Source organism: Nothoprocta perdicaria, unplaced genomic scaffold (genome assembly GCF_003342845.1).
Source record: "Nothoprocta perdicaria isolate Ctin4 unplaced genomic scaffold, notPer1 scaffold_32, whole genome shotgun sequence".
Taxonomy (NCBI): Eukaryota; Metazoa; Chordata; class Aves; order Tinamiformes; family Tinamidae; genus Nothoprocta; species Nothoprocta perdicaria.
Genome location: NW_020455555.1, coordinates 4,989,852 through 5,061,940, shown reverse-complemented (window position 1 = coordinate 5,061,940; position 72,089 = coordinate 4,989,852).

Here is a 72,089-nt window from a genome sequence, read left to right as displayed (position 1 = left end):
AGTACTGCTTTGGCTCTGTGTGTGTGTGTGTGCGCGTGTGTGAGCGCACAGTGTTCATCATTAATTGCTATTCCAAACCTGAAACCAGCATAGAAGAATTCCCTGATACGCAGGGCCAAGGTGGCCAGAGAGCGCAGACTCCCACAGCCTGAGAAACGGCCGAGGCTCCTTTGCCATTCGTAATGTCAGAGCCTGAGAGAGCCCAGGAGCGATGTGATTTTCTTAGGTCTTGAACTAATGAAGGAAATAGGAGGTTCTGCTGGGGGTGACAGTAATCTTATTCATCTTTCCTCTCTGACAGCATGCTGTACTACTTCAGAGGCGCTTTGGAAGGTACAACATACCATGTAGTTAAACAGAGACTGGCAGGAATCAAGGCACACACATGGAGCTGCATTTGTCTGCAAGACCACAGTCAAACAGAGATCATGTTAGCAAAAGTGTGCACAAAGAGATAAAGGCTGAAGCTTTCCCTGGACAAATGCGCTCCCTGGAAAGCATCCTTAAAGCAATATGTCATCTATTATCAAATGTTCCCTAAAACTACATATGCTCATACACAGAAAAACTACTCTGCAATAAGCCACTGTTATGATGTAATACATGCATATTTCTTCTGCCTCCTGTTTTTGCAGACAACAAATTCCATGACAGCTGCTATGAAAATGCCCTCCCAATTCCCCTTCTTGGGAGGAGATAGCTCATAACATAACCTTATCTTATTGGAATAACCTCATTATCAATAGCAGCTTATGATGCGACTTTTATATAAAGTAACAATTTCCAAAATAAATGTAATCTTTCACAGATGCAAAGAGTGAGGATGCCTATTCCTCTGCATCTTCAAAATCTTACCCTGGCATTCCTCTGTTGGTTCCCCTCTCTGATGTGTTTGTTAATGGAATGTGGGCTTTTTTCAGTGGAAAAAATACAGGTAATCAAAAGGATGTTAGAGAGAGAAATGAATTCAGTAAAGAGGCAGTTCACTACAACAAAATACATGTACACAACTCAAGGTTTTGGTCTATAGTAGTCAGAGAGCACTGAAGTGAACAGAAGCATAATACCAGAAACAGTGATCTAGGAAGTCACCTTTAAAGTAAAATTCATCACACTSTTTCTTTTATCCTTTTTAAATATGGAAATCTGTTTTACATTGTCGGGGCTTTCTGTTTGGTTTTGGAGTGCTTTTTAGTCCTGAAAGGGAATTGCCATAGAGCCGCAGGAAACACCAACACCAACCACAGACTAATACTTTCAATGCCTCTCAAGCCTTCCCAGAGCTGCTCTTTCATTACACACAATATGCTGTCACTCCTCAGAACTATGCAACTGTCTTCAAAGCAGTTAATAAGGTCACAAGGCTGTCGACCTTCATATGCTTACTTTCTCAAAATGCTTTCCAATATAAAACTTCCATCCCAAAATTAAGGCAGAAAGGCAAAGGGAATTCATCATTAACACTGCTAGTGGTGTGAACCCATTCCGTTTCATTTTACAGGCATATTGTGAAGGCTGAGACCATCTGTTTTTTTGCAGCCTTTCTTTACACACTTTCATATTTGTCTGTGCAGCTCTCATTTTAAGTAGTACACTGCAGGTTAAGTGCCGTGTTCCATATTCACAAGTGCCATACTCAGCACTACCTGCTATACTCCAGACTCAGAGAATGACAAGAGTTTGAGGTGGTTCATACCTGTTTGCAAAGTGTTTCACAAGTTGTGCTGAAAGTTGTTCACAAATCAGTCTAATGTATTCACATAATTAAGCCCAATGTCACTTCTAGAAGGTTTCTAAGCCAAAGAGATCGGTTTTACCGCAGGCATTCATGCGATGTTCTCAACGCCCCTCTCTCCCTAATTCAGCATCTATGTTTGTACCTGTCAGGAAACTCATTGCTTGCTTTTAACCTAAATGCATTTTTCTTCTTCACCATTTTCCAAGTCTATAAATCTGTTCATTACATTAAACAATTTATTCCCTTCCTTGCCTACTGCATTGTTTAGCAGCTCTCAGTGTTATAGCTAGTTTCAGACTTATTTTAACAGTATTAAGCAAATCCTTCTCAAGTCTCAGAATAATTGCAAACAAAACACAGAAAATTCCCTCTTCATTATGATACATCACCCCACACTTCAGTCATCTTTGGTATTTTCAGAGACAAAACTACATTTTACACCCTATGCTCCATTTTACACCCAACACTTCCACAGCTTTTCAGCTGTGGCCCTGGTACTAAGSACCTCAGTGCTCAAGGAGTTCACATTTTCTCTTCAACTTTAATTCCCTCCTGAAAGAAAAAACTAGCTTCATTCACATACTGCCTTTCTTACTGGTATCATCAGGTGTCTTCAACCATAAAGATAAATTACCTAAAAATCAGAGTATTTCTCTCCCGGAGAAAAGTTGCAGCACTTTCCAGGAGACCAGTAATATTTTGCCCTAATGGCTGTAGCCTGTGACTYTTCATTTCTTTGACAGCACAGATGGTTTTCACACTTGTCAGGGCCAATTAGGAATAGCCTTCTCTGAGTTTTGATGGGTATCAATGCAACTAACAGAATTTGGCATGCTAACCGGGTCTGTGCTGCATGTATGTCTGACCAAAAATGATTATCTTCATTTTCTCCCATATTTCTTCCAGTATTTCTTGGTTTTGGAAGAAGATAAAAAATAATATAACCTCCTGATCAGATTTCCAGCATATTTTATGCCTATTAAAATAAGCAGAAGTTACCTAGGCCACGTGAGGGCAAAATTCTGAACCATTAAATTGTAGTGGATCTGGGATAACAGTGGGGAGCTAGAGCAGTGACCGAGCAAGCAGAAAGCTGTATTTCAGTGTTCACGTGCTCATGCATGTGTTCACTTGATTGATACAAGGCTTGGTTTGCCAGTGGTAGTGTGAAATCAATTTCATATAAATTGGAACATACAAAAGTCTTATCATCACCTGAAGATATATTTCCATTAGCACACACACTGTTTTCTTAAATCAGCTCTGTATTTATGGGATGGTTGAAAAAGAATCTTATACATAATTTATTAACATTGATTTTAAGCAAGTCATTCAATTCATAACCATGAATTACCTAAGAAAACAGAGTGTTTATCTTATTTTTCTCTCTAAAGAAAATTAAGTATTCAATTATTAATGAGATTTTACTGTTGAATTCAGTAAATAGGCCCTTAAAAATAACAAAGGGGAGAGAGATAACTAGCCGCTGTACAGTTATATAATGTCATAAATAACCCTAGTGTTTACTGCATTTCTTAATTGCAGGAAATGCTGGTGCTGATTTAAAGAAAAAAAAAAAAAGACTTGCATTTAATCAAAAGAAAAAAATAACCTCTGGTCTAGCATTTTCTGAAACATTTACATTTGAAAAGACTCATTTTCACTGAATGCCTTTATTTTCTCTCTAGACTGGCTGAGCTCTGCTGACCCCTCATTATCATAACAAGCTGCAATGAAAAATCCCTTAAGGAGAGAGATCAATAACTCAGTGATATTCACTTACCARTATCGATTAGGTCATATGTTGTTTGACTTCCATTTTGATCCCATGTGTCAATGAGGAAATGGTTACACCCCTCCTGTAGAGCAGAGAATGACAGAACTCATGAAAATGAAAGGGGCTGGCATTTATAAAGCTCCTATTTAGCTTCAATGGAATATTCATAATCAAATATACTAAATAGCAAAAAAAGCATAAWCCAGCATAAGTTACACATCTTTGCTGTGACCACGCAGCCCTGTGCTAAGATGGTTCTGGCCACTATACTTGTAGTATGTAATGAACAGATCAACAGCATTAGACCTACAGGTCTGCCAAAGCATTAGTTTTCAAGCATCTGTTAGAACATATTTTTCCTCATCCTTCTTGCAAATTCACATATCCTCATTTTCATTTTCCAGGTTTGGTTACCTCTTTCCTGTTATACTGAACACCTGATAATAGCTTAGGCTTAACCAACTGTATATGTAGCTAGTCTGCTRATGTGTTCTTCTTATGATTCTGTTGCTTTATCAGTCTTTAAAATCTCGGCTTTTAGTACTGCCATGTTTTTTAGCCTATTAAAAAACTCAAAATAACTATTATTTTTTATGKGTTATCAGTTACAATCCACATCCAGCCAAAGTTTAACAGTTCGTAAAATGATGTGTTGTATGATGYGACTGATGCAATACTGTAACTTATTAAGCAAAAATTATTTCCCTTAGTCTGCTCTTCTGAAATTATTCTTACAGCTGAGAAAGTCTTATGTTCAAGCTAAAGCCTCAGTGCTGCCTACGTCTGCACTCTTGATTGTTTTTATTGCTCTGGMTACCAAAGTGATCAACAAGAAATTGTAGCCTGCCAAAAAGAGGAGAGTTTGTGGCCTTAGCATTGCTGCTAAATACCAACCCGAGGTAGGCAGGAATGCACATACAGGCTGGAGACTCTTTGAAGTCCCCAAGGTGACTTCCCACTGGGCCACGTGTCTTCACAGTGCTGCTGCCCTTCCCCTGCCCCTCTCAGGAGGTAGCTGTTATTGCTGGGGCCAGCACTGCAACCTARCTGTCATCAACATCATTTTCATACACTAACTCCTCTGAAAAGAAGGGAAAGGTGCCAACTTAACAACAGTAGATGTGGAAAAGGGAGATGACAGCTGAATTCCAAAGGCACAYCTGAGGAAAAAAACAGGGACAGTGCTAACCAGGGAGTTTCTAATTTGGTGCTCAGGAGTTTCTAATCTGGGTGGCATGGATTTTTTTAAAGGAATTGGAGTTACACTTATTTCTTGGCTAGGAGACGAAGACAGACTGAAGAAGATGCACATGCTGACTTCCAGCCCTAGAGAGCAGTGGGTGTTTCTGGTTCTGAGCCAGCAATGCAAAACATCTCAAGACATTTACCAACCTATTTAACACTAGCCAACAAAACACAGTGTGCTGGCTGGTGCCTTGACTTCTCTTCTTCATATTTTTGGACCATCTGTGTCTTCACAGAATGCTGACTTGAGAGCTTGGCTGGTACTATGGCCCAAGATTTACACAGACATCTTTCTTATGGAGAATTTCTTTTGAAATAAGCCCCACACAATTCCAGAGCCATAAGGTAAAGAAATTCCTCCTTGCCGTCTCTGCCGATTAAAAGAAAAAGACAATAGGTGCTTCAGTAAATCTCCGTCACAGAATACCTAACATACTTCTCTTTCTATTAATAACTTGCTAACTACCACATTTCTTCATTGCTTCTGAAATCTACTGCGTTGCAAGTTTTCCAAACATATTCCTAGCTGAACACAGCAAGAAGAGAACAAAGCTGGTAAATTCATTTCAGTCGCTTTGTTTCCCACCCAGTGTCATCAATCAATACTATAAACTTCCCGCAATCCTGTTGTTCTCAAAAAKATGTTTTAGTCGTAGCTTTGCAGTTATGCTTTAAAAAAATTAGCAACCTACCCATATTATTTTTCTAACTTATTGGTAATTCTATCTTGTTCACACGGAGAAAATAAATAGTAAAAAGTACATTAAGTTTGCAACTCAACTTGGGAAATAATAGCCTCTAGATTTGAGCAGCATTTTAATTTGCAGTGATTACACTCTCATAATTCTAAACAAGTAATTTGCAGGTTGATCACACCTCCTGCCGGCCTGGACAACACGTACCACAGAAATTCTGGCACACAACGTCTTAATCAGTCCTTCCCCTCCTGGCTCAAAGCAAAAAGAAACCAGTGCATGACCAACATCAGCAACTACCCCCTTCGTACCTTTGTTTAGGTAGAAATAACAGTGTTTTTTATATATATAAATATATATATATATATAAAAAAAAATAGTGTTATGGAATAGGTTGCATCATGGCATAACTAGCCCTAAATATATATCTTACAAAATGGAACAGTACAGAAGTTGTCCTAAGTATTACAGTGTCTCCTGGGAACACTTGAAAGTACAATATTACAATATTCACACTCAGTATTCACAGCCTGTTCATTATACATTTCTAGAAACTGCATTCCCCCCCCCCATTTTAATTAAAAACAAAAGCTGAAAGAATAGGAGGAACAAAAATGTTCTCAACTTCAATGACACGATTGGAAAATAATTATTTCAAAACTGCTTATCTGTTAAAAAGCTGGCAAACTACCAGAATCTTGATTGCTGTAAGCAATTTTATAACTGCTCCACACAGATAAATTTAACAAAGAGAAATTAATTTCAGCCTCGTAATAAGCCTCATCTCATTATCAAACTGACGTCTGTGCTGCAAGAGCGCTTTGTTCTAAAGCCTGCTCGTAAAGGAGTTTGTAGGCAGTCATTTGAAAGCTGCTGAGAAAAAGTCCACCTCAGAGCTCTGAATTTCATCTAATAATTCTCCTTGCTGAACATAATTCTTCCTAATTGTATTAAGTGAAATATTTTCTGTTTCACTTGTATTTTATCTGTTGTGTGTAAGAGCAGCTGCCTGGTAACTGTCTCTTTTTCTCAGTGTGCTGGGAACATGCACTGGGGCCAGCAACAAGACTATCGCTCCTTTGAAGGACCTGCAGTGACTCTACGCTAACATGTGGCCTACAACCTTTTCTTGCAATCTAGGGCAGCTCAAAGTGTTAGTTATCTTTCAGATTTCTCCATCCTAGACAGACTAACATGAAGATATAAATTAAGATGTTCTGCAAGGAGAAAAGAAAATTGCCCTCCTTCCTTTCCACCGGCATACTGCTCTGTGGGCCCTGCCCTTCCCACAGGACACTTCTGTTACATGCTCAGCCACTCCAATGAGACCTTGACAATGAAGAAAGCACGGCATGACCTAGATCCAAAATTAAGACTTGACAGCAGAGTCAGCAATAAGCTTTGGATGTTTTGAGCCAGTCTGTGACCACTGTGCTCTGCACAAAAGGCACAAAACAATAACAGAGCACGTAACGGCTCATAAATCTTGCAACATGAGCACTCGTGCTTGTGGCTCGGATGGCCCTGCCTGAGCAGAGGCGTTATGAACAGCCTCATTTTTGATTCTCACATTCTTACTGGTGTCCAAGTTATGGTCCATGAAGCAAAGTATAAAAGCAAGAGTGGATGGTACATGCTGGTGGGGATTTCAGTGTGGCTACCATGTCGCTTTGTCATACAGTATTTTACCTTTGGGAGCCCCACTGCCATTTTCATCTACCAGTGCTCCAACCTCCCAGCTAACCAAGCTGCAGAGGGACTGGCACAGAGTGTCTCTTGCTGACTCTGCTCACACATTTCCTGGCATACTTGACCACGCGAATAGGCATCTGTTTAGGAGGAACAAACAGCCAACAGCCCATTTTTCTCAATCCAGCACATTCTTGCAACCAGAAATCAATTTCATTATTTTTTTCTCAGTTACAGAATTACCCCGTTCATCACTTTTGCTTCCTTGCCATAAACTCATCTACAGATTTATAGGAAGTATATGCATTTAACAAAGCCAGTACTTTATCTAGTCTTGAACTTCTCAGCTAAACAAAGACAACAATCTCCTCCTAATAGATTTCTTTGTTTATAATTGGACATATTAGATTTTCAGTCTACTTTCTTGACCTATCTCAAAGACATTTTTCAGTGTTCTTTTCCATGTTTCCACAGCAACATTTCTACGATTCTCACCGACTTCTTTCCTCTTTATTTTTAACTGTAAAGGAAATGGTGATTTTATTTCTTCTATTTTTTTTTTTTTTTGAGAAATGCAGCTATACATATATATATATACACATATAGCAAGAGAGAAAATACATATATCTAATCTCTTTTCAATCAAAACAATGATTCTGATAAATCAGTCATCTTCAACCTTATGTGACATAATTAGATGACCCCGAAAATGCTATTTAAACCACCAGTATTGCTGTCAGCATATCCCGTTGACTGGTTTCACAACACAAGGAGATCACTGCAGCCTAAGAGAGGGAAGGAATTCTGCTTGGACCCATGAGGCAGTTCAAACACTCTGTACAGGAGCATCAGTCAGTGCTACTACAGCAAGGCGCTGCTTCARTCTAGAAAATATGAAGAAAGTCTAAATGGATCTAATAAAAGTCTCCTTGAGTAATATAACCCAGCTTAYACTTAGAAATACTGTGGCATCAGGATTGGATTTTGATACTGAACCATATAAAGACTACCCACCCACACGTAGGTGGTGGGAGTTGCCATTTCAAAGTAAAGTAAAAAATGACTAAAAATGATTTATGTCACTCTGTGCTATTACTACCACCCAACAGATTTTCCCCTTCCTTATTCTTTCTTCAGAGATGTTTTATAAAACGCACTAGAAAGGATGTTAAATACATGTACACATTTAGATTTCTCCATGTTATAACTGCCAGAAGTACATCAAAATAATGGAATCTCCCATGCCTTATAATAGAATGGAAAAGCCACATTAGATTCTGAGAAACCGTTTTCTAGAAGACATGAAAATAGACCTTTCTCCCCCTGAGATTCACACTAATATCAAAGAGGAGTTGCTTGCTTGTTTAGGCGCTGTTGCAGTTTGTAAGCCAATGCAGAGGGGAAAGGTTTTATGGGTTTGCAGCAAAAAAAAAGCAAGCAAAATTCAGAACTGTGCAATATTTTCTGAGACCAATAGATAACTAACAAAATTTCTGGTAGCTTTTTATTGCAAAATCTATTTTAGTCTTAAAACCACACCAATGTTCCTATTCATGTAAATAAGTAYTAAAGATATAGAGTTTAGGGACTCAACTACTTCTGTATTTCATTTACACTGAACTGCCTTCAATTCCAGTAACAGATTCTGAGTGAGACAGGGAAGGTTTCCCATACTGTGCATTTTAGACAACATGACTACTAAGTTGCAAAGGTCAGTTGAGTAGAAAAATGAGTAGGAAAGCTACCATCTAAGAGGATTATGTTCTGGTTGCAGACCAAACCTTTGCTAATAAATTGTGCAAGGCAATCAATGTGTGAAATCTCAGAAAATAAGTCACAGAAGAACCCTTGTTTCCCCTTTTGCCCTTTTCTATTTATTTCCTCCACAAAAATCCAATGCAACATTCAATGTTTCTTTCTCGTTTTTGCATTTGTAAACATATTCCTGAACCTTTCTAAAAAGTTTCTTTTTACAGTCTTTTTTTTTTTTTTTTTTTTTTTTTTTTTTCTGAACAGGTTGTTAATGGGACCTGCGTGGGGTTTTCCTATCAGGTCTATGACACCTCAAAGCAAAGCAATTTCTCAGTTTCCAGACCTCCTCATGTTTTATGCTGCTGCATCAAAGAGTACATTTGCTATAGCAGCTGTTCCTTCCATATTCAATGGATTTCAAGTCTTTAAAATACAGTTACCTGTAAAAACAGAAGAAACCTTAAGGTACAACAGTCAAAGGACTACTAATTAAAATATCTTAGAATATAAAAACGCTTATCTTAAAAAGACATTCTCCTTTGCTGAACAGAAGTAGAGCTGAATGAGAATGTTTCTTTGAAATGTCTGTTGCTGTAAAGCACACATTTACCTAAACACTTTCCTACCCAGATGTGAACTCTAGGAAAAGTTCCCCATTTCAGTAAGACACTGCTCCCTGCTGACCTCAGCAGCTTCTCAGTTTCAGTTGGGAATTGTGCAAATTCCCAAGTGGCTGCTTCAAGTCTCTTCCCTCCCGAGCCTCTTCCGCTGCTCAATCCACGCTGGAGTTTCCTCTTGGCAGCCTCTGCTGCTCCTGACAGCTGCGTCCTATGAATTCTCTASGGGCAGCAGAGTATCTGCCTGAAGGAAATGGGGAATATATACAGTCCTAAGCACTGGAGCAGGTAACCCCACAGGAAAGCAAGGGAAGAGAAAGCTGGCAGCGTATCCCACGCAATGTCTGCTCCACACCTACCAGAGACAAACTCATTCAGCAGGTGATAACACTGGGATATGCTGAAGCAGCTTCACATCAGCACATCCCTGCACACAGTTTGCCTGAGTGGAATGAATACAGAACTCGTTATTCACTATTAGATTACTAGTTTGTCAAGGCAGTTTCATTCTAGATTCAGTATCTCCTAGAGCTCACTTATAGATTGAAATCTTAAGTCTCCCTCTTTACTGCACAATCCATATTCTGGATCCATATCTCATCTTCAAAGTAGCAAGTGAGTTCTGAAAGCAGGATTCTTGTTTAGCATGATCTACAATTCAAAATACTAGTGCAACTTCCCAAAACTTAAAGGAAATGGTGGGTGGAAGAGAAGTTACTCTAAATACTTTCTCTCTGTAATTGTAATACCTGTTTAACATCATTCATTCTGAGTTTAAAACCTATTTGCTTGTGAAAATGGAATAACAGTATCTCCTCTGAGCTCTGMATAATTTTTGTGAAAGCTTAAGACTTGTCCATCAAAAAGAGGAATATTTTAACATTTTAGGTGGAATTGCTTGGTAAYTTATCTTTTTCCTGTTAAGCTTATATTCAGGAATTCCCTTTACTTAAACTGTATTGTGGCTTTCTTCATGTCTTGGACCATAACAGAGCCATGCAGGTGATTGCTTTCAGCTGTACCCTGCAAACTTGGGGCTGAATTGTAAAAAAATGTCAGAGAAGAGCAAAGCTGTTTGGTAGGCTGCTAAGCGCATACCAGGCAATGAAGTGCAACACCACAATTTCCTTCAAACCTGTCAGTTTATTGTGAGGAAAATAGTCTGGTGAATAGTAAATACGTGCCAATTAATAGCTGCTTATTATATCCTTGTTCAGCCTTCAGATAAGCACAAGTGACGAGAGAGGCTTTCACCTCCRCTACTCCCCTTTGGCAGGCAGGATTTGAGATCCCTCTCGACTCCGCTTTCCTTCCCGCAGCCATTCTGCAGCTCAGCATTCTGCATATGCTTTTTTTTCCCCCCTAAATGTTTTACTGTATTTAATACTTTACCTTTTTAGCAATCCAAGGTATGCACTTTCCAAAATTAAAACTACAGTCAATTCTTTGGACTTGTAAAGGAATTTTTGCAAGTAGGCATTGCTGTGGCATTCTTGTCAACACGGTTTGCTTTGTATCATTTCTTTGGGAGGGCTTGTTTTCCAGGTTTACTTACATCAGGTTAAACAGTACAACCTTAGGAAGCAGAAACTTGACCATAAACTCTGCAGTTCATTCAAGTGGCTGCTGTGGGAGCAGCTGAGCCTACGAAGTGCTGAACAACAACTTTTTTCSCAGTCTCATTTGGGTCAGTAGCCTTTTGGATGATTTTTTCTTTCAGTGCCTTTTAGAAATGCCCAGGACAATTCGCCTATAAATAATTAGCAACTTACTGAGGGGCCAGCATACACCAAGTGACGTTGCAGCCCATTTTAGACTAAAAGAGACTTTTAAAAGCTATTAGAAGGTCACATCAGAAAGAGGATCAAAAGAATTACAGCTGAAAAATACAGACACACCCCAGTGTTTAACACCTGCACATTCAGTATAAATTGATAAAACACATAGGTCAATTGGTCTGACAATAGGTCAAACACCAGCTTACTTAATTTCCTTGCTTATTTAATTACACAGCTAAATAGTGATTTTACAAGTCACTTTCTGAATATGCACATTTTCAGAATAAGCCCAATTCTCGACCAGCTGTTCTCGTTAGGTTAAGGAAAAAAAATACTTCTAGATGGAAACAACCAGCAGTTTGTAATAATTTCTGCTAGCAGTCTCATTGCAAACCAGTATTTAGTGTAAAATATTGTCTCCTAAATATGCACAGAGGAAGAATTTTTGTAGGCACTCAATCTTCATCAAGGAGGGCAGGTTTCCAAGATGACTAAGACTTCCGTACGCAGGGAACTTCTGCAAATCACAGAGAACTGCAGAATGGCTGAGGTTGGAAGAGACCTCTAGAGATCTAGTCCAACCCGCCTGCTCCAGCAGGGACACCTAGGGCACATGGCACAGGGCGGCATCCCGGCAGGTYTGGAAGACCTCCAGAGAAGGAGACTCCACAACCTCCCTGGGCAGCCCAGGGCTCTGGCACCCTCACAGTGAAGTTCCTCCTCACATGAAGATGGAACTGCCTGTGTTTTAACTTGTACCCATTGCCCCTTGTCCTGTCACTGGCCACCACTGAAAAGACTTTAGACCCACCTTCACATTCTCCCCTTGGCCATTTATACCTATTAATGAAACCTAACACAGCTCAATCATCTATCTTAGAGCTTAAGTTTTTGGTCTTCCTTTAGCATCAGATCCAGAATTAAACTTAAGGCTAAATCAGTATTAAAACCATTACTATCCTTCACTGATGCCAGATCACATCACTACGAGGCATTTTATTCGCTCTGGCTTTTAGTTTTAAATCAATCGTTCCTAAAGTCCATACACATTTTTCATGCAGTTTTTTTTTAGTTAATAATGAAAGACACAGTGACAATTACATCTAAAATAAAAAAGCTTAAACACTCTAAAGCCATCTGATTTCATTATGCAAATGAGATAACACGTTAATAACAACCCCAATTCAGTTTCAGTAATACAACTTGACTTTGTACTTTGTCATTTCAACTTCATTAATTATGTGGAAGGTAGAAGAGGAAATTTAGGTCACAGTCAGGTAGGGCGCACATACAGAAGTACAGCATCAGGCAGAGCTGCAATGCCAACATTTTAAACGTATGGATTAGTTGCCCTGATAATTTTCAGCACCAAGTGAAGGACAGGCACAGGGTTTCTCTCTGCGCCTCGATACAAGACACACTAGATGCCCAGCACGTGCTGGGCCGGCGGCTCACCCCGCGCTGGGCAGGGGCACTGCCCTGGCAGTGTGGCCCTGCGGGCCCGTCTCACTCGGCACCTTGGGGCGGCCCCCCACRCTGAGACGCAGAAGGGGTCCCCAAGGCGCATGTACACCTGGTGCTGGGACGAACGGGCCAGGGGATCCAGGGCTGCTAACCTTGGAGCTTTCCCCTTTGAAGGGGCTGCCAGCACCTTTGCTCGCCCCTTCTCCCTGCAATGCCTCAYGTGTGCACAGCACGCGGCTGGGTTCCTCCAGCACGGACAGGGGCATAGGCTCCTGCACGCACGTCTTAACATGGACAGTTCTGGTTCATAAGCAACAGAGAAACTGTCATCTTGAGCACTGACAAGATGACTTTTCAGGGTCTGCTCTTCGGCTTGTGCAAGGARAACACTGCAGCAGCAAACAGCGTGGGTGTGAGCTGCACAGCCAAGGCCTCCCGGAGCCGTAGCGGCTCGGAGCCTTGGCAGAGGCGGCCCGTGGGCTGCCCTGTGCGCCGCGTCCGCCCAGGGCTGCCTTGCCTTGCACAGGCACAGACACAGGCACAGGCCGGACACCTTGCTCACACACSTGCGAGCAGGCGGGAGAACCGGCACTGAGAATAACAGCAAGCTGTCTCCTGAGCCCTGCCAACAAGCAAGCAGGCAGAAAGCAAGATCCTCATACGCACGYGCTTCTGAGAAGTGCTCCCTTCTGGATTGAGGCAGGAGACGTTCCTTAGGGAATATCTAAGCATACAGATTTGGTTTCCCAAAGGTTTGTCAATTAATCCTTGGGATATTATTGAAAATCCACAAGAAGGGGGGGAAATGGAGTCTATATTTAACTTCATTTGTTTCCAGTCTCTAACGATCTTTTCACCTGAAATCGAAACAAGAATTTTGATGCAAGCTTTTAAAGGTTTCCCTGAAAGAAGAATGTTCTTGAATGAAAAAAGGAACATGTCTTCAATTAAAGAGTTCCTCTATTCGCATGTGTTTATCCAAGTCCAAAAATAGACACTCAGATCAGAGTTGCATTTCAACTCCGACTTCAGCAAGCTGCAAAAACTTTTCATAAGCAGGAACTGATATGCAGGAAAGTGTCAATCATTTTTCAGTATTGTAATRATTTTTGGAGGAAATGAAATCAGAATAACCTTCTTACACTATGGAAAAACACTTCCAATATAGGTATTTTTAAACCACGTAACTATAAGATTAAAATGTAAAACTATGGGGATAAGTTTGGCTCTTGATTATACATGTACAGCCTTGTAGAAAGCAAATCAGCTGCATTTTACCTTTGATCTCAATTTTTAGATAAGATTCCTGCCACATTTGAAGTAGAAAGAAACACGGTGGAACTCACGGGATGTACTTTGCAGTCAACACATATGCAGTTAAGTGTCAGAAACAAAATTAATGACTCAGATGATCAAAGCCTCTGCACACTGACCTCAACTTCTGTGTCAGCAGAAACAATTCTGACCATAAATACCKCTCCATAATGTACGTTTCCCTTGTAAGGGTCCACTGTGCCTGCACACCCCCACACACATCCATAATTCGGTTCTCCGGCAGCCTCTACTGGGAGTGCTCTGGCTGCAGGCGGTGAATCCACCTCATGGTGAATTTGTGCTCTTCACTCACTGCTTTTAGGCTCGAGTCAGAAGGGGAATATTCCCTTCTGCAGAAGCAGGCACCTGCGGGGGCCTTTCGTCCAGCCCCATCCCTCAGGAGTCACGGGTCCCACAGACGAGCACCAAGAACGCCTGAGCCAGCAGCACCCACCAGGATGAGCCTTGGGCATTTTTGTGACTCTTCTGAGAAGCTAGTGGAGACAGATGCTATGTGAGCACATGGGTGAGAGCTCAGGAAATGCCATCACGACGACAAGCCAGGCTGGAACAACAACACAGACCTGCCCAAGAGGCAGCCCAGCCAGGATACCAGCCACAGCACATCTGTATTTCAATATTCACCAACCCTATCTGTTCCTTTCAAAGTATTCCTGTTGCTACAACAATTYGGACATTGAATCCAGCGATTTCCAAGCTGCTTCCCATTTTGGCCAGCACTTGCACTTCACAGGAAACCAAAAGTCACAGTCAGGCTTAGGCCCCGTTCGATGAAGCACTGCATGCATTAATCCCTTTTTAAAGCTAGTTATTACTCAGTCTCTGKGGGAGACAGCCCTCTGCAAGCTTCTCAAGGACAAAGCACTCCCAACATAGGATTTAAAACTGTAACACTGATATTTCTTTTTTACATTATAGAAATTACATGCTGTAATTATATAGTATGCATAAATTCAATAGGCACTCGGTCTTCATAAAACATTCTTTTTTTTTGCACAGCTTACAAACTTATTTTATGAGCCAATTTTGAACAGGTTCAGCTAAGGCTGGTGTAAACATTTATGCCTGTTGAATTTGCAGGTCATCAAGTAGATAAATACAGTAGGCAATATTTTACGGAGGACAACACTGGCTTTATTGCGGAGCAGAGGTGTGATGCGAACAGGACAAGGGTTTATAAACACCGCAAAGTTCCCGTGACTGCTGTGCGGCCCAAGCAGCGCACAGGGCCGAGCCGGGGGCTCCTGCCGCGCTGAGGGCACAACCCGGACCTCGCGGCTCCTTCCCTTGCCGCTTCCAGGCACGTTCTGCTTGCACAGCAGCAGCCTGGGCTCGGCTTCTCCTGCATTATCTCACTGTTAGTCACATCTCAGGAGAAGATATCAAACCGTCACCCTGAGTTAGACAGAGCCAGCTTGACGGTTTAGTATCAGGATAAATGGCATCATCCAGGGAGCAGAAAGCTGAGCAAACAAGGACTCCGGTCGGCACCGAATACAGCCAGGGCATGCCAATGAGCACAGCTGGCACACACGCCGAGACACACAGCTGAAAGGTGGAGGTCTGATAATGGCTAACTTAGACTACATTAAAAATACATATTTCAATTGTTATTTTTGTTAGCACAATAAAACTCCTCCTGGATACTAGATTTCCAGCGCAGCAGCTTAGTGCTTCTGCTGAAACTCTGAAAGCTCCAAGTGAACTTGGCTTTACAGTGTCACAAATGTTCTTACAAATGAAAGCATTGGTATGAAAACACATCCAATAACTCTTAGGTGTCCTTAGGTGTCTTTGAAAGGATCATCTCTTTACCACTGATTGTAAAAGAGAAAAGGGTAGCACGCATGCACTTTTTCAATGAAATCCTCTCTCAYGTGTGTGAGTAATTCCTTAGTGGGATAAATGTGCAAAGGAAAAAGCACTGTAAACTGAATCACTGCCCATGAACTTGGCTGCTCTCCTGAACAGATCTGCGATCACGCGATTTACTCGCATCTCTTCAAACTCATCTTCCTTCTCCCTGGTACACTATATCCCTGAGTCCAAGCTAACACCGACATCCCCACAAATACCAAAGCAGCAGGGAGCACGTATTTGGTGTTCAGAAGATTCAAAGATAATACTTAAAGATCTTGGCATTTTGAGTCAGCAGAAAAAAAAATGTTTTAGGTCACTTTTAGAGTGCTCGAATTTCTACACAAGCCTGTTAAAGTCAATGGATACTTTGCAACTATTATTTATACTCTGCAATGGTTATTTGTGAATATTATGGAAATGTTGTTCCTTTTTATCCAGGCAACAAAGAAACCCTGGCACCTAGGAGTTTTATTTCAATAAATACTTGACAGAGCCAATGAACTGAAGAGCCAGAGCGGCAGAAGAGAACAATTTCAAATAATTTGTTTAATGGTGGAAAAAAAGTTGTACCAAATGTTGATAAATTTTATATGGCTGAAAAAAYGCAGCAAGATTCACAGTCTTTCATTTAAGAAAATATGCAGAATTCAGTCAYGGCCCTTTTAGGCTCTTCTGCTGCGACCCTTGCCAGTCTCATACTGCAAATACCACCTGCCATGCAAGATGTGTAACGGTATCTCCTACACGCAGACACACAACAACCCTATCTAGACTACACGTCACTGTGGTTTATTTGCACACTCCGTGGGCAAGCCCCCAAAGCAACATGTGCAAACRCCAGATTCCTGCTCTGGCCTGCTTGAGCGCAGTCTGCTTTCCCGCAGGCCKGGGAGGCCTGGCCGGCCTCCTGCTGCCTCGCTTGCCTTGCGGCTCTGGGCTGCAGCTCCTGGCTGCTCTGGCTGCCGTTTTGGGCTTCCCTTTGGTGCTTGGCCCTTCACAAGCTCCAGCAGCAGCCCAGGGAATCACCTTCTGGAGCTGGTAAAATTCCCACTTGCAGGAGGGAGCTTTTGGCTTTGGCAAGAAAGAATCCCTCCCGTACCAGGCGTTTGTGCAGAGCCCAGCAAGCCCGGCTTTTCTCTGGCTGCGGATCACAGTCCAGCCGACAGGTAGGTGCCTGCTTCTGTCCTTGCTGGAAGCTCACCGAGCCAGAACAGGAGGCTGACAGTTCTTTCCTGCTGCCTTCTCACACGTGGTTTTCAGTTGCACATGAACACGTGGTTTCATTCRCCTGCATACCTGCCAGGGTGGGCTGCAGGACGCGGTGGGCTACGCAGCGAGAGGGGCAGTTGCTGTTCTACACCCCGCACGCCTGCAGCACAGGGACCTTGCTGGGGGGGAAGGCAACTGCACTGCCGCAGCCGCCGTCCGGAGGCACCGATCCAGCTCTGCTGCCGGAGGGCGGGTGCTCCTGGCCCACGCGGAGGCCGGGCTGCGAGAGCGCGTGTAACACCCGCGGGTGACGACGCAGCTCCACGGGCGAGCCCGAGCACAGCGTGCGGCCCCAGCTTCCCGAGGGCTGCTCCCCCTGTGCAGAGGCAGCAGAGCTCCCCGCGAGGACAGGCCGGGATGGCCCCATCGCAGCCCCCATCACGAGGGCCRGGCTGTGCTGCAGCTGTCCTGGGCCAGCTCCCCACCCTGCCTGTCCTCAGCAAGTCACAGGCAAGTCTCATTTTTCATCTTCAGTGCTAATAGCAGCAACGAGAGTAGCACTTCTTGTTTATGAAGTGCCTTTAAATGATATAAAAGTTTTACTTTCTCAAGGAGGTCTTGCCATTTTTATTTGGCTTAAGTCAAGCAACCACAGGCTGTATTATAATTATGTAGATGCAGGGGGTTAAAAGCTACAGTTCAGGGTAAAGACACTGCAGGTGTGCAGTTTAATGAGTTCTTAATTGAGTAGTGGGTGAGCACAAAAAGGAAGTGTAGAGGGTGACTGCAGAGAGCTTTCAGGGAAGGGAGCAGTGCGAGCACTCAGCTCTATAATCACGAATGAGGAAAAACAAGCTCACCTCTAATTTTCTCTGTGCTATAGTCTCTGCTATTCATGCTCCAAATACAGGCTTAGAATTCCTGCTCAGGAAGGATCCTGTGCCACTGAGTTATCTGACAAGATTAACCTTTTTCTCAGGTGTACTTGTTCTCAGGTTAATGCTCCAAAAAATTAGCATGTATGTTAAAAAAAATAACTTGAATCTGCAAAATATGTTGGCTGTACTCCTCTTTTGCAAATCAGTCAAATTTGTCTCCTGCTGCCTGTGCTCTGCCACTGAATAGACTACACAGGATAAACCCGCAGAGGGGAAAAAAGGAAGGAGACACCTCACCAGAGGAAAAACAAAAAGTTATATTGCAATTGGGGCTCAATTCTCCTGCTCCTCCTCCCAAGGAAAACAAAGCACATCAACCAACAGAAACCTCTACCCAGGAGAAGGCAGCAGCCTTGGAGCAGCGTCACTGCCAGGACAGGCAGGAAAGCACTCCCCCGAGAGGGCAAGCGGGAGCCTAAGGAGAATATCTAGGTTATTTTATATACGCTAAGGAGTTTATAAATGCTAAGGAGAATTTATAGGGTGCACCCACCCACAACTGTACAGAGCTGAGGTCCYCCGGCTGCCACCTCTGGCCAGGCAGGGACAGGAACTCACCAMGCAGCTTCGTGGCACTTAGTACAGTGCAGGCTGCAGCCACTTGGGCCTTCATGTTTTCGTTTTGAGGAAAATTGAGAGAAAATCTTTTAACTACTTCTACTTCAAGTGTTACTTGAAATTTCTTTTTTTTCCTTCAAATTTCAAACCATCAAATTCATAAGACAGAACAACACGCCTTGATTTCTAGAGGGGGCGGAAATAAATTTTTGCAAATAAAAACTGTATCACTGCAATATCAGTTTTGTAAGAAAACTCTTATGTTTGAATTTCTACAGCAAGCTCTTGCTTGCCGTCATTCCATAGATTACATTTGCTCTTCACTGAAGCATTTTTCCAATTATTTTATATCCTGTTTCAAGTCTTGAAAGATGKTTTTTATTCCCCACTCCATAAACATGTTTTTAACTGCATGGAGCAGGCAGGGAGCAGCGCCGCTGACTTCCACAAAATCAGAGCAGGCCTGAACTCACCAGGTGAGCTGCAAAGCTATGGGTATTGGTCTCCGTGCTCTCTGCACGGACTGCAGTACCAGTCCCTGACTCGGGGAGGTGACAGAGGGAAGAGGGACAACAAGATTAATAACCACTGGGGCCCTCTGGAACCATTATCCTCTTCTATTCCAATTTCTCTTATAACTTACATTGCCGAATGTCACCCATTACTTCCTACATCAGGCTSATAATACCTAATTCAAATATCATTGCAAGAATCCAATAAATACATCTCCAAGAATCAGGAAATATGGCTGACTAATGACATAAAGCCTGATCTAGAGCCCACTTATGCTCTTTCAAAAGACTAACAGCCTTTGCTTAAGGGGCATCAGCTCCAATAAATCAGGAGGCAATTTTAGCTCCAATCAGACAGATCTCGAGGCGTCCATGTAAACACAGCCACCGAGCTCCCTCCGGCCATCCCCAAAGCTGGCGGCGGGGCTCTGAGGCAAGTAACTTCTCGGGAGACACAGCACGAGCCGGCAAGGAAGCGCGGCCACAGGCAGCAGCACCGAGCGCAYGGGGCTGCCCTGACACCAGCACCGCAGAAGGAGCCAGGAGCACCAGCCTCAGCCCGTGCCCTCCCTGAGCCCCTGTCCCGGGGCTGCCATGCAGAGAGACCGCGGGCGCTGCTGCCGCCCGGCCCAGGCACATCTTTCCAAGAGGTGCCCATCCGCGGTCACTCTCCACCAGCTCCAGAAATTGCCTCCAGCCTGCACCTACCTTGGTGGTGGTGAAGCTCTGGTGCTTTAGCCTGTCTTTATGAATGGCTGTTTTGCTTGAGAAGCACCATGCCTTCTTTTAAAATACTGTGCTAATACAAAAGCATAAAAGCCATGGAATTAAATGGAAATGTGAAGCTGTGTATTAAAAAAATAACTTCAAGAGTGAGAAACCTTCATTCAAAGAGGATCTTGCCACCTGTAGCAGGATGAGGTCCATCTGGTACAAATCAAAGGTATAGATCAATGGAAGCTCCTGAATCACCATGATGAAAAAAATATCGGCAGTTGGATAAATAGTGCTCTGAGGAAATACTTCCTTTGCTTTCTGTGCATGTTCTACTCAAAGTGCTCTTATAAATTCAGTCAGTTCCACTTGGCTTCAGACCTTGCAAACGCCTCTACTCCTCAAGCCACACATTCCTTTCATATTTATCCATATTTGCCATAATTATCAACATGTTTAAACCCAAGATATTATTAAATATTTCTATGCTGTAGTTGCTGCCAACCCCCTCCTTTAACAGTTACTTTGAAAATCCAGGACTCCTACGTCATCTTTCCAACAAGCATTTCCAACAGCAACAAGCATTTTTTCATAGCGCTGTGATAAAATTACTCTGTACAGTGGCTGCCAAGAAGAACTTCTTAGCTAAGTTATATGAACATTCATGATACTGTATTTTATAACCGCAAATATAGCAGCATCAAAAAAGTCCCCCCTCACTTCTGGGGAGAGCTGCATTATTCCAGGCATATATTAGAGTTTATGCTCTTTACAGAAAAGCTGTTCAGCAGGACAAACTAAAATCCAGGCAGGCAATACAGCACTGTGCTTTACAGAACATGGAAACCGAAGCTGGAATCACCACCATGTGCTCCCTGCAAAGGGGAGCAAGCTGTTTCCTCAGAAGGGGAGTTATCATTCTAGACAAAATCCTGCATAGATCATAAGGCTGCACAAAACCTTTTCCTCAAACAGTAAACCTAACAATTTAAAACATTCATAAACTCAAGTGGTTTCATTTCTTTATCTTGGGGACACACATCAAATTTTACATCTTTCAAACCTTCTTAGTTGCAGTTCATCTTTACCCAGATGTGTAATCACATTAAAAAGAACAAACTCCCAAATACTCAGCTCACAGATGGGTGAAATTACCGTAGTGTAAAACAAACAGCTAAAATTCATGTAAGAGAAGACAACTCACCATAACTTCTCAGGAGCGAAGATGATGCGTGAGGCTGCATCCCACCAAGGTGCTCACTGTTTTTCTTGCCCATGTGAACTTGTTCCAGTGCCAGCTCTGCAGAGTAAATTCTCATGTTCTGTGATATTGCTGCCACTACCTGTCAAAAACATTAGCAAATGTCTACAGTTCTACCCTCCAAAATTACTATCTTAAGTGAACGTTGCTTCTTCATTTCCCTCCTTCCATCCCTAGCTCTTCTTTAATATCATTTACAAGACTCTAAGTGCAGTTAAAATATCATGCAGTACTACATGGTCTCTTTAAAAAATACATATGCTTTTATTTTATTGAGATGAATGTGAAGATTGAAATGCAAAGCTCCATGTTTTTGCTTTGCTTTGTTTCTCACATCTAACTCACAGATCATAAGCTGAAGGTTTATGGAGAGCTCTGAGCAGTAAGAAAAAAAAAACAATCTGCTTTACATCGTGTGTGGAATACAGGTAAAATTCCTTCTGGTTGACCTTCCAGCTAAACAGCCACCTGCAGCCTGTGTCCAAATCCCGGACTTCACACTGAGAGTTCAAACCACAACACATTCTATTGCATTTACAAATGCCTTGCTGGTGTCTGCTAGAATGATGTTAAGCTGGGAATTTGTAGCAACTTTTTAAAACTTCCAATAAGACACATTCTCAGAAAAGAGAGAGTGAAGTTAACAGCAGCTCTGGTATTTTAAGGTAATAAAAACTCCATGGCCAGGGAAGGATCAGAGGCACAGAGATGACCTGCTGGAAAGGCGAGTAGAGGTAAGGGGGCATTTTTGGACGGCTGAGCTGATTTCCCCCTCATGGGGGACATGGGACTGCACTGCTGACTAAACACACCAAGCTGCCACCATGTGTCCCGCTATCCCAGTTACTGCTCAACCCCAGAGGGATGCATTATTCCACATAAGCTGCCACTTAGCAAAGGAGCACACAAATGCTGAACAGAAACAAGAGCTAAGGGAAATCTATACGTTAGTCTAAATGCACATTTGTCTTCAGAACCAGTTAATTCACTGGAATTAACAGAACACAGTAATTCATCTATTACATTTACAGGAGAGAATCTACAGAAATTGCATTGTGTTTGGTTATAAATCATAATTTTAAACAATTACCACAGTTAATCTTTGATGTGGTATCAGCTGGGAATTTGGAAATGAGTTATTATGTAGTTAATAAATCACAATTTTGGAGTCAAATAGGGCATGAATTCTCTTATTTAGAGTGAGCACGTGCCGTTCTTTGCAAGCCTAGGAAAACCTAGCACACCGTAAATGCACACTGGGAAGCCAAAGGGCTTGATATATATACTGTTATGTATACGAAAATGCTTCTTGCTGTGCTTCAAAACATACCTTAATGCTTGTCTTTTATGACACCATATTTAGGGCTTTCTAAACTTAGTTATACACTTATTTTTCCAGCAGTTCCCTCATAAACACACATAGGGGCACGGCTTGGAATGGCCTCACRTCTCCATTTTGTGCAAACCTTGAGCCCAAGCCCTATTAAAATGACTCAAAAAGATTAGCAATAACTTGCCACGTAATGTCCATCCATCCATCCATCAAAATAAACAGAGGAAGGAACATTCCACAAATCCAATCACTTTGTGACTATGCACCAGCACAGCTTCTGCAAGGGGACAAACGACGTTTGTATTTAAGAACTGAGTTATTCTAAATATCTCGCTTTAGAACTAAGTTATTCTAAATATAACCAATTTAAGAAATAAAAACCAGAAGCAGCAATTAAGCTCTTTTGTATTTCATGTGCTATTTTCTGGGACAGGAGTTTTTATACCATGAAAAACTTTTATATTTTATACTATGAAAAAACAAATAAAAAAAMCTCATCCTACACAATATATCAAGTTTTAAATAACAACTTTTCATTTCTGGCCTCAGATATTTTATTGTACATCACTTCTTTCTTGCATTTATCATTATCCATTTCATCAGTTCACATCAATGTAGTTTACTTCAGGACCAATCCTAATCGATAACATCACTTATCAGGTCAAAAATACAAACAGGCCCCATTACCAGCAGTCTAATGGTAACAGCAGTGAAGTTATAACCTGACTCTAATATTGGAAAGCAGACACCAGAGCAGTTTCTGCTTTGGTTTATCAGCTCAGTATAGGTAAACATACATAGACATGAATCTATAGATGTACAGAGAAAAATTCCTATCCCTATTCCTTGGTCTTTTCTGTATGATAGTTGCACAAGAAAAGAGCTCCTTAGAGTAAATGTGAATTAATATGCTTTAACATACTTAAATTGTGATAAACTTTGGAAAAAACAACCATCTTGTAGCACAGAGATTCTCCGGGGTGCTTTTGTATTCCAAGCAGATGACCTGAGGGAGTATCAACACACAACTAGCTAATGCCACAGTAACCATTAGTCATATTTTCTGCAAGTCAAACTAATTAAACTGAGTGAACTATATAGAAAAAAATCAGCTACTTTTTTTTTCCTCCTATTAACTCTACTTTATAGAAAGACTACAGAGTTGTACGAAGGCAAAAAAACGAGCTTTTCCATTTATTTCATTTGGGCATGTTAATTAATTTTAGCCTTAGACATTGCTGTCGCTTGAAGTTTCATACCACTGAAGTATATATCTACTTTTCCAATATCATATTCACATGAGAAAAATTGAAAAAATCCACAAAAATTGCTAGAATGGCAAAGGTTGCCAAGGTAACAAATTATGCACACAGGCGAAAGGATAAAATATAATTATGCAGATGGCAAAATAAAAGAAGGTAATTTACAACTGATGCAGAAAATTACAGGCACAATAAGACTATCCTATAAATCCGGTAGGTAACAGCCTTATTTATAACTTTTTTAAAAACAGTAAAGCTAAAATAGASACCTAGAATTTAAGTGCCTTGTGCCTTTCATTAATGCAATATCCTATGGGCAACAATAGTGTATCAGGAGCACATTAAATAATTAATACTGCATTATTTCCCCCCAACCTCTAGACTAAGGAGCAATTAATTGTTAGTTAAACTAACAAGCCACTTGAGATGAAGTGCCCRGCATGGGGCTGCCCAGGGCAGCTCACAAGGCCGGGCACATCACAGCGCAGGTCCCTTCGCCCCGAGGCCTGCTGCCTGACAGCGAGCCAGGCGCAGGCCTAGAGGTTCTGCTACATTAGGGTCCAGAGAGAAACACAAAGAGGAGGCGTGAGGCCTCAAACAGGACAGGCACAACCACGTGTGGCGCGCAGCGGGCATGGGGAGGGTTTTGCAGTGCTGGGGCTGTGAGGAAGAGGCCGGCAGAAGGGGGGCCGTGTTTCCCGGCTCGGTGACGCCTCARCGCAGAGGCAGGCACCAGGCAGGCAGCTTTCTGCCTGCGAAACCCGCCGTGCCCTCACCAACAGCGGAGGACTGGGGCACACACCAGTGTGCGAGCGCCATGGCCTTTGCTGTAGGTCAAGTAGAGAAACAGCAGCCTGGGAAGCCTGACATAAACGGCAGGTTTCACTCCAGAAAGGGGCTGGCAGGAGTGCGGAATAAGCAGTGGCGAGGCAGTCTCCCCGGCGGCCCCAAGTCACCGGCCTGATCCCACACGCTCCTCGGCAGCCGGAAGCCCCGGTTGTGGTGGCAGCGGCGAGGAGGCGCACACAGCGCTGCCACACACCGAGCTGCCGGTGACACGGGCRCCAGCGGCACCAACTCCCCGCTTCGCCCACGGACGAAGCACCTTGGGAGCAGCAGAGGACAAGGCCTCCACCAAGAGAAGGGAGATGCTTCCCGGGTAAACGTGCACCAAAGACCTACCGCTATGGCAGGGGCAGCCCGCGTGCCACCTGCCCGCCCCGGGCCGGGAGCCTCCGCGGCACGAACGCACRGTGAGCCAAGGCCCCAGCAGCTGCTTTGGGATCGCTCTGCTACACAGTTAACGCCAACACCGTTTACGGAGCAGCCGCTTGTGCCTTTACAGTATTTTTGCCAGCTGCACACTCACATCAAAGGAAAAAAATACAGTCCTAGTGGGTAACTTTCTACTCAGACGTTCTACCCTTTTCTCATCCTACCCTAAGGCTATCATTATACAGAATAAGGGAGGAAATTAAAGTGATTCCTGTTTGCCTCTGTTCTTTATCTATTTTTAATAATTTTTAATTTATACTTTAAATCTATCCGTTTGTAAAAAGGATAAAGCACTGATTATTAAAAATACTTCTTCCACCTGTCTATTTTCTATTTGTCATATGTTTACACAACAAAGTCTTCAAAACCCATCTATCAGTTTTGTTCTGGGTACCTACTTCCCTGCTTCAGCATTTGAAGAAGCAGTTAAGGGCCAGAACCTGCACCCATCACCAGCACGAGCCACAATTCAACCGAGCACGTGTGCAGATGCTTCTCTTTTAAGCATATAATTTAGTTGATTCCTGTTCAACAAAGCATATAAGCAAAAGCTGTTTACGGAGAGCTGTGCTCCCTTCCATGAGTAATGTTCCTTTATTTTTATGAGATGAGTAAAGGCAGAAAACCTGCGGCCCACCAGTGGTTTGCAGAGGGGAGCCACACCGTGCTGGAGGGCTTTGCTTCCCTTGACACTGGTCTGGGGACGGGGGGAGACGAGCAGCCAGTCAGCGGGGCTCCTGCACATCTCACCAGCCTGGAAGATACATGTGGCCCTGAAGCCTCCGTGGGATGGCCCAAACCTGAGAAGCCTATTCACCCCAAAGACCTATTCTTCTGCAGGGAGGGACATTCAGATGGAACCTGCAGAAACATAGGAGCTTCCAGTGTCTCCTGTTCACCGCACTTCCTAGACACTCTTGGCACAACATGAGCATCACTCTCTGGATTTTTCTTTTTTTTTTTTTTCTCTTGCAATTTAAAAAATTTTGCACTGAGACAGAATTCTATCAGCTCAGAGGGAAGAAAGCCCAAGGGAGGTGACTGCCCATGGCCTAGAGGAGGACGAAGACTCCAGGAGCCACCAAGTGTGAGGGCAGGTCTGTCTGCATCCGAGGCTATGTGGGCAGGAGGAGGAGGAAACTTCATCTTTCAGCTCCAAAGCACAATGTAGCAGAACGGAGGCTGTTTTTAACAGGCAGATTTACTAAACTGCCTCCCACAAAGATCCGTCAAGCCATTTATTTGCTAAAATTCAGCTGTTTCAATTCATCCCTATTTCCCACTGGAACTATTCCATTATGGATGAACACCCACATATTTGTTTATGCACACGTACAAAGAAAATGAGAAACAGCCTACAGGCTGGGGTTATTTCCTTAAATATAGACAAGCAGCTCAAGTCTCCATTCTGAGAAACCACAGGGTTTTGACCCCCTGCTCTCCTGCCTCCCCATCAGTCAGAGCCCTGCACACAAACCGTGGCAATGTTGAGGCTGGCCAGGGTCACTTGCTTTGAGCAGAAAGGCTTTGTGGAAAGCTTCCATTTCAATTAACTGCCTTTCATTTCAGTTGTTTATCTTGAAGAAGAAGAAAAAAAAATCATTAAGAAATCCTGACCYAATTATTTTTTACAGAAAAGAAGCCTTTGTAGCAAGCACAATATTCCTAAGAGGCGGTTAATGAGAAATGCACATCGGAGCTTAACGCAGGAGAGCCCCTGCCGCGGGGCCGCTCACCTGCCGCAGCGCCCGCGAGGGGGAGGCCCAGGCGGCTGCGCGGTGGGTTGGCGCATGGCCCCACGCCCGCCCCACAGTGCGCCCCCCTTCCAGGCCAGGCCACRGCGCGAGCTTTGGCTCTGCATGGAGCCCGTTGGGGCCCACCGGCTATGACATGAGCAAAAAGCTGTTCATAGAAAGGAGAAAAAATAATTTAAAAATGCCTGAAAAAGAACAGCTCTTTTCCATGTTTCCAGCACACTGAACTCCACTGCACCAAGAAGATGTAAATAAATTTCTACCAAATGCAAGCTGTTCACCAGAGCTGCTTTGATTATGCGGGGGCCGCGCGCCGTGCCTTCGGGGAGGAGGAGCGCTGCGCTGCTGCCCTGCCGCTCTGGAGCCCAGACCCAGGGAAAGCTCCCTTGCAAAGAGCAAGGCGGCTTCTGTGGCCTGGGGCTCCCCAGCTTCCTTGAACTTCCTTTCCCCTCACATCTTTCTATCGTCTGGCTGGCACAGCGAGAGCTCTCCCTCCCGTTTCGATTTATTGTAGCCACAGGAACAGAGGCAACTATAAATGCACAAGTCCTCATGTATACAGTGGCAGCCACAGCAGGAATCTCCTCTCTGCAATAAAACCCTCTCCAAACCCAAATACAACATGGCCACTCAATACACACCCTTGTAACAAGAGGAAGAGATAAATGACTAAAAATTCTAACATGCTTTTTTCATTTTTAGGCATTCATTGTATACCCAGTTGAAAAGGAAACTGCCTCCAAAACCATGCTGCACATTGCTTTATCAGAACAATTATTTTTCAGATGCAAAAGTACCCTGGAAGCCTAAGTGTTTTTTTGTTAGTGGCTTAGAAGTGATTTCCATCAGTGAGTGCGTTATTCCTGTTTAGGAGGGGAGGCAGTGCGCATGCGACAGTGCCGCATGCTCATGCCGGCCCTGGGCATGAGCAGCGCGCCCCTGCAACCCCGTCACCCAGGGGCATTACCTGGGCAGTACCCCGCCTCCACTGAACCTGGCTTAAGTCCAGCTCGACTGGCAGGTGTGTCTTGCCACAAGCTTGGACAGAAATTGCTTGATCCTTGTAAACACCACAAGAGAGTTGGAATTTAAGTATAAAACAAACAAAACAAACAAAACAAACAAAAAAAAAAAAAAAACCCCAAAAAAACAGGCCAGAGTGGGAGGAAGAAAAGAGAAAAAAAGACAAGAAATGAACTTCACGCTCCAGGACATGATGAAAAATTTGCCATTGAAATGTTTTTTCTAATAGCGGCAGGTCCCATTTCAGTTTAGGAAATTTAGAGAACTCCATCTCTGACATTACACTGGAACATCACAGACCCAAAACAAAAGTTTCCCAAAATAAGCTTCCCATAGAATGGGTGTTTGGATTTTTCATTGCAACGCAAATGTGCTTTGATCTGTTTTCCAATGCACTCAAATGACTCTTGCACGGAGGCCTCTCTCTTGTGGTGCAAACAGCAGTTGGAAACTGAGAACAGCAGAGATTAAAGCCTTCTATTTAGCACAGAGCTTCCAGCAGTCCGGCAAGCCTGAAACACAGTCTAGACACCATTACTCCAAAGCAGCCGGCAAAGACAGCAACACTCCATCTTCCTGTCCAAGCGGACAAGGGAGCTGCCTACAGCAGCAGGCAACGCGGCCGCCCTGCAAACGCGCCCGCGGGCCCCGCGGCACCCTGGCTCTGCGGCGGCAGAGCCACACTGCCATGCTGCACTCAAAAGGGAGGCTGCGTATTTTCCAGGCACAGCCTGACTCGACTGTGGAGCCGTAGCCCTAGCYGTACCAGATGCTTTCAGAGAGCGTGTTAATACACAGGTAAGGATCATCCTGCAATTAACTTGCTCTCTATAGTGGTTATAGCCAAAACTTGATTAATACCAAAAACTTAAGTAATTTATGGCCCTTTCATAAAACCTACTAATTTTTTTGATGCAACAGGTAAATTGCTTTAAGAGAATCAAACACAAACAAAACACTAGTTTGGTCTTCAACACGAGTATGTTATGATATAACCGTGATCATCCTGATATTCAGGAAATTACTTCATCCTATACATAAAAAACTGCACACAGATGACGAGCACCTACTCTATTTTCTATTTATTTCTGTTTAATCATCCAAGACAGTTTTTGTGGAAATAGCTGAGAATTTCCAGATAATCCAAGCATTCCTTGTTCACTTCAGTGCAAAGTCACCTGGCCACTTTGCGGCTGTGTAAGCTCAAGAGTGCTCTGCGTGACCTACAGCTGACTGCACGGGAGCAGATGAGGAGCAGCGTGTGACCCATTCTGCTGCGGTGCGCAGAAAGAGCCTCCAGCACGTGGGACATAGGAAGCTGCTGAGGAAACACAGGAATGCATGGAAGTATCTGAAGGAGTGCAATTGCACAAATGTGCCATAGCACCCACACTCATGCTTTCAATCCCAGCTGCTCCTCAAACATTATTTTACCATCCCATTAGCTGTCTCATGAACAGGGATAACCTGGGGCACACAGGACAGTCATCTCACTTCCCAGGAGTCCCAACCACGTAAAATTTGATATTTTTAAAACATAAACACTCCTGACATGCACCAGAACTGAACATRTCCAGTAAATAAGAGCAAGTTAGCAGAAAGCTTAGGAGAAATGTGGGTAAGTGACTTAACTCCCCATTGTCCAGCAGCTCTGTGGCAAAGGTAGGGAAGGAAGCCAATTTCTGGGTTCAGCAGCCAGCTGGCTGAGCGCTCAGCCAGGGCTCTCCCTGCTCCTCCTCGCTCAGTGTTCGCCTTCAACTTTCTGCAATAAACAAGGGCAAGACTTCACGTCAAAATTCAATGACACCTTACACAGGGCACGTTCTTCCTTTCTCCATTAACTTTGCATTATCCTGAATAAATTGGGAATTCTGTGACAACTGAATGTCTGGCAGCTGGGGAAACTGATAAGAGCTTAAAGACCATCTCAGGGTGTGTTGCCACCTTGCTGCTTAAAAAAAGGGAAATGTAATTTACACAAATGGCTTTAGCTGCAGCACTTCCCAGATTTCAGCTGCTTGCCTTCACAAATTTAAAGGTGATTCTTATAACCTACAAGTTTTTTCAAGTTGTATCCACCTACAGCTACACAGATAAAATAACCATTGCTAGGATGTTGTTATTAATATAAAATATAGCTCCCAGCTTCTACAGACTCCAGCTTGTATTTTAGGGAAAACACTTCTGATAAAATTATGTAATAGTGTGTGAGGCACATTTCACAAATGTGATAGCTCTATAATCATCATTTGATTATACAGAAAAACAAGTATTATTGGCATACAGAATTGAGAACCAATATCCTTTATGCTGTGTAATAAATCAGCGTGCAACAGCTTTTCATCTGTCGAATATATTTCTTTTTATAAGGTACAGCATCTGATGAATTTTCAAAACATCCAATACATTTGGATACACAAGCTGGGTACACAGCAGAAACAAACAGCGCATGGAGCCACCGCTGTCGCCTCTTCGGAGCTGCTTTGGCAAACAGTTATTAATATATACATATTAATATACAATAGCTAAAAAGCTATTAATGAGCAATTCAGTGAGTGAAGCATGAATATCACAGATCTACTGACAACGTAGTTCCTATTGGAAAGAAACTGGATACCTATTGGATTGGTACCTGAAAAAACTTCTCCACTTGCCAAAGTTTATTTCAATCCATGCTTTGGAGGAATGAGTTAACTATGTCTGGATAACTGSATTATATTAAATGCAAAAGACTCAAGTCCAGACAGGCGACTCAAGTCCAGGCAACCGTATTTCCATTTAAAATGGATTCTTATTGGCAGACCCCAGTTTTCAAATGCGATGTTATTGATTCTCATGGATCTCTTTCCAAAGCTGTACTGTAATCAGTATGCAGGAACATTACAATAAGGGTGATTTTAGGGATTGTTATCAATTCCATAGCAGTAATTTGCAAGTTACTACAGAGATCAAGCCAAAGCCATTCCTGGCCTACCTCTAGCCAAAGCCTCAATACATCCTGCTCTTCTCCTACTGTAAGGAAAGAGAGAGGGGACGTTTGAATGCCAGCCAGCACAAAATGCAACATGTTGATTTTGCGAGGGATTAAGGGGCAAGGGTGCAGCAGCTGCCAAAGCCTGTTCATGCCAGCAGCCTACAAAGCACACGGCCTCTCTAGGGCAAAGCGCACRGCTGCAGCGCTGCTCTATTATTCAGGAAGGCGGCGGAGAAGCTCAGCAGGCATCTCTCTGTGCGCCACGTTGCTGTGGGACACATCAGAGCTCAAGCAGCAGCACACACAGATGCCCTGCCAGGGCTGGAAGGGCCACGAGTAAAGCAGACAAATGACAAGCTGGTTTCTCAAAAATCTAAGGTGACATGAGGACCTTTCTTAACTATAAGGCGTTGTTCCTATTCATTTCAACCTCTGTTAAAGAAAAAAGTAATGCCCACTCTTGAGCATAAAGAGCACAGCGTTTCCGTAGCTACAGAACAGTAACAGAACAGTAATTGTATGTATGAGTGTGTGGGGAGGAATCACCCTATGTCCAAAATGGCATCATTCCATTCAGTCTGCCCTATTCAACAAAAAAACAGATATTCAACAGCCTAGATCCCATTTGCCTGCCTGTTCCAGGAGGCCAGCAGGAGCTCTTAAAGCTTTAATGGACACCTTAGATCTTGCCCCCTCCAGAGAACAGACTTACCCCTTTCCCAATGCCGCTCTCCACCTGCCATCTCAGATCTGCACAGGAGCCAAGGCCCCCACGGCCAAGCCGCCCTTTTCTCCGTGGGGACACGGTGAGGGCAAGGGGACATCTCTTACCGACTTGGCCGGGGACAGTCTTAATCCAAAACGGAGGCAGCGTGAGGATGCATGCGGGAGGTCTGGGAACAGAGGAGTCATTTCTCCTTCCCAGACAATTACCAGCAACGAATCATTTACAAAGAGGAAAATGAGACACTGGAGGGGCTGCTACAGAATTAAAAGTGATGGTCCTGATCTTTATCCCTTCCCAGTTTTACCCTTAATAAAATTACACTGGATTTTCTTGGACACAACAAACCTTTGCTGGTGATTAAATTATCTTCATGCATTTGGAGATAAGTCTCAAACATTTGGAGAATGAGCTGGAGGTGGAGAGGAGGCAAGAGAAAAGCAATCCTCGACCAAGACTGCAGTTATTTAATTTTGGTGTAACTACAGAGTTGATTGCTAGATGGAAAATGCAGTTTTAGGAACATGTTAGCTGTGTTAACGTGCATTTTTAATGGAATACCAACTCTTGTTTCACATAGCAAGGAGAAAAAGACTGATTGGATTAACACTGGGATAACATGAAGAGATTCTGCGTTGGGCAGATCGGGACACTTATGCTCCTATTTCACCTAGAGCTTGAACCCGTGAGCAAACTGCAGGGCTTCCCCTCTCCCTGCCCTCTCCCGTGCTGCAGCCTGGCTCCCGGCCAGGCTGTTCCTGCCTAGCACAAGTTACCACCACGTTCCACCCTGGCGAGCCACGAGCCTGCTTGCAGGGCATGGGCTCTGTGAGAAGCAACAGTCCGCTCCAGGTGCCCCAAGCAGCGACTCCCTGAGCATCCAGCTTAGCTAAATCTGAGCTACTTTAGCCTAAAGCAAAGCCAAAAAAGCCATTACTTGGATTTTTCAAAAATTAGGCATTTATCTATTTTAATTATCTGTTAGTACTTAGGAAGAAAGAAATGCTAAAACATCCAAGTTTTCTGCAAAACAGAAATTCCCACTTTTCCACAATTCTGCACTCTGCTACAATGGGCCCAACTGCAGACAGGACAAGGTGACCGCCCCCACCCAAGGCAGCGCTCCATCCAGCACACTAGTTTGGCAAAACTCCTTGTGTCAATGAAGCACCTCCCTACATACTCGTGAGGAAATCAATTCCAAATTGGTAAATAAATGTCATCTCCCATTTTTTCCACCCACTTTAAGCACAAGAGGGAGAGGCAAATCTTTTCCATCTGTTATCACGAAGGCTGTATCAACAAAAAGAATTCTCCCCTCAAATACCTTGTGCTTTTAATCAGTTCCTCCCAAGGTAGCAGTCCCTCCCTCACTGAGGAAGCTGAGGGTGCCCTGATAGCTCAGCTGTTTGGCAGCGAGCACCGACTCATCTTGGTTCTTTCCTCCATAACACCTTTAAGAGAGCTGCAAAGAGTTTATTTCGGATTTAATAAACGCGCAGTATGCATGTGCAACAAGTGCTAGCTCTATGGGAATTTTTATAGCAGACAGTTAAAGCTCAAGAAATACAAATTTATTACAGAAATGCTCACAAAATCATAAATGTAATGGAAAGAACAGCRCCGCTGTAATTTCTGATACAATCTTATTGATATGGATAGTGGGAAGATTTAAGATTGGACTAGTGATTTTACGTTTTATTTTCATTCACCTTTCCTGGCTTGGACTTTCAAGGGGTTCATACCACTGAACAGGCTTTTGTGAAAAATACATAAACTTCATTGCTCACACTATGTTTACAACCAATGATGAAATATCAAGAATTCCATGCTCTATTCTATTAGCATCTATAACAGATGCCAAAATTCTTGGGTAACATTTATGTCAGGGACAGCCTCACATGCATGCTGAATTTAAGTTAAAAAGCAAATTTATGAGAACTTGAAAGAGATTTCAAATGAGAAAAGATACAGGAGATTCGGGCTCACTTATGCATGCRTGAACTACAAAGTTGAGGCTAATGAACAAAAGTTATCTCCGTAACTTCTCTTGTGCAGAAAGCCTGCACAGAATAAAAATGCTGCTTCCAGAAGCAGGCAGGAGAGAGCACATGTATAGCGAGTTACCAGGCTTACTTCTGCAGGTTACCAGGTGGGGCTAACAGGACTCCTGCCAGGCTGTGCAGCCCCCCTGTTCCTGCCGTCCTCTCCGGTGACGGGGGCTGTGCGTGGCTGGGCTTCCCTGCGGCTCCCGGCTSGAAGCCTTCTCCAGTGTAGGCATCCAACCACCCAGCAGGGGCACTCCTTTCAAAAGAGCTAAATGATACTATGGCAGAACCTGATAAAATAAGTGTACTTTAACAACAGCTATACTGCATTAAGAGATTTGATATTTTTTAATATAAGAGTTTAAGCCTATATAATGTCACAAGAAATGAGAATCTTTGTTTGCCTTCGACAGAGGCAGGAACCAGACACCATGAGCAGACCTCAGGCAGAGCCAGAACTGGAGGCCAGGTTTCTCAAGAGCATCTTCTGCTGGACTGTACTCTGAGTGAAAGACTAAACATTTCATAACACCAGTTTTCTAAGCCAAAGATGCCCTTGTGGCTCCTAACCATTTGGGCTGCTACTGGGTAAACCACACTTGTCATAATTGCTCTTCTACTCATTCTTCTATTTAACTTTATAGCATACTAGCATATTTCTGACCAGAAAATATAACCTCTGAAAGGCAGCAGTTAAAGAAAAAAAAACAGTTTTCAATTATACCCAGCTACTGTCATAAACCAGCTCTGTCAAAGTGACAGTTTTATGCATTTCCAACTTTTTTTYCCCCATTCTTTTCCACTATTTACTGCAGCTAAAATGCCCATTATTGTCGTTTTGGTACAGTAACGAGGTTCATTAGCATTCAGCGCTCATTACCACCTACCTGCAGTTCCCCTTGCAGGACGAAGATGAGGTAGCCAAACCCCCGTTCTCAAGGGACAAAACGGCGCCCGCCGGCGTGTCTGGCACAGCACCACCCGGCTCTCGCGGCCAGTCTGGGGCAAGCCCTTTTTCCAAGGTTGAAAGCTTTCCTTGGAAATGCCCTGTGTTTTGCAAACACTGCCCGATGCCAAAGCATACTGAACGCCCCTGGTTCCTGGCAGCGGCAGCGCGAGCAGCCGGGCAGGCACCTGCCGGGCTCCTCACGCCAGACACCATCCGCCTCAGGGCTTCCAGGTGCTCGGGCAAGGATGGGGGCCTGGACCCAGCATCACTTCCACCAGCAACTAACAGGCCCTGGAGAAATATTGATTTGAAAACACTGGGTTGCAGCAGTTCAGAAATGCTTCTGTTCCCCTCCCTTTCTCCCCTGCAGAAAGGCAGGGGAATTTCAGAAGCTTTTGGTACTGGTCCAGCTACAAAAACAACCCCAAAACATTTAATATATTTATCCCCCAACTAAACTCTGTTTTACCATTTGATGCAATAAGTGATGAACTTCTTCTGCCTTTCCCCACTTCCCAGCAGAAAGAAATGCAGCCCCGCATCCCATCAAAAGCAGCCCATGAGTTCTAGGGGAGCTGCCAGCATTATCCCTATGCATTCCCTACCCCAAGATCAGGAATGGAGACAAAACCAAAGTCCTGCACGGGTTTCACCACAGTCTAATCAAGCCCAGCACCACAAGCACAGGAGCATGTTGTGGTACAGCGGGGAGAGTCCAAACAAATCTCAAGCCTTTCTTATCCTTACACTTTAGAGAAGAATTGGTTTCTTGTATGATTCCTCTGGCATGTCAAGTTCAGTGAGCTCCTCTTCTTTTTCTTTGAATTCACATTTTACTTAYGCTGTTTTCACACAAGACAAATGAAATTGGAGCAGCTGATCTATTATTCAGGTTTATTGCATGCTCAGTAAACAGTCTCTTGAAGAGGTTAAAGGAGTGAATTTTTGAGACCTACCTTTCTTCATCCTCCCATTCCTTATGTCTTATGGCACCACTTGAAAGCACTGATTGTGATTTATAACTACTCAGTGGTCTTCAGCTTGCAATTTCCCCTTCTAYTCAATGATGTTATTTTGCTTTATTACCCCTGGGAAACCTTTTCCCCTTTGATTGCTCCCTGTAGATGAGTGTCTGCCCGGCCTATTGCTCTGAGCATATGGCAAAGTCACTCCAGTTTCCGCTTTTTTTACTGCTGTCAGTAGAGGTCCACAAGACTGTATCATTACATTTATTTCCAATGCAATTGTTAGTTTTCAGCTGTCAGAACAGTATTTGCAAAATCCTTTGAAGACATTTCAAACTTCAGGGCTTGAACTCTGTAGTCGGGGATTTCCACTTGACTCTAGTCCATAAAGAGCTGTTGAAGACAAAAGACACCCGGGAAGTTTCCACATCCAGTCAAGTTTTGCCAAGGCAATTTTTGTCAATATTTTCTGTCTTGTTTTGGGATCTTGCAGTCATGAATGAAATCATTCAGATCTCTTTGTTGTAAGCTGCTTCTTCAAACATTTCTCATTGCTGTTGCCTTGCTTTCTTCCCCMCTTTGAGGATTCCTAATTGATAGAAAATTGCAGGCTTGTCCCTCCTTTTACTAGTTTTGCTCTGTCAAGTTGACATAACTTGCAAAGCAGAAATAACAAAGCTTATTTAGAGCCCCTGTGCCACAACATTACAGCTTAAGGGCTTCTGATAAAGACAGGAGAAGGCATTCTCTTGGCTCCTAACTCGCTAAAAATGACACCACTGAAGATTGTTTTCTTGTCTTGTTTTTTATTCTTTTGCTTAGAGAGCTTCGATATCTACTATGACTCTTTGCTCACACTGTCCTTTTGCAGCATGTCCTGCTGCTCACGGTAGCCTCGGGGGGGCTGCTGTGTCTGTCCTCCCTTTGATGCTCCACATGCTTTTCCTGGGCCGTCTCCTCCAGCAGAAGGTCTGTCCTTTGCTTCATCTAGACATGAAAATAGTGCATCCTCTGCAAGTCATTCTTCCACTTTAGACTTCAGCCAGTTCAGAAGGCCTGAGAGGAGTAATTAAGGCTGCAGTAGAGCTTTTGTAGCAAAGAGGCACATTCAGAGACGGGATCACAGCTGCTCACCACCACGGAAGCGGCACCAGATGCGACCGCTGGGTCATGCGGCCACTTCACTGAGCGGGGCCCTGCTGAGCTCTCCCTCCCTCCTCTTCACTGCTTGCCCTTGCTGTTCTCTACCTGCTCATCTGCCATGTCTAAGAATATCTGCTTCTGTAATTTTTTTTCTTCTTTATATACAGACTACTTCTCTTTTAGATCCTTATTTCAACTTGCAAGTTATGGCTGTGGCTATACTGACTCACTGTCCAGATCGTAGTAAAAAGATCTACATATACATATATATCTATACACAGACACACAGAGYACTCCTAGGGTTTCCCAAGATAAGGGCTCCTGGCCTGGCCCCTTCTCCCTTGGCAGCAGTGCTGAGCACAAAGCGGGAGCAGCAGGGAGTGCACGTGCCCTTGCTCCCTTCCCTGCTGAGACACAGAGTCCTGAGGAGCCTGCAGGAGAGCTCGGCAAGGACGTGCGTCCTCGTGCGCATCCCGGTGCCAGCAGCAGCCCAGGGCCTTCCCCGAAGGCAGCCGGTCCTCTCCCAGGTCTTTACTAGCAGCAACAAACAGCTATTACGCAGCCCCATTTTCAATTGCTTTTTCATGCAATCTGGTCTTAAGAAGCACTGTTATGCCAATGATGTTATAACTCTATGTTAAGAGTTTTGCTTTTATATAAGTAAAATTAAACTGTTATGAACATATGTTATTCTGGGTCTCAAAGTTAATATCAGAATATTTCATTCTAATGTGTCCTTCCAGAGTGGTTAAAGGATCATTACTACGAAGTTATATATGCCAGATGACTAATATCGAGCTGCCCACGGTAACCAAAAACTAACAAGACCATTAAAGAATGCAAAACCAAGATATATTTAAAATACCTGAAAAGGGATGGTTCCACTTAATTAGTAACATATGAGGCAGCAAATCCTTCTGTGCTCATAAACTTTCAGGCCAATGCCTTCTGCTTGAGCCCAGCATCACTGTTTTAGCTACGCCTCCTCCTCCCCAAGCTGCTGCTTCTTCTCCCTGCCTTCCATATATGAGATTTGGCAGCAACAGGACCAATTTTGCTCAGTAACTACTTAAGTTTATACGCATTTTCCAACTTTTATTTACTGCTCAATTACCAACTGATAYTGCCAAACCTAAACTTTGCTCAAATTTAACTGAAGATGAAATGTGAAATGCGGAGAGGGAAAAGTGGGATAGAAATGTCATAACAGCTGCTAGTCCTAAATACAAAAGTCATTTCTGGACTGGAAATAAAGAGAGTATGAAGAAACATAAAGCAATCCTTGACTCACTGGGCACACAGGGAAGAGGCTGGCAGCAGACAAGGAAACCCGTGAGCCCCATGGCTTACTCTGCAGAGCATCAAGTGCTGAGCTACTTAMAGCTGCAGGCGCAGGGCCCACCGGGAGCTCACGAGCCCCGAGACGGCAGCGGGGCTGCTGGCAACCAGGACACCGAGCAGAGGCAACGCTGCTCAGTGCTGCGGTGCCCACATCCTCTTAATGACAAAACCACCTGACATGATAACATCAGCTATTAATGGTTGCTTTTTCATCTGGTTTTCTATGTTGAAGTTAAATATTTGATTTATTGCTGCTCCTTTATTGTAAAGTTAAAGATGTGTGAAAATACACAGTAAGATAAGCAGCTGTGGGCAGTAGTTTTCCTGCACAGCTGACCATTCCGTAYGTAAACCCAGCTACCACTTCAGAGTGTTTCGTTAGCAGAACCATGCAGATGATTGCTGAAGGCTACTGTAATTTCAAATGCAGAACCATACACTTCTGCCATATTTATAAAAAGCGCTCTTGTCATAACGCATCTCTGTTTATGTTTAAATAACACGAACTGTAGAAAGCTACAGCAAAACGAAAAACAAGCCTGAATACTGGCTTCAACCACGATTTCTGCTACAGAAATACTTATTTGTACTGTGGAAAAGGAAGGTAGATGTACTCAACATTTTCTGCTCCCCTATTTTTACCTCTCTAAAATGTCTTCTTGTAGGGATTATGACTGGAAAGATGTGGGCACAACTGAAACACCAGGTATCTAGTCATGGAAAAAAGACTGAATTTAAATTAGAGAATTACTACCATGAATAAAATCATTTTTCTACTACATAGCTCTTCCCTATCAATTCTCTAACTTGCACAATATGGTCTTTAAATGTCAAATTACAAGCATGTGGGGAAAAAATGGCACTCAATAAACCTGAAATCTATCCATAAAAATGTCAGGCAGAAAGCGGCCTGCCCAAATTGTCCTGTTCCCAAACTGCAGGCAAGAAGCCCTGGGAACCCACTTACTGCAGATACCTTTTTCAGGTAGCAAGACCCAGAACAGATGCATTGAAAATGAGCATACAAAATAATGGAAAAGAAACTGCTCAGCTCTAAATTTAATTAATCTCTATGCTAGGGACTAAAAGTAAAATTCACATCCTTCAGCAGTAGCGGGGCAGGCAAGAGAAGGCAGGTGTCTCCACCACTGTAGCAACGCCAGGCCRGGATTATCTGGGCCCAATATGGAAAAGCTGGGCAGAAGCAACTGCACTGGAGCAGCCCAACAAGCAGAATCACCTCGGACTCAAAAAAAGTCCCATTCCTGTTCCCAGACAGCCTGGGCATGGTCTGATGTCAGAGAAGGAATGAAGAAGGAAGGAAGGAAGGAAGGAGGCTGCGCGAGGGCGCCTGCAAACACTATCCCTCCTTTCCTACTTCGGGTGCACTTAACAAAGGTCGTGGCAGGGCACCTAGAGCATCTTTGCTGCATTCAACAATCACGGACTTTCCCTAATAGTAAGGACAAACTTCACAGGAAGCACCTCCTCAGCCTAACACAGCATATACTGTATATTTGGAAAGGCTACACTGAATATCCATTAGGGTAACCATGAACTGCTGTTGCAAATTAACTGCCTTTTCAATAGAATTACCTCTGTGGTAGAAAAATATCACTGGCAGAAACATTACAAAGATCTGCTGGAGAATAGGAGCTAGGGCACATTGTCAGTTTTCTCAGACGTTTTCCAGGGTTTCCAGGAGTTTTGTCTATGCCAATTACGTATCCGTTTACTCAAACTTGACTCCAGCACGCTTTTAACTCTGTCAATACAAATGTTCTTTTCTTTTGAGGATATTAATGGCTTCTGACTGGTGATTTATTTTAGGACTATTATTTCTTCTATATGTGCATTTTTATGAGAAAAATTTCATTAGCCTTTTTTGGGGATTGGCTTGGACATTTTGATGGTTCATGTTTCCTTAAAAAAGTGCAAGGAGAGATGAGACCCGCATGAAAAGCCATCTGATGAAAACCAGCCACGCAGCGCGGTACAGAACAGCACATCTCACCTGGGTAAAATGAGATATAAAGCAAATGCACTTAACTTGGTTAACAATAAAGTCACGAGAAGACTGCTAATCCACGACGGGGCTTATTTCCTTGGAAAGAAAAGACCACAGAGAGCAGCAAGGCAAGTGCGGGGGCAGAGAAGAGCTGCCAGAGGGGCAGGCGCCGCCGCGGGGAGCCCCGCGGGCGCTGCGGGCAGCCCRGGCGCRCAGCCGCCCGCTCCCCCGCSGCCTCCATCGCAGAGAGCTGGCAAGCAAAGCAGCACACAGCAACGCCACTTCTGCACTTTATAAGCACTGAACTTGTCAATAACTCACGTATTGATCAGACATGGTGAACRTCTCCCTACCCTTGACGGGTTAGAACTGCCCAGAAATCCACTCAAAATGATTAATGAGGTAATAGAGTCATTTAACCAAAGCTCGAGGAACGCAGAATATTTACATGCGGCCACAAGATGAATGGAGCCGTCTTTAGGCGACTCTCTTAGCTTGGCCGTAGCACCACAACCCTGTGAATCCCCACGTTGATAAATTAACATCTGGAACACAATCCACAGCAACCGGGATTTAAAAGGGCAACAAGGGGCCAGGTTTGGAGCATAAATCAGCCTCGTTTCTCAAGCTTCGGGAGCCAATTTGGTACTAGGCTGAAATCCTACCGTTAGTGAAAGGCCCTTCAGTTAAACATAGCACATGGCACTGCCTGACAGCCAGAGAGCTGCTCACGTGCCCAGGCAAACCACCACCACTGCCATCACAAACGCTGTACAGGTATCTTGCACTCACAAAATCACAAAACTCATGCAGCAGGTGAAGCATAAATCAGATTTAGAGATGATGAATTTCTCCTTTAGCAGGGACAAAATACTCCTGGGAACATTTTCTCCTTGGCAGAAGAGAAATATAATTTTACACATGAGAGTGAACGTGAAGACAGAGGGACCCCGTCTCCAGCACTAGAGCGTGATGCAAAGGAAGAGGGCACCGGGCCGGCCTCGCTGCCCTCTTAACTTCAGCGCTTCCTGCTGCGACTCTCAAAGGGCTTCTGATTTTGATTTTATATCATTAAATGAGTAACTGGAAGGAGCTGAACACAGCAGCTCTGTAGCATTTCCTTTTTCTTTACCCTCAACRTTGCAGCTTACAGTAAATAAATAATAAAAGCACTTATTTCTCCATTTATTTTTCATAGCTTTTTTTTTTTTCAGATGCCTTCCAAATATTCCACCTTCAGGAGTTTGTCCCTTTTCCATTTATACATATCCCTATTGTGCTCTGAATGGGACCYTTCAGAGTCCTTTCAGTGCAAGCACCATTTGCTTTTCTAGCYGATGGCAAAGATGAGTGAGCAGACTCACCGCTCCTAGCTCACACCGTGCTCCTCGGCCGCATCACCGTGACCGAGTCCCTTGAGGGCCCTGCGCAAAGGCACCTCCAGCAGGTACCAGCTGGCAGGAATTACCCAACTTGAGCCCACTACTGCAGAACGGGGGGCAATGACCAATCTTCTCCTTCCATAGGCATCGACACCAGCTCCTGTTGCCACTGGAAGGATGTGGGTGCCCCCCAGCACAGAGAGACTCAGCTATACTTGGACAGGCTGCAGGGCATTCCTTATTCATCTCTGCAGGCCTGAGGGTTATTTTCCCTTAAAATAATCAGCCTTTGTTCCATTTGCTGCTTTATGCAAAGCCAAAGCCCATCCCGTACGCCCTGCTTCACACTGCTGTAGTTGTACATTTTGCTATCTCAGCACCTCCAGTAAAAACATGCTCCCTAAATCATATTTATATGTACAAGTTACAGTGCAGTGAAGGAAGAAAGTGTCTGTACTTTAAAAATTATCTTTAGAACTTTGGTGGGAAGGATATCCAGAGCGTAACATTCCTACATACCTCTGTGATTCAGTAACGTAGCCAGGCTATAAATTAATTCTTAATGGTATTTTGCTAAATTGAAAAAAGACAGTTCCATTACTACCACCCATAACCTAAATCTCTTGATAMAAAGTGACTTCACATTCAGTTATAAAGAACTAAAAGACAACAATTAAACTTTAAAATGGAAATATATTTGCAAGATATACCATTAAAATAGTAGCATTGATAATGCTAAAAGGAATCAACTTCACAAACCCTTCTGCAGATAGCTAGTAGCACCTACACACTTGATGTTTGGAATTTTACGCATGGCAAGTACCATTACATGTTATAATTTAAAATGCATGTGCACTAAGATATGAAGCACTGCAGAAACTAGATTAGCATATAAGGGATTTCCCATATACATTCCTAATGGAATTAAAGGCTAACAGATACAATAGTGTATTTGAGATTTTGCTAAATTACTACCCACCATTCAACGAGCTCTTTTCCCCTTTTGAAAATGGATACTATAATCCATCTCTAGAGGAAAAGGGGGCAGGCTGGGAAGGAACAAACTTAACAAAGGGCAGGGAAATTCCCACATCTGCCTTCTCGTCCGAGACAAACTGCACTCAGTGCCACAAGCTACACATTAACAGTAATTGCCAGTACGTTTAACATGTTTGTGGAATTTGGAACGAGACTTGAAAGACCTTGGGACTGGCCAAAGGTCTCCTATTTCAACAGATCAGTTACAAGGCAACACAGTACTCTCAAAATTTTAAGGGGTCCAAAAAYACATATACATTTTTTAAATCTGTTGTGTACAGAGAGGAGAAAGGAGTCTTGGAGAGAGAGAGAGCTGGAGCAGCAAGTATTTTGGAGTCATGGGCGTGCACAGGTTCGACTTCTCCATTGATTCAGGAGCAGCATAACCTTACAAACACACTGGAGCAGCGAACAGCAAATGCACAGAGAAGCTTAACTCGTTCTCCAATTTTTCAGGCATCCTAAAMTGCAACATTTATGTGAATGATGAACTGGAATGCCTAGCACTAAATGAAGGCACTGAGCAACTAAACCTACCAGAAATGTGGGGCAAAGAAGATAGTAAGCAAGTGTAGCATCAGCATGAGAAAAACATACAGCAGGGAGAACAAACAGCGTAGCAAATCAGAGGCAAGAACAATAAAAACAAACAGAGTCTATGAGTCACACTCAACTTCCAGAAGTGAAATTGCATAAAAATGTGGAAACTTACTGGAAAGCAGTGAAAAAGAAGGTTACCGTGATTCTCATGCCGAGAGGCAGCAGCGAGGAGCACGGACGGAGAGTGCGCTGGGATCACCAGCCCTGCCCCACGAGGGGGCTGCAGGGCGGCAGCAGGACGCCCGGGGAGCGGCACAGGGCTTGCCAGGAGCGGCCCGACCCACGTTGAAACTCTGTCCAGATGAAAGAAAAGAACTATTGTCATTTTTAACACACTAAATACAGAAGTATAGTGAGACGGGCAAAAACTCTGCAAAGTGACTAAGCAAAGGACTCAAAGCCGATACTAAATCTTTCTTCATCAGAAGCACCAGAGTCTCATTAAGCCCGATCGATGACAAGGGCACAAAGGAGCACTCAGAGGACAGGGCTGCCACAGGGAAGCCGACCAATTTCTCTGTATTAGGGCTCATTCTAAAAGAAACTGGAGAGACCTGTGTGAAACTGAGGTGCCTGCAGGACCAAGTGCAGAGTAAATGGGCAGAACAAACAAGTCACCAGCACTAAAAGGTATCCATACAAGCAACCAGGAGAGCTCCGAAATAGGAAGGCTGATTTGCTAAGCAGGAAACCACTTGCTTAAAATAACCTTGGTGTTAACCTTGGCAAGAAGATGGGAGTTCTGATACTAATTATAAATAGAGGGGCCAGGAGAGGATCAGGAAAATTACAAGCCTAATATCTGTAGCAAGAAAACTAGCAGGAACTGTGCTACAGGTTAGAACTAGTGGTGGCTACCTGAATAAATACGACCATGGTGAAAAGAGTCAGCACAGGAAGTGGAAAGGAAAATTCTGCTCTACAGGGCTAAGTTCCTTGGAATGGTCAACAAGTACATGAARAGGCTGGAACAACTGAGATAACCTAAAAACTAGATGCAAAATAAAAGGGCATGTGGTAGGCAGAGAACCTTTGGCACTCATTGAATGAGAGAATGATGTTTATGGGGAAACTGCAACCAGGGTTACTAGTGAGACAGAAACCAAAGCCAGCTCAGGAAGTTCCCAGAAGCAAGAGCAGCTGAAGGCTGGAAACACCTTATTTGCTTCTCCTATTCCTCTTCCTCTGCACACCTACTTGTAGCCACTGGTGCAGATAAGACGCTGGGCAAAATAAACTTTGCTCTGATCCATCACAACCAGGCTCCCCCTCTGGCACTAAACGCGCTCGGCTGCCAACAGGACGCTAGGCAGAGGCCCAAGGTGCTCGCTGTGCTGAGCGCTCCTCAAGCGGGCCCTGCACAGCGGCTCATTTCCTTTGAAGCAGCAGCCCTAAATCACAGGAGTCCAAGGTTATCCTAAGACAGACAAAATAACACACCCCGACACCCACATAGAGGACATCTTGAGCTTGTTTCTTGCATTTCTCATTTTCAGAGAAGACTCAGAATCCACTGGAGAAGAAATCCCATATCCTCAGCATATGGATCCAAATCTTGTTTAAAGTGCACTGGGATTAAATGTTTTAAATCAGCCTTCATTAACAAATGCAGAATATGAAAATCTGGCTGCTTGTTGAAGCACAATTTGTATGCAAATAAGCACACCAGATAAGATCCTCAAATACAATACTCAGAATTGGGAAGGTCAGCATAATCCCAATTAAAGTACAGAGAACATGAGCAGAAATACACAGATTCTCCACACCACCATCTACACCACCACCCTTTTCTAGTTATATAGGAAATCTGTATTGATAAGAATGAAACAAGTAAAAGCTGAATATGAAATTAGCCGAAAAAGAACAAAATTAAACCCAAAGAGATCAGTTGACTATTCCGTGATGCTCACGAGAAACATGATTCTCCCTCCTTCCAAGGGGTTGGTTCTTCCTAGTACCTGTTCGCACAGTTTTTGTTTCTTTGGGGGAGGCACGTGGGTAAAACATTTGTAATCAAATTATTCCAGTTTTATATGGCACACGGTAGGCAATGAGCAATATTTACAAGTTATTAAAAAGACAAGATACACCCCAAGTCTTTAGTTAGAATAGCCATTTGTAGAACTAAGTCACAGTAACAATCAAGATATATCAAATCCCMTTTAATGTAAAAATCACCCTTTTGATGTAGACACTACCACTAGTAGTTGCACTAGTGCCTATCATTTAATATTTTCGATCCTTGCACAAAATCACTGTCACTTACAGCTCCGGAAAGAGAACTAAGGTAAATGACAGGAGACACTCACYGTTCTGATGCAAGGCTTAAAAAAGATTCATCAACCACGCTGAACTCTTAACTGTTCACATGAAGATAGGTCTTCTCAGTTTACCAAATATCTTTGAGTGTTAAGGAATTGCACCAATTGTATTACCACAGCTTCTGGGTGAAGTACAGGATCAAGCTCAAGGCCAAGAGAAAAAGGAAAAAAAATCAAGGAACGGAGCAATTACTTTTTACTAGTCAGTAACGATTCACATGTTCACTTGTACCTTTATGGGTGTTTTTTCCACAGGCCATGTATATGATCACATGAAAATGGATCAGAGAGTGGAAACAGAACGACTGCATCACGCTAGGGAAATAAGCAACGGCAACACAATATAACAGTGCACATCTGCATCACAAAACAGCAACAGATTTTTTTTTCTTCTTTTTAAAGGCCGACAAAGCACTTCCTAGGCTCTCAGGAACGTAAAATAAAATGCAGAGCTGCTTAGCCCCAATGGTGGAGGAAGTAAAACCAGCTCTCATTCAGGAGGCAAGGAAGCCGATGAGAGCAAGGCACAAGCCTTGCTCCCGCAGGCCCCAGTGGCTTCGCAGTGCCGGCCCAGAGCCGCGTGGAGGAGCCCAGAGGGGCTGGGAGGCCGGTTTCTGCCCTCCAGCCTCCGGCTTCGGCTACACCAGTCTACCCGAGGTCATCTACAGCTCCTTCCCAGGCCCATACTCGGCGCACAAACCAGCTCACCACACTAGTCCAAACATAAACGAAGGGCAAGTCAAATGTCCTTGTGGCTTCACCGGCTGCCTTGCGAAACACATTTGACGGTTATGAAGTTGTAGGAGGGATCTTCTTATTTTCTGTAGAAGAGGATGAATAAAAGCACACTCTTCACATCAGGAGTTCTCTTAACGTTTGGATTAGCTGGCCTCGCACTGCACAGAAGCAGCTGCTGGCAAGTACACTAACACGGGAACCCGCAAGGCAAGAAGCTCCTCTGAGGAGCAGCCTAGAAGGAGCCGAGGCTCCGCGCGGGAGGCCGGGATGCGGAGGCTGGGCACAGAGCTCAGTGCCAGCAAGGTCACGGCTGTGACACCCAGTGCAACAGGCGCCCGGCCGACTGCTCGCTGCATTTGTACTTCCTGGCTTCACAGCCACAAAGCCTGGTTTTAATCCAGCCCCGCATAAGCAAAAGGGAGCTCTAAATTAGCATCAATGGCTTTTTAAAGTGCTGTAGAGAGCTCATTTCGGTGAGCTGCTTTGCAGCTGCTAGAAATAGTGTCAAAAATTAAAACGTGAGACTTGTTTTATTTTTTTTCCCCTAGATGGAACACTTTGTTCTAGACACATTATTTTGAAGACTACTTGTACGCTGTGCGACCTTGTCGTGAAGGCTTTACTGGCAGATAATTTTATGCCACCTTGCTAGGTCTTATTATATCATTATTATGCTGTCACATAGGGTTTCAAGTGAAATTAATGAAATACTATTAACCTAAGACAAGAGCTGTGGGATCCAGCTGACTTCTCCCTGTGAACGTTTGTTTTTACTATTAATTACCATCACTTAAACTCCTATATCATACATCTAGACAAATAAATAAAATTAGGGAAACTAGATTCTACAGTTAAGTGTTTTGATTGAATGCTGTTTTGACTTTGAGATTTTCCACTAAAAGCTCTTCAGTTTCCTGTAGCCAAGAGAAAAATTAATTGAAACTGGTGGGAAAAGACAAAAATAGAGAAAATAAATTACGAAGAGAAATAAAGAAAGCACAACTCTGTCAGCCTGATGAGTCTCAGGCAAGTAGTGGAAAAATCACTCAAATACAGAGAAGTCTTTCCGAGACTTAAATAAATAAAACTTCTTAAATGTAATTACCTCTGGACACCTGAAAGCACCAAATATTGATAGCCTAGTTTGACCACTAACAAGAGGACACGGGAACTGAGAAGCAAGGACAAGCTTTTCAGACCTCTGCTCCTCTGAGTCAGAGCTACTATTAAGGCGTCATTATTTTGGCTCCTCTGTTCTTACCACTGCTTTGTGCTCACACACCGAAGTCTCAGGATAAAACACTCCATCAGATCTCTGTATGAGAAGCAGCTATTATTTCCTTCCATATCAACTGTAAAAAAGATGTGAATAATCTGAGCGGTAATAGCCATGGAAACCCTCCATGTAAACAAAATGCACATCGCTACCATGTAAACAATCAGTTTTGAGCAAAGAGAAGAGTACTGATGTTTCCATTACATGTTGCAGCTAAATTTACTCAAGCCTCATTAAACAAACCTTCTTAGAGGAGATAAAGAATAGTTACCAAGCAGCTCCCAAACCACAAGTCGAGGCAACTGCTAAATCAGGAACCTGGCTAGCTGGTAGCAGGCAMGAGCAGAGTCAGTTCCCCATCCTCCTGCTGATGAAACCCATGCTTGCCTGTCGCTTGGACAGACAAGCAGAGAAGAACCTTTCTCCATGCATATATGAAAATATCTACCCTGAGCTTCAGACTCAACTTAGATATATTCTTGCCTGTAGATGAATAGCTTCTATCCTTCCAGCTGCTGTCACACGCTGCTGCATCAGAGAAGCTCTGCAGCTGCTCCCAGCCACACCAGGGCTTCGCCTGTCCAGGCTAACGGTGACAATGAATGTGTAGGAGACCACAGGAAGGCTCCTGGGGAGCTYGTGCGGCCCCGTGTGAGACAGCGGAGCTGATCCGCTGAGCGAGTCGGCCAGCTCTCCTCTGCAGGACTGCATTCTGCTGGGTCCTAAGGGAAGTACTTCTTAAGTGCACAACTTGAAAATTATTTGAAAAAAACAGACARATTTCCCTGAAGGAGGTGTTTTTGAACTGCATCCTGGGCAAAWACTGGTGCTTTAGCAAATGCATCTTATAAAGAAGTTCAGTGGTTCTCTACAGAGCTGCTAAATTTGAAGATTAAATGCAAGTCACTGAAGTGGGAGAGGCAAGGATTATAAATTTTGCCTACTGCAGACCCACAGAACCTTTACATGGAAGAGCTGCACAGGGACAGTAACTCCACCTTCCTGAGGCAGGGAGAGGAAATGGCCACAGCAAGAGGCAAAATTCAGAGACCACTTTGCAGGAGCTCTCAAGGTCACCAGCCTCTCCTTGCTACACATTGAAAGCCAAGTATAYATATACATATACCTTAATCTTTCCACTTGTATCAGATGTTAAATAACAATAATAATGGATCTTCAATCTGAAAAAAGCTCTTATTTTTCAAACCATTAAGACATGTTGTTCAAACCAACATTAAGATGAGTGTTCCCCCCTCAATTTCTTTCACTTTATATCTACACGTATATTTGTCATGATTTCTGTTATTAGTATTCACTTGACCACTAAGTCAACTGCTGCTGTGCTTGGATCAGTACAAGAGATGTAGTGGCCAGASACAATTACAAAGAATATTCAGCTTAATGGAGTGAAAATAGATGACGACAGCCCGGTACCTTGTCCGGGGTCAGGGCATGTCCTAACCTCTTGGGCCGTGACTCTGCTCGCCCTCATCACAGCTGGGCACACAGCCCCAGCAGGGCTGCCACTTACAGCACCAGTTCCCGTCATTCCAGTCCRCAGGGCAGAGGCTCCGCTCAGAGGATAGGACAGCAGCTGGAGTTGCAGCTCTGGCCCTCGCCGCCAGCGCCTGCRCAGAGCGGGTAAGCGCTTCCCTGGGGATCCCAGCGGGACTCAGCCCTTGCCAGGAACTTTGAGACCAGCTTCATTCCAAACTACTCACCTAATTCTYGAGGCAGCAGCATTACAAACAGGACAGAAGGAGTCCACTTAGGCTCCAGCTTATCGCACACGCGCTGTCTTTTTCACTTACAGAAGCCCACTCTCACTGCCAGGCTGCCTCCCCTGATCTGCCAGGAAGGAACAACTGCTACAGGGGCAGAGCATAATGCTTTGTTTTTAAAATGCTACAAAAAAGCTTTCAAAGAGCACTAACGGCTTTCATCTATTTTTTAAATGCTTTTTGAACTCATTTCTAAATGTTTCTGCATGGAAAAGACATTTCTAGAGCACTCAAAGATTTCTTCTATGAACACAGGAAAAACTTTAGATTGTAGCATAAACTTAGCCGTATAAAGCTAAGTTTTGTGGTTCCTATTTAGGACTGCTTAGAATTCACTTCATCAGTTGGAGATAGCCCTGTTGCTCTGCTGTTAAGCATTCTCCAGCAACTCCAGAAACAGAGTAAAAAGTGATGCCGAATTGCATGTACAAACTGTGCATCTTTATAGTATACTGCAAGATTCAAAGTTTACTCTAGAAGGGCCCTAGACTAATTATTCAAAGAGATATGTGCAATTTAATTTGTATTAATGGATAACCCAATATTATCTTAACTGCATACACTGACCCACTGAATGAAACCTGCAGAATTGTTTCAGAGTGGACTGAAAACCACATCACACTCAACAGAGCGCACGTTCACTGGGCTGAGCATTTCTGYAGCAAGCGGTATTCTGTTCAGAGACAACTAACAGTAATATCCAGGGTGAAAGTGGGGTTTGACTCACCCTTCTTTATGGGAATTCTTTGCCTCGCGACCCTGAACACATCCCCATCGCGCTCCAAGAGCACGGAGCAGCTCTGACGGCGCCGCACCCCCGGGAGCAGCAAGGCTGCCGCACCGCGGCTTTTGAGACGCAGCCTCAACGCTCCTATTGTCCTACGGCAAGTTGCGTGTCCTCAAGACAAATCTCTGGCCAGAAAAAGTTAAAAATACATGACCTGCTTGTACCACAAAGATGCTGCAGCTGACCCAGGGGTGAACTAACAAGGATGCAGCATGGGAGCTCCCACAGCGAGGTTCTTGCCTCAGCTGTGATACTGAGCTGTGACACTGAGCCTCACTGGGCCTTCTGCATCATCTAGCGCAGGTTGAGAGGGTTTGCTTTGTTTGCTTGTTTTAACCTGCCTTTAAAACATATTTTACAAAAAGAAAAGTTGAAGCACATTTAAGACTGTCCCTACTCCTTAAAGTRGATCATGAGGCAGACAAGAATCTTGAGCCCTCCTGAACAGTAGATATTTATTTAGAAAGGGAAAAATAAATGAATGGGGGGGCGGGGAAGGTAACCATTTTTCCTATCTCTGAACCACAAGACAGACTTTCAGTAGCTGGCAAAGTGGTAGCATTGAAGGCCCTGCATATGTAGAGCCATCAAAAGGTAAGAGACCTTCTAAAGCTATGGAAGTGGCACTTCAAAGGCATCCAGCTGCCGGGTATTCTCATTTTTCCAAATGATCTCTGTGCTTAAACCTTTAAGCACAGTTTGCAGCTCCTATATGGAGCCCAATGCCTTTCAAAGGCGCTCTCTTGAAACAAACTGAGCAAATGATCTTCAGTTAAGGGCTGGCCTCTATTTCTCAACTAAGACATTAGTTCRGAAGACATATTTAACTACGATTTATTAAAGCAAAATAACAGAATGCTAACAGTTGAAAGCAAAGCTTGGTCACCATTGGTCCCAAGAAACAACTGTAAATATGTAACATGACAGAAGGCTACATTTCTTATGTTGCTGGATTTTACTTTGTATTTTGCAGATTAAGTTGACTTTGTTACATCTAGTGGGGTTTGGAAAATGTAGTCCTAAGTGAAACTTCCCCCATGCCAGAAAACTTGAGCTATGTCAAAGAACTTCTGCTCTAAATGGTTAGGAAAGGCTACTCCTCCAGTAGCATCCATTTCAGCCTGCAGGTACATTCCTGGGCAACATCTCCTAACAGGGCTCTTCTGAAGCCAGGATCTTGATTAAAGGCACACTTTCAGCTACCTCCTTAYGAAACATTAGTATAAACTTTGTCTGGCCTTACAAGAGAGTAATTTGCCCTYAGGATAGAGCAGCCTAAAGCTAAAGCAAGGTTTTTGTTTCTAAACATAACACCTGTAATGATCCCAGGCCTCCAGCAGCTGTGCTCAAGAGCGACATTCAACCATATGGTGATGTCTAGGAGGGAAAAAAACTTGCCCAAATTCAATGTCCAAAATGTTTAAAGATATCCAGTGTGCTCTGCTGGATGAGGGATAGGGCCCCGCAGCTGCAGAAGGGCAGAGTCTGATGGGTGCCTTTGCTCCCCGCGCTGAAAAACAAGTGTTCACATGGGCAGCTCTGTGCAGGTCGCACTGGGACGGGTCTGAGAGAAGCCACACTAAGCTGCACAAAACATCAGGCAACCTCTCCGCATCAGGCAACCTCTCTGCACCGCAGATGCCCCAACCTTCTCCCCGCTGAGAAACTAAACAAAAGAACAGCTGAGTGGGGAAGAGGGAGGACAATTTGGCAAWAGGGAGCACCGCAAGCCCAGCTCTGCTCCAGCCCATCTCTTGGTAGCTCTAGGTGCCTGCACGCTGATGTAAGATGAAGGCAAGTAAGCGGCCACGTAACATCAAAGCAGCGAGGCCCAGGAGTGCTGCTTACTGAAGGTTGTGCTCCCTCGAGCTCTCAGGTGCTGCTGCTTGGCTCTSCGGGGACATCCCTGGGCCAAGCAGGAAACACCTCCACCACAAACAAGAGAGACCAAAAAGCAGAGAAATCCCTCCCCCAAAACAACAAACATACCCACAAAACCAATCCAGAAAGAAAAAAACACTGCACATTATCCTTATCAACTCAGAGCACTCAGATTCCCCAGGGAAACGAAAAAAGCTTTCTTTATATCCTAGATGTGGACTAGAGCAAACCTTGAATYCCTGTCAAAGCCATACACGCTATTTGTTAGCTGATAAACTGCTTGTCCATGAGCCCTGACCATTTCAGGATCTGCCTTTTTAAAAGCTACTCACAAGCAGCACATTAACAGGCACGAGCAAAAAGACCTGTGTCTTGGGAGCTGGTTCTCCTTTGAAATATTATTTTTAAAAATTACTTTCCAATAGCAAATGTTAAGACACAAGAGATRTAGGAGTGCTGCCCATAGCCCACCATATCAGCTTTCCATGAACATTTTCTCAATGTCATACTTCCTAAGTCACTAAAAGAAAAGCACTTATACTTAGATGTCTAAACTTCAAAGAAAAATATACGAAACAGAATTACAGGCACACCAAAAAGTTAAAACATGGACTTAAATCAGACTTTGTCAGAAAACAGAAACAGTGCTCTGACTTGCACAAAGAATGAACATATCAATACTCTTCCCAGTTAGAACTACTGATGGGCAAAAGCACTGACGTAAATGCAGTACTTACAGTCATTCACATCCCTATGAAGATCTGCATCTTTTCTGTTGAATAAAAGGCTTTAAAGGCTCTTGAATAAAATACCTTCTTATAACCAAGTCAAAACCACAAGTCAAAAATGAAGGCAAATTCAAAATAAATCAACACACCTACATAGTTTTGTTTGCTTGTTTTTCGAATGTGCCAGTCTGATCTTCAAGCAAGTTTGGGATTTTTTTCCCCTTTCCCTGTTTTTGTTCTCCCATTTTCTCTTGAAAGTTCCATGTGTGAATAGAAATATTTGCATGTCTAAAAATGACGGAGAAATGAAAGACTAAAAAAGCTTTCCCAATATTGAATTTGGAAAAGCAAAAATWGTTTCCCGAAGAAGAACTAAGCCAAAGGCTTGGCATGGGTTAATTAGACAAATTCCTTTCCATATGCAACCAATATTTTRAGACTGAAATGGACTCTAGCATAATTTCCAGATGCAGACTGCGCCGAGTTTGGCAAGAATTCAAAGCCTGTATCTGGATTTTACAGCTAGACTCAATTGCTGTGGGAGGTGGAAAAGGATGACTAACGCTGAGATTGGCACCCACGTTTTGCAGCCCTCTCTGGTTGAAATTATTCCTTCACTTAAAACAATGAACTTTTAATTTTGTTAAGTATAATTATACTCAGCTGCTGATACTAATTATCCATTTATGATTTCCGTAGTAATTCTTTCGCCTCATAAATTAGAAGAGCAAAGACTATATAAAAGCAATAAAACGGACACAGTTTGTCCACTGAAAAACATCTAAATAACAAAGACTACTCACTGCAACAAGAAGTACACATCACCACCGTGCAGCTGCAGCAACTGCAGAGAGGTTTGGGTTGCTTGTTTTTAAGAAAAGGCAAGTAAATCCTCACTAGACTTTATCTTTTTCAGTATTGCTGAATTTAAAGTTATATATTTTAGTTAGATTACTTGATACCTTTTTCCCTACTGAGTATTTTGTCCTTTATCAGCTTACAGAGGATTTCTACATTTCTAATTTCTTTGGGGAAAAGTAATGCCTGATCTAGGATTCCCCATTTCTCTCATTATGTAACTAGAAGAAATTACGAGTTCTCTCCATTTCAGCTGCAGCCTCTGCAGGTAGCGTGAGTCATCCGCTCTATACCAGTATGTCAAACAAATGACATCTGGCCACACTGCACTGTAATTGCTGAAGTTTTCCCTACAACATTAGCTCTAGAAGTTTCACTCTCCCTCCTATTCAATTGCTCGAAGGAAATAAAAGTGACCTGCTTTGGACGCACACTGGATATTGCACAGGATTATAGGGCAATGCTAAATCATTCCAAAAGACAACTCCTCCGCCACCAATGCTCTGTGCCTATTCCTCCTAATATGGATTCCTCCTCCTTCCATCATCACATGATAACAAGCAACAAGCAAAACACCACAGCCAGTAGTGTTTTTCATGCCAACTACTGCAATTGAACCACTTGGTAATGTCTAGGCAGGTACTTACTCATAGGCACTTACTCACAGGAACTAGAGTATTCTGAAGCGCTGCACGGCACGGCCATCTGCCAGCTCTTGTCAACAGTCACATTTACTGGAAACGCTACACTGTAGGAAACCTGATCGATTATGATGTATGGGTGCCATACATCACCTGACAACAGAAAGGATGGACTTGAATAACTACAGAGACATGAGAAATCACTTTTTGTACTATGTATTAGAGTTAGAAGTTCAGGATAAAGTACTAGCTTGAGTACAGCACAGCAAGCAAAATAAATCTTATTTACATGAGCTTTGTTTTCCTATTTAGTTCAAATCACAGAGAGAGCACACCTCTGTAACTTMCCTTTATCCAGGAAAATAAGAGAAGTAGAGGGCTCCAAGCACACCCCCGCGTGCCCCGCACTGCCAGGCTTTGAGGCCCATGACGCCCTTGAAGGTCTCTGACAGCAGCTGCAGGGATCTGGGACCACTCGGGGGCTCCGGAGGCTGAAGGACATAGGGAGACCATCAGGCCAGGGGGCCGCGCGCCCACGGCTGGGGACGGAGCGCGCGACCCGGCCTGCAAGGGACCCGTGCGCCGCGCTGGCCTCGCCGTCGCTCGGCCCGACCGCCCGGGCCTGCCCTGCCATGGGGTGCTCGGGCGTCAGCTCCGCGGCGCCCGCTCCCCTGCTAGCACCACCCCACTCTCTGCGGTGAAACCGAGGAGACAACCTCGCCATTTTGCAGACCCTCATTCTTTCTGGAGTCCAAACCACGTTAAKACTAATCTAATTTACACGTTTTCACAGTTTGTACTATCACACATAAAATGTTAATTATACTGAAACAATATTTACTCTAAAAGCTTTATTTTCCAGGTAAAGCACTTATTTATCACTTCAGTTCTAACTGGCTTAGCACCTGCAGAGTGTTTCCAAGCGCAGCCTAACAGGCACAAAGAGCATTATAACCACATTAATCAGCTCTGTTAAAACTTCACTTGCACCATGCTTGGTATCYGCACCCCACGTGCAGGTTGTCAGAGCATACAGATGAGGCGGGGAACAAAAAAGGACGGAGAGCAAGGCCCAAATCACCTCCAATCCAAGCGTCCCTGCCCCAGCTGAACCCAGGGCCCGTCTTCCGGGGGCAGGGAGTCAGGAACTGCCATCTCTGAAGTTTGGAAAAGTGAAGACATTTTTCAGCACTTCTGTCTACATCGTCCTCTAATTCCTAAGGACAGGAGTTATGTCAGTGTAGGTGAGCTGACTTTAAAAACGCTGTCACAAAAGCAATTATATACTGCTATTTTATTATATTTAAATCCCTAAGAATTGCACTGGGAACATCTCCATAAAATTACAGCATTGAATTGTTATACTTTGTGTTTAAAAAAAAAAAATAAAGACAGCGGGTCTTAAGATCACTTGACTGTGACAAATTGTCTCTCTCAACTCACTTGAAATTGGCCTGTGAGAGTTATCAAATCCCCAGCTTTGTTACTGCTGGAAGAATTGATTTAAAAGTGCACACTGCCATTACATACTTACCGAGAGGTATATTTTAGGATTATGCAAGTGCTTGATATATAATTGGTTCTTTTTGCCATACCTTAAGGTTTTTTTCTGACTACAGAAAAAAAAAAAGATTTAAACTGCACAGAAGTTGTGACTAAAACAGTGATAGCAGGCCGACAGTGTACCCGCTAATTAAGCTAAGGAGACCTTCTTCAAACTGTCAGTCAAGATTATTTTCCTACAACATTCCATAGGAATGGCTGCCTTCTTTGCTAATGCTGTAGGTGCCCAGGTGTTTGTAGGGACCACAGAATGGTAAAACACTTGGACCTCTGCTAGCAAATAAGGTAACCTAAGCTCGGGGACAAAAAAATGGCTCCTTGCTGCCAGCAACCAACACAATCCYGTGCATGGGCCTGCAGCAAGCAGCAGTGCGTGGCCGTGCCTCCAGAAGACTCCCCAGTATCTTCTGTCTCCACAGCCAGGGCTCTTTACTAATACCAGTAACATAGCATAAATCCTAGCTCAGGATCACACCACATCTCCTCACATGCTACAGGTACAAAACATAGAAACTCTCCACCTGMCCACTCAGCAGGAACAGCACGCAGACTTTCAAGGCAAGCACGTTAAACTTGCCTTCAACACAAATCACCTTAGAGAAGTTACCAGCCACATTCCCTGTAGATTTGTTCAGCCCTGCAGAAGTGTCTGGTTGAGGCATTTGCCTTGTAACAAGCTTTTAAGYGAGAAATTCCTGTCAGCTGCTTCTACACGGCTTCTCAGTTCTCCACAGAGGTGGTTGCTGTGCTAGTGTCTATGCAGAAGGTTGCTCTATGGGGAAATGTAGGCATGCATTAAAAATACCTGCACGAGGTATGCACGAGGGCTGGCGCAGCCCTGCTGTTTTTATGTGCGTAAGCCACTCACGTGCAGTGTCCTCCACAGAGGGGAGGCAAATCCTCCTGTTAGCAGCCGATTCTCACTCTGAAGACACAAACTCACACACAAACACACTCTTGGATCTGCTCAAGCTCCCTCCCTCCAAAGTTTGAGAATACTTTTAACTTTGACTGCTTTTAAATGGCTGATTGAGCAAGAAGTCCAACTGACACCATTTTTAAAGAAAAAGTTTAAGAACTTGAGAAACAAGATGACATCACAAAGATGTCTATAAGCAGGTCCTGAAGGAGGAGAGCAGAAGGTCAGCATAGAGGAGTTCCAGGGAAGAGCTGGAGATTTGAAAGAAAAGCTACCAAACTGAAGTCTTGGGCATTGTAAAGACAGAGTGAAAAGCAGTTCCTCCGGCAGGCGTACTACTTCACATTAAAGCTTCCAAGGGCAGGAGTGGTCATGTTAATTTGCTGGATGCACATTACTCCTCATATATCCTGGACATTTGATTCTCTTTGAGGGCTGACCCTTCTGCTTTCCACCCTCCCTCTCATTTTTCCGTAGGTCCCTGACCTCAATTTGGGGGAGTTGTTGAAAAACATGGCAGAAAATCTCGAGGGGCAGTACAGGAAACGTGCTTTCCCCTAGAGAGTCTATCACCTCCAAACCCTTGGACTCACTGACTGGTAGCAAAGGCCTGGGGATTCAGACAAGCACTAAGCTCCATAATTAATAACTGCAATTAACTGTAATATTTCCTCATATGAATGTTTTAATAACCAACGACTGCAGTTAAACCTTTACTAAATATTTGTTCGTTGACTTTAACAACTGCAATGAACACAGTGAAATGACATCTGTATTTGTACCTCTTCAATGATTAGGTGGAAGGCAAGCAGCATTAAACAACTAGACAGGAATACTCAACAGTGCAGTAGTGTTGGTCTACATTTTCTTTTCTTTTCCTACCTGTCCTTTGACAGACAACAGTGTAAATAGTCATTTTCCATGGCACTCATGCTGCTGTATTCATTTGTGCAAAACACTAGCTTAATGCAGTCCTCATGCCAAAGCAGAGAGAAAAAAGAAAATAAAAACCACACATATCTGTTTATTGCTATTTGACAGTACCTGGCATATTCACTCAGGATTCTTAGGAAAMACAATTTGCTAGTGTAGCATACACTGCTTTGGCAAAGTGTAACAGAAACAGAGGAGGTGGTACACAGGAGCTTTTAGGAGAAAGATACTAGGAATAAAGTGCAAGTGATACCTGCTAACGCTGAGAATGTTTCTCTCGACTTCCTTACTCTCCTTCCCACTAAGCCGTTTTCACAATTCTTTTCTGTTGAGCTTCTAAGATGATACCTGAAGAAGAGGCACACAATAAGTCACTGCATAATTTAAAAAGTACTTATCAACATTTAGTAGAACAAAGGCATGCTTAATTTTGTAAATACAAGCAGCTTTTCTGCTCAGCAACATGTCGGTAGCCTGTACCATCGTTCCTTGCTAGATGCTGTGCAAYTGTCAATCTGCATTTATTCCATTCACGTTTTACCCTTACTCATGTCTCCATCACCACTCCCCTCCACGCTCCTGAACCTTGAGGTGCAACTTGGTTTCATTATCCCTCGAAGGCATCTGAACATAATTTGTGCACAGTAAGTGTTCAATGAAGGACATCCACTGGCTGTTGTGATTTGCAGTGGTGCAAGTCAGATCACACATTCAAAATCATCTATTGATATCTATTTTTCTAATAGTTTATACATAAATATCCTCTTAATAGGAACAGTAGCAATCAGCATTTGCCAAATGCTGCTGCTCACTTCCCACTGTGAATTCAAAACAACAGCAGTTTCAAAGTCTTTTCTCACTCCCTCGCAAATGCAGATCTTGAACAGTTGTAGATAATTTTTGTTAATATACTTACTTGGCATTTGCAAYACATGCTTTATACATCAATTACAGTTATCAGAAGTAAGCATAACTTATCTATGTAATACTGCAAATATGAAAGTCCATTTAAGAAGTCCTATTATTATTTTGTGAAGGCTTTCCATCAACCTCATCATGACAGGTTTTCAAAAGTCCCCACACTCATCCCCTAACTTTCAGATTTTCCTCAGAGTCGTCAGTCACAAGCAATTTATTGACCTCATTCAAATGCTGGCCAGTCCAATATTGGTCCACTTGATCCGTCAGGTGTCCCACATTACTGACCAATATAATAGAAGGGATAATAGTATGACAGATCTCCCAGAGGTTTCTCCTAATTAACATAGTTGTTTATTTCAGATCATTTTCTTTTAGTCTAGGTCTTGTTTGTAAAGAGCTTTAATTATTTATTCCTTTCTCTTGCCTCCTCAGTCAGTTTGCAGGCAAACTAGATTCGACATCTCCCTATAGGATCAAACTCTTATAAAGCAGTTCTAAACACAGTATACTTCTATGAGAAATAATAAACTATTCAAAGACCAAAGACTACACAACATAGCTAAAATAAAATACTTCCAGAAGTTATTCACTCAAGAGAACATATTGAAGAAATTATCGGAGTCAGTTTGTGTCAAGTGAATAGAGTTACTTTTTGCAAATCTTCAGCAAAAATTTCAAGCAGCAGCATTTGTGAAGTGSATGTACTCCCTTCCCAAACTCGATGCCAAGTGCTTTAAATTAACATAAGCAATAATCCCATTCCAACAAATTGGAAGTGGAAACAGAAGTGAACTGCTGGTATGTCTTCTGCAGCTATCAAGGGCTGCTGGTACTGAAGCAAGCAGTGTGCATGCAAGCTGCAGGGCCTTCTGTTACTTTATGCCGCAGTAATCAGACCACTTATTTTAATGGCTTAAYTTATATTTCCACAGTGGCTATCTTGGACCATAAAACTTGCCTAGGGTTAAGTTAATGACACCCTTGGAAGTAGAACCCAGAATTCCTGACAGGATCCAGGTGTTCTTAAATCCTATTTCAAGAAAAACTGGTCCAAATTATGATCAGAGGTAGCAAATACTGCTAGCAACATGCAGAATAAAATTATTGCAATTTATTATTTCACTGGGTTTCATTTAAATGAGAAAGAAAGACTTAAAAATGTTTAAATGAGAGCTGACTTGCTCCATCCAAGGTGCACGCAGGTCTCGCTGCGCGTGGGAAGGGCCCTGGAGCCCGGGGAGCAGCTGCTGCCCCTCCCCGTGGCCGCCCCTCGGCCCGGCGGCCAGGCCGGCTCGCTTGCTTTGCTGGASAGGATAACGCCCTGCAAGGGGTCTACCACCATGGCAAAAAAGGGATAGCACACATGCAGATGTGACAGGCTGCAGGGGACAAAGGGAAACGCAGTCACGTGTGAAAGCCCTTTAAATGCTGCCATTTAAATTTATCATCACGGCTCCTTGAAACACCTGGGTACTGGGTAGAAAGATAGATATTTGGAGCTCCGGGCTGTGCAGACACAGGAAAAATGCCCTGAGGTATCCCTGGGTGCTCTGACACCCTGTAATCCTGCTGGTAACAAAGAACTGTGCAACAAAGGGCACAATTACGTGTGTGTGTGTGTGTGTGTGTGTGTGTGTGTGTGTGTGTGTATGTATGTTATATATATATATATATATAACATATATATATAGTACATATATAATTTATTTTATACATATATATGAGAAGATACTACCTGAGTGGGCACTGCATGAATTTACAGTACTAGGTGCCTGGCAGGGTCCATGTTCTGTGTAGAAATCCAAAGGAATTATAGCCACAAGACAACACACAGTAATGCAAAAGGACATAACTCCTGTTAGGGGATGTCTTAGGCATCAGTTAAGCCACATGATCAAAGCCTTAAAATTAATCTCTGTGCTCAAGAGAGATCTTTGGCTTAAAAAGAAACCCTCAATTTATTCAAGTTGAAGTAATTGTAACACAGAAAGAGAACTCTATAATTTACTAAAGTGAAAATTCACAGAAGACTAACTTTCTGCCTCTTGAGAGCACTTTAAAAATCTATTTAATTATTACTGAAGCTCGAGAAAAGTGCTTGTAATCTGACGAAAATGGAAGTATGCAAACYCTTCACACCTTCTTTCAACCATCTTCACAGGAGCAAAGTCATTACTGACAGATTCAGTGTTTAGAAGCATGAATGGCTGATATTCCATGGGTTTATGTAATGGAGAGTCAGTGTTGCAGTCCAGACAACTTCCTCCTCTAACCACTTGTGCTGCAGTCTCCTCTAACCTTCCCTCACAAGGCAGACAGAAGCACGTTACCTTTCTGGCTTTGCCACCTCCGCACACATGCTGCCCTGGTACAGAGAGCATCACATGAAACAGCAGTGTCCTGGTACGTATGGAGAAATTAGCTCAAGCTCAGCCACAGACTCCTCAGTCCCAGCAAGCGATAGGGACTCCACAGGGATTCTCCACTTCCCCTTAGAATTACAAGAGTGAAAAATAAATGGGCTCAGAAACCCCCCAGGTACCAGCCCAGTTTGCCCCCTCTCAGCTCATTCCCACTTATTACAGCTTCCCTGGTTGACTGCAGCAAACAGCCAATAATTTCCTCAGTGATTCCAGTGCAAGCAGTAGATGAGTCCATTTCAGAACCAAACACAGTACCTGGTAAAAGCTGATGTTAGTAACTAATTCCCTCCACCAGTTAAATGCAGCACCAAGCTTGTAATTTAGTTCCCAGTTTAGGTGGAAGCAGCAGACTAACTCATTTTAGAGTGAACTACAGCCATTGTTAAGCGTTAACCTTGGAGCTTTGTCTAAGCTGCTTTCTTGAAGTGATGGTTCTGCAGTCATGGCACCAGCTCTGCCCGCTCCTCACTAGCACATTTCTACCCAGTTTCAGTCTAACTGAGGTATGGAKAGAAGCTGGCACACACCAAACCCCAGCAGGAGCAGCGCAGCAGCACCYCATTCATAAAACACAACCAAACGCAGCCTCCCAGCTGCTGGAGTGGCCAGGCTCCTGCTGCTGCGGCGAGAGGCGCCGCGGGGCCRCGCTGCCCATGCCCGGCCTCGGGCTCTCCTTTCACCGCTGAACGCCACCGTCACCACGCTGACCAACGGCCCTCGCAGGCCTCGGGAAGCTGCCTGCTCTTTTTATCCAGTTCTTTCCATTTCAGCTGGAAGACAAAATCCCTTTTTGTTAACATCTCCATTAAAACTTTGTAACGCCCTTTCTCTCCATCACCAACTCCTTCTGGTTTGCTGTAAGGAGGAGGTGGCCAAGGCCAGCAGCAGCAGTTCAGGCCRCAGCTGGGGGTGGCATGGCTGGTAACAGGCCCGGCGAGGTTGGCACGGAGTGCCTGTGGCTCGAGGAGCACATTCCGCTCGCSACCTCAGGCTCCAACCCGGCTCACCACCGCTGCTGCTCCAAGCTGCTCCCGGCGCAGATACTGAGGTGCCGTGCTTCCCAAGGCACGGATTCTACCTCGACATCACTGGAATCGTGCTAGGAAAATACACAACCTCGGTTAAAAAAAAAAAAAAAAAAAAAAAAAAAAAAAAAAAGAAGAAAACCCTCCTCTACATAGCGGTGTGGATTCAGGGCGGCTGGGGGAGTTCCCTCCCGAATACCAGCAGTGCATGTTTCTGCAGAAATAAATTACCATCTAATGATTCCGTGAACCAAACTGCTGCACCTAAATGAGAGGTTATGCATACCCTGAATTCAGTTCGATTTCTATTTATAGAGTATTTATTTATGTCTGAGATGCACTTAAATATAAATTGCAGTACGTAATGCCAAGCTTTATAACATGTTATTCACAACCCATTAAGTATTTTATTACATGTACTGCAGAACAGAGAAATTTATAGCCCTCATTTATGGCATTAATAAGGAATGATGAAATCACAGTAAAGCTGTATTGCTTTTCAGTTTATGTGGAGGTTTACTGTTAAAGCATAGTTACAACTCAGCTTTTAATGTTTTATTATAATAAAAGACACAATCAGGTGCAATAATGTACTTAAAATTAAGAGAAGTGCCACTAAAAGTATACAGGCTTCTAAATTGAGGTACAAATACAGACTTAACACACTCTCAGTTGCTAAGTAGGAGCAGGATGTGGAAATAAATATTGATTTGCTCATTTAAATATATTTTTTCAGGAGCATCATCACAAAGTTTCAAATAAACACCAACTTTGCTAGAATATTAAAAGCAAGCATGTATTAAATTTATCCCCTACATCCCTTTTAAGCTTCTAGATCATCCCTCACCCAAAGGGCTTCTTTTTCCACACTTTGATTGACAATGTTTAGAAACAGCACAGAAATGGTGGCTTTTCTTTTTCACTTTTTCTTAAGTTCCCTCTCCTTTCATTTCGAGTTGCTGATCCAGAAAAGATCAGCTCCATGGGAAAAAGTTTCCCCATTTCTGCTGTTCCTGCCCTCAAAAAATGGCACCACTCTCCCAGCTCTCCCACTTACCAAATGGGCAAAGAGGAGAAGAGAGCTACGGGCTTTGCAAAAATGGGGGGTAAGGGGGAAGCAAGGTGGATGATTAAAAGAAAAAAAAAAATACAAGCAAACAGGAGCTAGTTATTTTCTAAGGCAGTATTTTCATGCATTATAACTTTTTTTTTCCTCCTCTTCACCAAAACCCTAGGAAAAGGAGAAGAGGTAAGACAGAAAAGCAGCATATTTTTGAATCAGTTTCATTTTAGCTAATAATAATGATTTTTTAAAATATCAGTTTAAAGTATCAGATATTTTTCTATATTATGTTATTGGTTTGTTCCCAAGTATCTCCGAGTCCCATGGCAACTGCCTTGCAAGCCACTTCCTGAGGCCTTCAGCAAGGTTTCAAAACCACCCAGCAATCCACATGAACAATCCTTCAGTCAACCCCCACACTTAACTCCTGCTATTTCAAACAYGCACCTGAACAAAATGAAAAGAAAATGCACTTGAACAGCTCTTTGTAGAGCTCCCCAATACTGAATTACCATCTCCTGCGTAAATACAGGCTGCTTACATTCAGGAAATGGGAGCTAAAATATTAACTCCTGACACTACCCATCATTTACTCAATCTTACAGCAAATTAAATAAAACAACAAAGGTGCCAAGGTCCCAACCCTTTGCCACACACACTAACAAAACAATTCATGCCCTATATTTCTTCCATCTCACCTACCGGATTTACTTTGATTAATGTATACTAGTGATGCTAATGCTTGCTCAATTCTGCAGCTAAATTCAGAAGGCAGAGAGCTTTGTCAAGATCATTTTGTTTCCAACTTGTCATGTACACCTTACATTTATGTAGTAATAAACAATATTTATTTTAAGACAAAAGTCATTGCTTACCAAGCAATTGCTGTGCTGAAATACCCTGGTGTCACTGCATGGGCATTAAGAGCTCTTCGCAGCTTGCTCCATTAATTGCACTTTCCCTACAGACGTCTGTAGTCTYGCACTTTTAGTCCATCTCATCAAATCCCATTTGTTACCTCCAGTTTTAAAGTATCAATCAAGGGCAAACAGGAGAGTCCTTTGTCAGCTCTGCCTCCTGCCTGTCACAAGAAGTCRTCAATCTTGTACAATCTATCTCTTCCAGTCCTAAACTCTGGAAATGCCCTGAAGTCTGGCCTACCCAGTCACTTGCTTACGCTGACCTGTCTTAAGGGAGAGCTGAATCATAAAATCTAATCCTTACCCCGGATGCGTTTAACTAGCAGCTGCTTCCCAAGTAACTTACCACATACCATGAAAAAATATACAAAAGCAGACAGAAAGCACAAAATAAGGTACAAACAGTTTCAAGTGTGTTTAGCTTGCTGTATCCATCTCCATTTCCTATAGGCAGCTGCCAAGCTCAGAGGCGGCAAAGSCCTGGCAGGACCGCGGCGCGACTCGGCTGCTTGGTGCCCTCGGTGCCCGTGAGGTGCCCCGTGCCCTGCCAGCGGCTGCTTCTCTGCCCTCCGTGCCCCTCGCTGTGCCCCCGCAGCGGCGAGCGCGCTCCGGCAGCAGGGCCTGCGCGGCCGCACCCTCCAAACGGCAGAGCTCGAGGCCGGCGCCCCAATTCGCCAACCTCAACTCCCCACCACCCTGCCTGGGGCAGCGCTTCGCTTCCCACCACCAAGCGTTCTGAGCTTCGAAATGCACATCATCCATACACTGCAGCGCCTGCCTACATTCCTCTGCTGCAGCTGCGGCGGGAAGAAGCCGTAACAGGAAACCTACACTGCCCCCTTTGCCCTTGCTGATTTCTTGGCACCACAGTATCAGCTTCATCAAAACCACTGTCTTCTCCCCGGGAGAAGGAAGRTCAAGGGCCCGAGGCCCTTCCAGAGGGCACCCGCAGGGTCGGTGCTGGTGCTTCCGGGGGCATCGCTCTCCCCCTTCTGTRGCCACAAAGTGGCCACAAAGTGGCYACAGAACCTATTCTAGAAAGACCTATTCAAACAGGACATGACCTATTCAAATAAATAGTGTAACTTTTTTTTTTCTATTTTCCTCCTCTTTCTCTAACCCTGAACACATCATTCAGGGCATGGTAAAGACAACGGATCCAAGGGATTGGTTCTGCACTCACAGTTCCTCCTGCGTCAGATCTCAGGGAACGAGGACACAGGAGTCATTTCTGTCCCAGTGGTGCTGTCCAGCATGTAGGTAGGTATTGCCGTGGCGCAGTGCATTCACCAGCTTAGTAAGACTCATGTGGAATGACATCAGTGAAAAAAATTAAAAGCCAACACAGAGAATAGGACAGAAAAACCCCATGGAGGAAAATGACAGGTTCTCCCTTGCAGTTCTCTTCACCTCAAAAGTTTTAGAAATGTATGCCAGCATACAACAAGAGCAAGAAAAGCTCCTTCCCTTTCACCACTAGTGTCAGAGAAAAAGGCAGGCTCTGTACAACCAGTAAGGTGACCACGTTAGATCAAGGCTTTCTCTGACATAGGCATTTTCATAATTTTGCTGCTCTAAAGGAAAAGTATTCTTGTGTTCCTTCAGGACTATTAGGAACAAGATGAAACCATTTATTCTTTTCAAGAAAGTTGAAGTCTTTTATGTAAACTAAGAACTCTGCTTCAAAAGGCTGCACTTCTTAAAGCCTCCAGGAGTACAAACAAGTGTAATGGGAATCATGGGCAGCCTCCTGAGAATATCCTTTACTCAGTAACAGGCTCTCAATCAATCCCTCTGCTGCAGAAAGTGAGCTTGCATATGGGATAGGAATGAGAAAGGAAAAAGCGAGAGTAATTGCTGCTCTATAGCTATTTTTTTTCCTCACAGAACCCTGGAGAACTTATCATACATAACTGCTGAAGGCTGTCTCACCAGCACTGCAAATGGTTGCAGTTCAAAAGCAACATATTCAGAGGTTTGATCATCAGCCTGCAGCTTTTTGCACACAACTGGTTTCATTAATGTCATTAGGAATGCCTGCCTAGGCAATGGTCCTACTCTACAAGCGTGCAAGACTGCAGGAATAATATAAATCTAGACAGCTAGCTGCATATAGCCAATACCTTTATAGATGCATACAGGCAGTACCTTTATTAGCAACCTTAATTTCACATTCATCATTCAGTGAGGCTCCTGCCATGCATTTACAGAAGTGGGAACAGAGGCCGTGCCTGCCTCTCCAGAGTGTGCCCAACACAAGCGGTGTGAAGATGGAATCCTGTGGTCCCTTCTGGGGTCTGGAAAGAGTCCTCAGGCAGTCGATGGCTAACCAGGCACAGCAGMAGAGACTCTTCCCCCGCCCCCCATCTAACCCCTCTACTTCATGATTTTAGTTCYATTTCTTCCAGTTTAACAGTTGAATTTGTGGCGCTATTTTAATGACATCCTTTCTTGAATGCTTGTGGTTTTCTCAAGGGTAAGTCCTATCCTTTAAAGGCTCCCTCTGTAGGTCATGGCTCACAKAAGGCTACCTACTCTCCTGAGTAAACCTGATTCCTACCTCACAGAAACCTACCTGACATCTAAGTCCCAACACTGCATTATCTCCCGAGAGGCAGCCAATTACTCACACACTGGGCAGGATCCCTCATTTTCTTCACGATATGTCACATTGCACAGGGTGCAAGTCATATCGGCCAGCCCAAGTTACACGGGACTCACTGATCACAACATTTACAACACTCACCACTTCTTAGTCCTTTGTAAACTCTTTCACTCCATATTCCAAGTACAGAGACATACTACTTGTGCTGCTGGAACGACTCCAGAGCTGCGTGCTGCCTCCCCTGAGGTTCACTGCCGGCCGGATGCGCGTTGAAGGCTGCCCCCAAGCTCAGCCGCACCATGAGGGCTGCTGCGGGGTCCGCAGCGTGGCCTCCATGACCCCATGTCTGGACTGCAACACCATTACATGAAGGCAGATAAATGCCTTAATAAACAACAGATGTTATTGCTTTGGACATGTCTTTCCCTTCCTTATCGCCTCATATACATGACAGAATCTGCGTTTCATTTATTTGTTTCTACTCAAAAGAACAAATTTATTTTTATATCGAAATATAGTTTGAAACAATATAGAAGTGTTGAGAGATTAAAAAGATTTTTGGTAAAACTAGATTAACTCTACATTTAAAGTAATGGATAATTAGTGTGTGTGTGTGTGTGTGTGTGTGTGTRTATATATATATATATATATAAACATTTGTTTTCTACCATTCATAAAGCAAACAAAAGCACAGAAACTACATGAAGACGACAAATGTGAACATTATCACAAATGCACACCTTCTAATTAAACCTATTTAGGGCCTGTGGTCCTAAATATGGTACTCATATTTATGTAAGCACAAAAACCACAGTGCTTTTAGAACGCTATCTGAAAAAAATAGTATTTGAGAGCCTATTAGTCATTAYCATCTTTAATTTAGCACTGTGCATATTGCCTTCTGCAAATCATTCATTTGCATGAACTGTTTAGAAACATGCAGGAAAAGCTACATCTGGTATTTAAAAGGGCTGTCAATGCCTATAGAGGATTTTTCCTACAACTATTCGCTAATCAAGTTCATAATTACATGCAGAGCACAAGTTCCCTTCTAGGACTTTCTCTTTGTAGAATTAAAGCTACTTACCATTTCAACTTTGTTCCCCATCAAGAAAAATAGGCCTTTGCTTGCAGACACAAGCAAAATGAATTCCTGGTCGCCAAGGGGATGGGAACAGACTCGTGCAAACAACKGCAGCCACGGCCACAGCCAGAGTGAGGCAAATTGGAGCAGAGAAGGTGTCTCTTGCACCAAACCAGACAGTCTTTGCACGTTCATTCAAACGACAGATAATCTTTAGCACAGACAAACATGCCAGGGTTGCTGTCTGAACAGCAATTCTGCTGCTTCAGAAGCTATAAGCTTCCCAGCTGCAGTTCACGTGCTGCTATTTTTATGCAACTTTGGTTCAAAAATACCATTTTTTTAGATATGAAATAAAATTTGCATTGAGCATTGAGTTTAAAAAAAAAAAAAAAAAAGTATTTTGGTCATTGAAATATGGGCCAAGTAGCAAAACACCAGGAATCAGGCTCACTGCTCTCCAACCTGAGCACTACTACATTTCACACGTTAGCACCAGCGGAGCCACGTCCTTCCCTCAAGGCAACTGGCAAGACTGCGGCCAACAGCCAGGAGCCTCGGGGCCTGCCCAGGCCGTCACTCTGCCGCAGCCTGCGAGTGCCCCCCTCTGCAGGGGGGAATGGCGGGGAGGCAAACGCAGAGCCACGCAGAGCGCGGGGGCCTCGCACAGCCACAGTGTGCCACGAGCAGCGCCCATCCGAGCTGTTCTGCCTGCGGAGCTCAGGCTGCAAAGCTACAGAAGAGCGACAGGAAAACAAGGGCATTTATTCCTACAGAAGAGAATTACCTAGCAAGTTGTGAGAAAACCTCTAATTTTCAGGAGTAATTCTGTGTCCGCTGTGAACACTGCCAACAAAGAGGCACAGTGTGAGGGAAGCGGCACAGTACATGAGCACGGTTGTTTTACCTCAACTGGTAAAATGCCACCACACAGGGAGAMTCATCGGGAAACAAAAAAATGATAAAATTTGTGCCTCGAGCACCAGGACCTCTGCTGGGAACTGGCAGTACTCGCTAAGCTCTGAAACCTGTAAAGACCTGTTTTCTAACGTGTTTGCACTGCCCCTGTGCTTTTGTTTCAGAAGAGGGAGGGCTGTTGATGCGTGTGCCTGGTACAGCTCCCAGCTGCCTCGCGTCTCGCACAAGAACCAGCCTGGCCCACGTCAGGCCTTCGGCGTACGGATGCTCAGAGTGCTGAAGCTGCTGTAGCCTCAACAGCCTGATTTGAAGGAATCCTGAGTTCCCATGCAAATCAAATGCAATACTAAATGCCTGTCCTTGAATGCCACTTGCAGATCATTATTCATGAAGAGGAAAGAAACCCTTCCAAAAATAATGAAAACAGAATTAAGACTGTTTTTTTCCTTACATTTCCAGTGGCATTTGTCTTTTAGATGGTTTATCTCCAAATTTAATCTACATCATTATTCAGATACCTATTTTCAGGTCAGCAGCTAATCAGAAAAGCAAACTCGTGGTTGAACTCTGTTTCGTTGTTAGAAACAGGGATGCACACAGGACCCTGCTAAGTCTGTGAGGGCTTCCAGCTACCATTCGAGTGAAGCACGGCCCTGCTGATGGGCTGAGGAGATGCTGAGCTGCTCCCAACGCAGGGGGCACGTTCTTTCCTCTAGAATCCAATAAAAGCAAAGGAAACAGCTGCAGTCGCAGGGCCTGTCACAGAGGGAGCCCCGACAGAGCCACGGCTGGTGCCCATTACAAAGTCCCCACACGGGTGGCAGCCCCGCATGCACACAGTGCTGCCCCRCACAGGGGCACAGGCAGCCCCAGGGCCACGTAAGGCAGCTGAGCGCTCCCGACCGCACGGTGCTCTCCAAGAATACACCCCAATTGCCAGCAGGGCGCCCACCTGGACACGCTCTTGCTCAAAGCAATTAAAAAGGCAGTTGCTGATTTCGGAGAAGAGTGAAGGCTGCCCCAACAGGCCTCACATCATACAAAACTCTGGCTGTCATTAGTCTCCCTCCCTACATTTCAACACAGACCCAACTTGGGCACAAAGTAGAGTACTGCTGTAAGCAATCCTTGTGCCTGCTTCTTTTCATGCCCATTGTATCCTTACGCTAATCAACACGATGTTCACTAAATGAGATTTAGATCCCAGGTGATGTTTTTCTCCCTGTAAAAGGATTTTGAACAAAGAACTAGAGAGACTTTTAAAAGATGCACTGAAAAGCGTCCAAAATTCAAGGTGACAATTCCACTAACACTTGATTTATATTTTTAATCCCTTTCAGCAAGAAGGATAAACTGCAATGACAGTCATGCTTCAGTTATCTTGAGGGCTAGTTGTCTGAGATTATTAGAACAGCAAAGCTATAAATACACATTCTATGAAGGTGAGTATCATCAAGAAAGCTGGACAAGTGCTTTTCTTCACACAAACCACTTGATTCAAGTGCACAGTTGGTCTTCGCTTTCCAAATTCCAAGGCAAGCGCATCTTTGAACACAACATTTTTATTGTCACAGAAAAAACTTCTGACAGCAAGAACTGCACCCTGCAAGTATATAGTTTTGTAACTCTTGCCATTTTGTTAATCTGCAGCTACTGGATACTTAAGAATTCCAGTTTCTATTAAAAGCAGCAGATTTCTAGTCCTCCTGGCTGCAAGGAGCAATGGAGAGCAAGGAGAGAGCGCGCGAGCGGGAAGGGCAGGTCCCGCCGGGCCCCTCAGCAAGGGGCAGGGGCTGTGCGCAGCACACAGCTCCCCACCGCCCCATCCTCCACTTCCCACGTGGAGCCAACTGAAGTAGCAGCTCTTGCCTCTGCAGTTTTGCCTGGGGTTACACAACCAATTGCTTCTTTTACTATCTAAAGACTCATTTGCAGGGGTTATCAACTAAAAATAAAATCCTGGTGGAAAGCCCAGGGCTCTGAAGTGATTTGGTAGTGAAGCTCAGAGGCCCTGTCTGGCTGAGCTGAGCTTGCTTAGCCAAGGCAGCAATTGCCCAGTAGCAGGTAACTAGTGCCTACCTTGGCATCCCTTTTCTGTAGGGCACAGCCATGCCAACCCCTTGTTCTGCGCGCACGGTAGCACCTATGGCTGTAACATAAGAAGYGGCATGAAAAGAGCAGAGATGGGGTCATACCACAGGTCCCAGGCTGCAAATATAAAACCACTTGGTTCAATCAAGGATCACTGCAGGACTGCAAACATGTTGTTTGGCTAAGATCACCTTTAGACCAAAAGAGCAGAAAAAGATCTACTAAATGAGACCCTATAAAGTAAAAGACCATTCAGCAAACTGTACTGAGAAAATTTATAAAACTTAAACCCAAGCACAGTCTAAGACCAACGGGAGAGAACCCCTCAACATCACACATGCTCCCTTCATTAACACACATGACACAGGCATCTGACAGCCCATCTCACCTCCTTCCCTCTGTGACCTCAGGACCCACAGGGACTTGGGAAGGACCCAGAGGGCAGACAGCAGAAAGGTCTCCCAAGAAATCACAGCTTTGCCTGGATTATCCAAATTTTCTGGCAGTAACTTGAACTATGATTGTATTTAGACGTAACTAGACTAATTTGGCTTCTTAGGCTATAAAAATATTAACTGAACTACATATAAATTCTTGGCTTCACATATGAAGTCCGTTCATTCCCCTTTTCATGCATAACAAAATTTGGAGCTGATCATTCAAGGACAGTGCAGAAATGACTTATGCATTTTCAGTAAGCCAAAGAAGCTACTTATAGTTACACAAAGCTCCTCTACAAAATATTCAAGTCTTGTCTATGACCAAAAAAAAAGAAAAATCATTCGATGATCAAAGAGGTAGGAGACAGTTAAAATATACAAGATAAAAGGCCTACCATGGGTCATAGGCCGGCAGATGGTTGATCCCTTCCCATATATGTATTTCCTATTACTCTCTTAACTAGGAAAATAWATGAAAGGACATGGCCTGCACTCATCCTGTGAGCTTCAGCCCTTTAGTTGAGTAGCAGTTTAAACTGCACAGCTGTCCAGCTGCATCCCCAGACCATTAGCTACCTTCACTCTATTCCTTGGATTCCTTTCTCAGATGCTGCAGCTGCTCCTGGCAGGAAACCATCAGCTCTCATGCATACAAGTCCATTCTCTGGCTTGTATGCGTCTGCTCTGTCCTCATCTCATCAATGCTTTAGTCCCCACCTAGAGCAAAACAAAAACATATTAACAAGCTGACCAAACGTTGTTATATTTCTTGCACCTCTAGAGATATTTTTGAAGACATACGAGTTGTAATAAAAGATAAAAATTAGAAATAATAGGATAACAATATTAGAAATAATAGAAACTAGAAATAATAGGCTAACACCTGAAGTGTTAGCATTATTAACACTGAAAGTTAAGAACTCMCTCTGAAACGGTGGCACCAAGAGCTTCTCTGCAAGCACAGCAGAAGTTATACTCACATGTGGGAAACCATAAAATCAGCACCAGGCCTTGAGGAAATACTCGTGGCCTCAAGGCTGAGCAACGGCCCCTCTCTCTCCGGCTGTGCCCGCGGGGCRCACCCGTGCGCTGTGCCCTGGGCTGCCATTCAGGCCGCCATTCCAGCGCAACCAGAGCACTTGCACAACGAGAGCAACAACAGAACCACAACCCCGGTCCCCACAGCCATTAAATTTTACAAGCAGCAGTAAT